Source organism: Schistocerca gregaria, unplaced genomic scaffold, assembly GCF_023897955.1.
Source record: "Schistocerca gregaria isolate iqSchGreg1 unplaced genomic scaffold, iqSchGreg1.2 ptg000352l, whole genome shotgun sequence".
Classification (NCBI taxonomy): domain Eukaryota; kingdom Metazoa; phylum Arthropoda; class Insecta; order Orthoptera; family Acrididae; genus Schistocerca; species Schistocerca gregaria.
In genome coordinates, this window is record NW_026061812.1 from 1,778,465 (window position 1) to 1,850,553 (window position 72,089).

The window sequence follows — 72,089 nt, forward strand, 5'->3', positions numbered from 1 at the left end:
TTAAAGCCAGATCGTCACAATGCCGCTCTTCTCTCTGAAACGGTTGTACTTATCGTCTGCAAAGCTGTGTCGCGTGCTGCGTTATGCGGAGACACTAAGAGCACCATAGTAGAACACAGATGAAGCTTCTAATTTGATGTAATAGCCAGTAAGAAGTAGTACAATTCAAGTTTTAGGTTATCATTAAATACTTTTTAGCTGGCTTTGGTGCCTTGGACATGAGCTGGTACCTTAAGATTCTGCATGAAAGGAGGACTAGCAGGCGAGTTGTACGGGAGAATGTGAGAAGTGTTCATATGTAGTAAAAACCTGAGAAATCCATACGTTTTCGTTATTTGTTATCGAATCGACTTAAGGCCAGATCGTCACATTGGCCACTCTTCTCTCTGAAACGGTTGTACTTATCGTCTGCAAAGCTATGTCGCGTGCTGCGGTATGCGGAGACACTAAAAGCACCATAGTAGAATACAGATGAAGCTTCTAAGTTGATGTAATAGCCAGTAAGAAGTAGTACAATTCAAGTTTTAGGTATCGATTATTGACATTTTAGCTGGCTTTGGTGCCTTGGACATGAGCTAGGACCTTAAGATTCTGCATGAAAGGATGACTAGCAGCCGAGTTGCACGAAAGAATGTGAAAGGTGTTCATATGTAGCAAAAATCTGAGAAATACGTCCGTTTTCGTCATTTGTTATCGAATCGACTTAAAGCCAGATCGTCACATTGGCCGCTCTTCTCTCTGAAACGGTTGTACTTATCGTCTGCAAAGCTATGCCGCGTGCTGCGTTATGCGGAGACACTAAAGTCACCATAGTGGAACACAGATGAAGCTTCTAAGTTGTGTAATAGCCAGTAAGAAGTAGTACAATTTACGTTTTAGGTATCGATTATTGACTTTTTAGCTGGCTTTGGTGCCTTGGACATGAGCTAGGACCTTAAGATTCTGCATGAAACGAGGACCAGCAGCGGAGTTCCACGGTAGAATGTGAAAAGTGTTCATATGTAGGAAAAACCTGAGAAATCCGTTCGTTTTCGACATTTGTTATCGAATCGACTTAAAGCCAGATCGTCACATTGGCCGCTCTTCTCTCTGAAACGGTTGTACTTATCGTCTGCAAAGCTATGTCGCGTGCTGCGGAATGCGGCGACACTAAAAGCAGCATAGTAGAACACAGATCAAGCTTCTAAGTTGATGTAATAGCCAGTAAGAAGTAGTACAATTCAAGTTTTAGGTATCGATTATTGACATTTTAGCTGGCTTTGGTGCCTTGGACATGAGCTAGGACCTTAAGATTCTGCATGAAAGGAGGATTAGCAGCCGAGTTGCACGGGAGAATGTGAAAAGTGTTCATATGTAGTAAAAACCTGAGAAATCCGTCCGTTTTCGTCATTTGTTATGGAATCGACTTAAAGCCAGATCGTCACATTGCCGCTCTTCTCTCTGAAACGGTTGTACTTATCGTCTGCAAAGCTATGTCAGGTGCTACGTTATGCGGAGACACTAAAAGCACCATAGTAGAACACAGATGAAGCTTCTAAGTTGATGTAATAGCCAGTAAGAAGTAGTACAATTCAAGTTTTAGGTTCTGATTATTTACTTTTTAGCTGGCTTTGGTGCCTTGGACATGAGCTGGGACCTTAAGATTCTGCATGAAAGGAGGACTAGCAGCCGCGTTGCACGGGAGAATGTGAAATGTGTTCATATGTAGTAGAAACCTGAGAAATCCGTCCGTTTTCGTCGGGGAAGAAGGCCAGTGTTCACTCTGTCTGCTTGCCGGGGGGTCTCATCCGAGATGTGGAGGAGGCCCTACCGGCGGCGATAGAGAGCACTGGGTGCACCCGACTGCAAATTGTTGCTCATGTCGGCACCAATGACTCTTGCCGTCTGGGTTCAGAGGTCATCCTCAGTTCGTACAGGCGGTTGGCGGAGTTGGTGAAGGTGGAAAGCCTCGCTCGCGGGGTGGAATCAGAGCTAACTATTTGTAGTATCGTTCCGAGAACCGATCGCGGTCCTCTGGTTTGGAGCCGAGTGGAAGGCTTAAACCAGAGGCTCAGACGATTCTGCGGAGAGCTGGGGTGCAAATTTCTCGACCTCCGCTATCGGGTGGAGAAATGTAGGGTCCCCCTGAATAGGTCACTCGTGCACTACACGCCGGAAGCGGCTACGAGGGTAGCGGAGTACGTGTGGAGTGCACATGGGGTTTTTTTAGGTTAGAGAATTCCCTCCCTAGGCCCGACAAGACGCCTCCTGAGACGCGGCAAGGCAGGAGTACGCAAAATGCAACAAGGAATAACAATATTAATGTGCTAATAGTAAACTGCAGGAGCGTCTATAGAAAGGTCCCAGAACTGCTCTCATTAATAAACGGTCACAACGCCCATATAGTACTAGGAACAGAAAGTTGGCTGAAACCAGACGTAAACAGTAATGAAATCCTAAACTCTGATTGGAATGTATACCGCAGAGATAGGCTGGACAGTGAAGGGGGAGGCGTGTTTATAGCGATAAGAAGTGCAATAGTATCGAAGGAAATTGACGGAGATTCGAATTGTGAAATGATTTGGGTGAAGGTCACGGTTAAAGCAGGCTCAGACATGGTAATTGGATGTCTCTATAGGCCCCCGGGCTCAGCAGCTGTTGTGGCTCAGCACCTGAAGAATAATTTGGAAAATATTTCGAGTAGATTTCCCCACCATGTTATAGTTCTGGGTGGAGATTTTAATTTGCCGGATATAGACTGGGAGACTCAAACGTTCATAACGGGTGGCAGGGACAAAGAATCCAGTGAAATATTTTTAAGTGCTTTATCTGAAAACTACCTTGAGCAATTAAACAGAGAACCGACTCGTGGCGATAACATATTAGACCTTCTGGTGACAAACAGACCCGAACTATTTGAATCAGTTAATGCAGAACAGGGAATCAGCGATCATAAAGCGGTTATTGCATCGATGATTTCAGCCGTAAATAGAAATATTAAAAAAGGTAGGAAGATTTTTCTGTTTAGCAAAAGTGACAAAAAGCAGATTTCAGAGTACTTGATGGCTCAACACACAAGTTTTGTCTCAAGTACAGATAGTGTTGAGCATCAGTGGACGAAGTTCAAAACCATGGTACAATATGCGTTAGATGAGTATGTGCCAAGCAAGATCGTAAGAGATGGAAAAGAGCCACCGTGGTACAACAACCGAGTTAGAAAACTGCTGCGGAAGCAAAGGGAACTTCACAGCAAACATAAACATAGCCAAAGCCTTGCAGACAAACAAAATTTACGCGAAGCGAAATGTAGTGTGAGGAGGGCTATGCGAGAGGCTTTCAATGAATTCGAAAGTAAAGTTCTATGTACTGACTTGGCAGAAAATCCTAAGAAATTTTGGTCCTATGTCAAAGCGGTAGGTGGATCAAAACAAAATGTCCAGACACTCTGTGACCAAAATGGTACTGAAACAGAGGATGACAGACTAAAGGCCGAATTACTAAATGTCTTCTTCCAAAGCTGTTTCACAGAGGAAGACTGCACTGTGCTTCCTTCTCTAGATTGTCGCACAGTTGACAAAATGGTAGATATCGAAGTAGACGACAGAGGGATAGAGAAACAATTAAAATCGCTCAAAAGAGGAAAGGCCGCTGGTCCTGATGGGATACCAGTTCGATTTTACACAGAGTACGCGAAGGAACTTGCCCCCCTTCTTGCAGCGGTGTACCGTAGGTCTCTAGAAGAGCGAAGCGTTCCAAAGGATTGGAAAAGGGCACAGGTCATCCCCGTTCTCAAGAAGGGACGTCGAACAGATGTGCAGAACTATAGACCTATATCTCTAACGTCGATCAGTTGTAGAATTTTGGAACACGTATTATGTTCGAGTATAATGTCTTTTCTGGAGACTAGAAATCTACTCTGTAGGAATCAGCATGGGTTTCGAAAAAGACGATCGTGTGAAACCCAGCTCGCGCTATTCGTCCACGAGACTCAGAGGGCCTTAGACACGGGTTCACAGGTAGATGCCGTGTTTCTTGACTTCCGCAAGGCGTTTGACACAGTTCCCCACAGTCGTTTAATGAACAAAGTAAGAGCATACGGACTATCAGATCAATTGTGTGATTGGATTGAGGAGTTCCTAGATAACAGAACGCAGCACGTCATTCTCAATGGAGAGAAGTCTTCCGAAGTAAGAGTGATTTCAGGTGTGCCGCAGGGGAGTGTCATAGGACCGTTGCTATTCAAAATATACATAAATGACCTGGTGGATGACATCGGAAGTTCACTGAGGCTTTTTGCAGATGATGCTGTGGTGTATCGAAAGGTTGCAACAATGGAAAATTGTACTGAAATGCAGGAGGATCTGCAGCAAATTGACGCATGGTGCACGGAATGGCAATTGAATCTCAATGTAGCGAAGTGTAATGTGATGCGAATACATAGAAAGATAGGTCCCTTATCATTTAGCTACAAAATAGCAGGTCAGCAACTGGAAGCAGTTAATTCCATAAATTATCTGGGAGTACGCATTAGGAGTGATTTAAAATGGAATGATCATATGAAGTTGATCGTCGGTAAAGCAGATGCCAGACTGAGATTCATTGGAAGAATCCTAAGGAAATGCAATCCGACAACAAAGAAAGTAGGTTACAGTACGCTTGTTCGCCCAATGCTTGAATACTGCTCAGCAGTGTGGGATCCGCACCAGGTAGGGTGGATAGAAGAGATAGAGAAGATCCAACGGAGAGCAGCGCGCTTCGTTACAGGATCATTTAGTAATTGCGAAAGCGTTACGGAGATGATAGATAAACTCCAGTGGAAGACTCTGCAGGAGAGACGCTCAGTAGCTCGGTACGGGCTTTTGTTAAAGTTTCGAGAACATACCTTCACCGAAGAGTCAAGCAGTATATTGCTCCCTCCTACGTATATCTCGCGAAGAGACCATGAGGATAAAATCAGAGAGATTGGAGCCCACATAGAAGCATACCGACAATCCTTCTTTCCACGTACAATACGAGACTGGAATAGAAGGGAGAACCGATAGAGGTACTCAGGGTACCCTCCGCCACACACCGTCAGGTGGCTTGCGGAGTACGGATGTAGATGTAGATGTAGATTTGTTATCGAATCGACTTAAAGCCCGATCGTCACATTGGCCGCTCTTCTCTCTGAAACGGTTGTACTTATCGTCTGCAAAGCTAAGTCGCGTGCTGCGGTATGCGGAGACAATAAAATCACCATAGTAGAACACAGATGAAGCTTCTAAGTCGATGTAATAGCCAGTAAGAAGTAGTACAATTCAAGTTTTAGGTATCGATTATTGACTTCTTAGATGGATTTGGTGCCTTGGACATGAGCTAGGACCTTAAGATTCTACATGAAAGGAGGACTAGCAGCCGAGTTGCACGGGACAATATGAAAAGTGTTCATATGTAGTAAAAACCTGAGAAATCCGTCCGTTTTCGTCATTTGTTATCGAATCGCCTTACAGCCAGTTCGTCACGTGGCCGCTCTTCTCTCTGAAACGGCTGTACTTATCGTCTGCAAAGCTATGTGGCGTGCTGCGGTATGCGGAGACACTAAAAGCACCATAGTAGAACACAGATTAAGCTTCTAAGTTGATGTAATAGCCAGTAAGAAGTAGTACAATTCAAGTTTTAGGTACTGATTATTGACTTTTTAGCTGGCTTTGGTGCCTTGGACATGGGCTAGGACCTTAAGATTCTGCATGAAAGGAGGACTAGCAGCCGAGTTGCACGGGAGAATGTGAAAAGTGTTCATATGTAGTAAAAACCTGAGAAATCCTTCCGTTTTCGTCATTTGTTATCGAATCGACTTAAAGCCAGATCGTCACATTGGCCGCTCTTCTCTCTGAAACGGTTGTACTTATCGCCTGCAAAGCTATGTCGCGTGATGCGGTATGCGGAGACACTAAAAGCACCATAGTAGAACACAGATGAAGCTTCTAAGTTGATGTAAGAGCCAGTAAGAAGTACTACAATTCAAGTTTTAGGTATCGATTATTGACTTTTTAGCTGGCTTTGGTGCCTTGGACATGAGCTAGGACCTTAAGATTCTGCATGAAAGGAGGACTAGCAGCCGAGTTGCACGCGAGAATGTGAAAAGTGTTCATATGTAGGAAAAACCTGAGAAATCCGTCCGTTTTCGTCATTTGTTATCGAATCGACTTAAACCCAGATCGTCACATTGGCCGCTCTTCTCTCTGAAACGGTTGTACTTATCGTCTGCAAAACTATGTCGCGTGCTGCGGTATGCGGAGACACAAAAACCACCATAGTAGAACACAGATGAAGCTTCTAAGTTGATGTAATAACCAGTAAGAAGTAGTACAATTCAAGTTATAGGTATCGATTATTGACTTTTTAGCTGGCTTTGGTGCCTTGGACATGAGCTAGGACCTTAAGATTCTGCACGAAAGAAGGACTAGCAGCCGAGTTTAACGGGAGAATGTGAAAAGTGTTCATATGTAGTAAAAACCTGAGAAACCCGTCCGTTTTCGTCATTTGTTATCGAATCGACTTAAAGCCAGGTCGTCACATTGGCCGCTCTTCTCTCAGAAACGGTTGTACTTATCGTCTGAAAGCTATGTCGCGTGCTGCGGTATGTGGGGACACTAAAAGCACCATAGTAGAACACAGATGAAGCTTCTAAGATGATGTAATAGCCAGTAAGAATTAATACAATACCAGTTTTAGGTATCGATTATTGACTTTTTAGCTGGCTTTGGTGCCTTGGACATGAGCTAGGACCTTAAGATTCTGCATGAAAGGAGGACTAGCAGCGAGTTGCATGTTAGAATATGAAAAGTGTTCATATGTAGTAAAAACCTGAGAAATCCGTCCGTTATCCTCATTTGTTATCGAATCGACTTAAAGCCAGGTCGTCACATTGTCGTTCTTCTCTCTGAAACGGTTGTACATATCGTCTGCAAAGCTATGTCGCGTGCTACGGTATGCGGAGACACTAAAATCACCATAGTAGAACACAGATGAAGCTTCTAAGTAGATGTAATAGCCAGTAAGAAGTAGTACAATTCAAGTTTTAGGCATCGATTATTGACTTTTAGCTGGCTTTGGTGCCTTGGACATGAGCTACGACCTTAAAATTCTGCATCAAAGGAGGACTAGCAGCCGAGTTGCACGGGAGAATGTGAAAAGTGTTCATATGTAGTAAAAACCTGTGAAATCCGTCCGTTTTCGTCATTTGTTATCGAATCGACTTAAAGCCAGATCGTCACATTGGCCGCTCTTCTCTCTGAAGCGGTTGTACTTATCGTCTGCAAACCTATGTCGCGTGCTGCGGTATGTGAAGACTCTAAAAGCACCATAGTAGAACACAGAAGAAGCTTCTAAGTTGATGTAATAGCCAGTAAGAAGTAGTACAACTCAAGTTTTAGGTATCGATTATTGACTTTTTAGCTGGCTTTGGTGCCTTTTACATGAGCTAGGACCTTAAGATTCTGCATGAAAGGAGGACTAGCAGCCGAATTGCACGGGAGATTGTGAAAAGTGTTCATATGTAGTAAAAACCTGAGAAATCAGTTCGTTGTCGTCATTTGTCTTCGAATCGACTTCAAGCCAGATCTTCACATTGGCTGCTCTTCTCTCTGAAACGGTTGTACTTATCGTCTGCAAAGCTATGTCGCGTGCTGCGGTATGCGGAGACACTAAAAGCACCATAGTAGAACACAGATGAAGCTTCTATGATGATGTAATAGCCAGTAAGTAGTAGTACAATTATAGTTTTAGGTATCGATTATTGACTTTTTAGCTGGCTTTGGTGCCTTGGACATGAGCTAGGACCTTAAGATTCTGCATGAAAGGAGGACTAGCAGCCTTGTTGGATGGGAGAATGTGAAAAGTGTTCATATGTAGTAAAAACCTGAGAAATCCGTCCGTTTTCGTCATTTGTTATCGAATCGACTTAAAGCCAGATCGTCACATTGGCCGCTCTTCTCTCTGAAACGGTTGTACTTATCGCCTGCAAAGCTATGTCGCGTGATGCGGTATGCGGAGACACTAAAAGCACCATAGTAGAACACAGATGAAGCTTCTAAGTTGATGTAATAGCCAGTAAGAAGTACTACAATTCAAGTTTTGGTATCGATTATTGACTTTTTAGCTGGCTTTGGTGCCTTGGACATGAGCTAGGACCTTAAGATTCTGCATGAAAGGAGGACTAGCAGCCGAGTTGCACGGGAGAATGTGAAAAGTGTTCATATGTAGTAAAAACCTGAGAAATCCGTCCGTTTTCGTCATTTGTTATCGAATCGACTTAAAGCCAGATCGTCACATTGGCCGCTCTTCTCTCTGAAACGGTTGTACTTATCGTCTGCAAAGCTATGTCGTATGCTGCGGTAGGCGGAGACACTGAAACTACCACAGTAGAACACAGATGAAGCTTCTAATTTGATGTAATAGCCAGTAAGAAATAGTACAATTCAAGTTTTAGGTATCGATTATTGACTTTTTAGCTGGCTTTGATGCCTTGGACATAAGCTAGGACCTTAAGAATCTGCATGAAAGGAGGACTAGCAGCCGAGTTGCTGGGAAGAATGTGAAAAGTGTTCATATGTAGTAAAAACCTGAGAAATCCGTCCGTTTACGTCATTTGTTATCGAATCGACTTAAAGCCAGATCGTCACATTGGCCGCTCTTCTCTCAGAAACGGTTGTACTTATCGTCTACAAAGCTATGTCGCGTGCTGCGGTATGCGGTGACACAAAAACTACCACAGTAGAACACAGATGAAGCTTTTAAGTTGATGTAATAACCAGTAAGAAATAGTACAATTCAAGTTTTAGGTATCGATTATTGACTTTTTAGCTGGCTTTGATGTCTTGGACATGAGCTAGGACTTTAAGATTCTGCATGAAAGGAGGACTAGCAGCGAGTTGCATGTTAGAATATGAAAAGTGTTCATATGTAGTAAAAACCTGAGAAATCCGTCCGTTTTCGTCATTTGTTATCGAATCGACTTAAAGCCAGGTCGTCACATTGGCCGTTCTTCTCTCTGAAACGGTTGTACATATCGTCTGCAAAGCTATGTCGCATGCTGCGGTATGCGGAGACACTAAAATCACCATAGTAGAACACAGATGAAGCTTCTAAGTAGATGTAATAGCCAGTAAGAAGTAGTACAATTCAAGTTTTAGGCATCGATTATTGACTTTTAGCTGGCTTTGGTGCCTTGGACATGAGCTACGACCTTAAGATTCTGCATCAAAGGAGGACTAGCAGCCGAGTTGCACGGGAGAATGTGAAAAGTGTTCATATGTAGTAAAAACCTGTGAAATCCGTCCGTTTTCGTCATTTGTTATCGAATCGACTTAAAGCCAGATCGTCACATTGGCCGCTCTTCTCTCTGAAGCGGTTGTACTTATCGTCTGCAAACCTATGTCGCGTGCTGCGGTTTGTGAAGACTCTAAAAGCACCACAGTAGAACACAGAAGAAGCTTCTAAGTTGATGTAATAGCCAGTAAGAAGTAGTACAACTCAACTTTTAGGTATCGATTATTGACTTTTTAGCTGGCTTTGGTGCCTTGGACATGAGCTAGGACCTTAAGATTCTGCATGAAAGGAGGACTAGCAGCCGAATTTCACAGGAGATTGTGAAAAGTGTTCATATGTAGTAAAAACCTGAGAAATCCGTTCGTTATCTTCATTTGTCTTCGAATCGACTTCAAGCCAGATCGTCACATTGGCTGCTCTTCTCTCTGAAACTGTTGTACTTATCGTCTGCAAAGCTATGTCGCGTGCTGCGATATGCGGAGACACTAAAATCACCATAGTAGGACACAGATGAAGCTTCTAAGTTGATGTAATAGCCAGTAAGAAGTAGTACAATTCAAGTTTTAGGTATCGATTATTGACTTTTAGCTGGATTTGGTGCCTTGGACATGAGCTAGGGCCTTAAGATTCTGCATGAAAGGAGGACTAGCAGCCGAGTTGCACGGGAGAATGTGAAAAGTGGTCGTATGTAGTAAAAACCTGAGAAATCCGTCCGTTTTCGTCATTTGTTATCGAATCGACTTAAAGCCAGATCGTCACATTGGCCGTTCTTCTCTCTGAAACGGTTGTACAATTCGTCTGCAAAGCTATGTCGCGTGCTGCGGTATGTGGAGACACTAAATGCACCATAGTAGAACACAGATGAGGCTTCTAAGTTGATGTAATAGCTAGTAAGAAGTAGTACAATTGAAATTTTTATATATCGATTATTGACTTTTTAGCTGGCTTTGATGCCTTGGACATGAGCTAGGACCTTAAGATTCTGCATCAACGGAGGACTAGCTGCCGAGTTGCACGGGAGAATGTGAAAAGTGTTCATATGTAGTAAAAACCTGCGAAATCCGTCCGTTTTCGTCATTTGTTATCGAATCAACTTAAAGCCAGATCGTCACATTGGCCGCTCTTCTCTCTGAAGCGGTTGTACTTATCGTCTGCAAAGCTATGTCGCGTGCTGCGGTATGTGAAGCCTCTAAAAGCACCATAGTAGAACACAGATGAAGCTTCTAAGTTGATGTAATAGCCAGTAAGAAGTAGTACAACACAAGTTTTAGGTATCGATTATTGAATTTTTAGCTTGCTTTGTTGCCTTTTCCATGAGCTAGGACCTTAAGATTCTGCATGAAAGGAGGACTAGCAGCCGAATTGCACGGGAGATTGTGAAAAGTGTTCATATGTAGTAAAAACCTGAGAAATCCGTCCGTTTTCGTCATTTGTTATCGAATCGACTTAAAGCCAGATCGTCACATTGGCCGCTCTTCTCTCTGAAGCGGTTGTACTTATCGTCTGCAAAGCTATGTTGTGTGCTGCGGTATGTGGAGACACTAAAAGCACCATAGTAGAATACAGATAAAGCTTCTAAGTTGATGTAATAAATAGTAAGAAGTAGTACAATTCAAGTTTTAGGTATCGATTATTGAATTTTTAGCTGGCTTAGGGGCCTTAGACATGAGCTAGGACTTTAAGATTCTGCATGAAAATAGGACTAGCATCCGAATTGCATGGGATAATGTGAAAAGTGTTCATATGTAGTAAAAACCTGAGAAATCCGTTCGTTATCGCCATATATTACCGAATCGACTTAAAGCCGGATCGTCACATTGGCCGTTCTTCTCTCTGAAACGGTTGTACTTATCGTCTGCAAAGCTATGTCGCGTGCTGCGGTATGTGGAGACACTAAAATCACCTTAGTAGGACACAGATGAAGCTTCTAAGTTGATGTAATAGCCAGTAAGAAGTAGTACAATTCAAGTTTTAGGTATCGATTATTGACATTTTAGCTGGCTTTGGTGCCTTGGACATGAGCTAGGACCCTAAGAATCTGCATGAGAGGGAGACTAGCAGAAAAGTTGCACGGGAGAATGTGAAATGTGCTCATATGTAGTATTAACCTGAGAAATCCGTCCGTTTTCGTTTTTTGTTATCGAGTCGACTAAAGGCCAGATCGTAACATTTTCCGCCCTTCTCTCTGAAGCGGCTGTACTTATCGTCTGAAAGCTATGTCGCGTGCTGCGGTATGCGGAGACACTAAAAGCACCATAGTAGAACACAGATGAAGCTTCTAAGTTGATGTTAAAGAGAGTAAGAAGTAGTACAATTCAAGTTTTAGGTATCGATTATTGACTTTTTAGCTGGCTTTGGTGCCTTGGACATGAGCTATGACCTTACGAATCTGCATGAGAGGAGGACTAGCAGAAAAGTTGCACGGGAGATTGTGAAAAGTGGTCATATGTAGTAAAAACCTGAGAGATCCGTTCGCCATCGTCATTTGTTAACGAATCGACTTAAAGCCAGATCGTCACATTGGCCGCTCTCCTCTCTGAAAAGGTTGTACTTATCGTCTGCAAAGCTATGTCGCGTTCTGCGGTATGCGGAGACACTAAAAGCACCATAGTAGAACACAGATCAAGCTTCTAAGTTGATGTAATAGCCAATAAGAAGTAGTACAATTCAAGTTTTAGGTATCGATTATTGACTTTGTAGTTGGCTTTGGTGCCTTGGACATGAGCTAGGACCTTAAGATTCTGCATGAAAGAAGGACTAGCAGCCAAGTTGTACGGGAGAATGTGAAAAGTGTTCATATGTAGTAAAAACCTGAGAAATCCATACGTTTTCGTCATTGGTTATCGATTCGTCTTAAAGCCAGATCGTCACATTGGCTGCTCTTCTCTCTGAAACGGTTGTACTTATCGTCTGCAAAGCTATGTCGCGTGCTGCTTCATGTGGAGACACTAAAAGCACCATAGTAGAACACAGATGAAGCTTCTAAGTTGATGTAATAAATAGTAAGAAGTAGTACAATTCAAGTTTTAGGTATCGATTATTGAATTTTTAGCTGGCTTAGGTGCCTTAGACATGAGCTAGGACTTTAAGAATCTGCATGAAAATAGGACTAGCAGCCGAATTGCATGGGATAATGTGAAAAGTGTTCATATGTAGTAAAAACCTGAGAAATCCGTTCGTTATCGCCATATATTACCGAATCGACTTAAAGCCGGATCGTCACATTGGCCGCTCTTCTCTCTGAAACGGTTGTACTTATCGTCTGCAAAGCTATGTCGCGTGCTGCGGTATGTGGAGACACTAAAATCACCTTAGTAGGACACAGATGAAGCTTCTAAGTAGATGTAATAGCCAGTAAGAAGTAGTACAATTCAAGTTTTAGGTATCGATTATTCACTTTTTAGCTGGCTTTGGTGCCTTGGACATGAGCTAGGACCCTAAGAATATGCATGAGAGGGAGACTAGCAGAAAAGTTGCACGGGAGAATGTGAAATGTGCTCATATGTAGTATTAACCTGAGAAATCCGTCCGTTTTCGTTTTTTGTTATCGAGTCGACTAAAGGCCAGATCGTAACATTTTCCGCCCTTCTCTCTGAAACGGCTGTACTTATCGTCTGAAAGCTATGTCGCGTGCTGCGGTATGCGGAGACACTAAAAGCACCATAGTAGAACACAGATGAAGCTTCTAAGTTGATGTAATAGCCAGTAAGAAGTAGTACAATTCAAGTTTTAATCATCGATTATTGACTATTAGCTGGCTTTGGTGCCTTGGACATGAGCTAGGACCTTATGATTCGGCATGAAAGGAGGACTAGCAGCCGAGTTGCACGGGAGAATGTGAAAAGTGTTCATATGTAGTAAAAACCTGAGAAATCCGTCCGTTTTCGTCATTTGTTATCGAATCGACTTGAAGCCAGATCGTCACATTGGCCGCTCTTCTCTCTGAAACGGTTGTACTTATCGTCTGCAAAGCTATGTCGCGTGCTGCGGTATGCGGAGACACTAAATGCACCATAGTAGAACACAGATGAAGCTTCTAAGATGATGTAATAGCCAGTAAGAAGTAGTACAATTCAAGTTTTAATCATCGATTATTGACTATTAGCTGGCTTTGGTGCCTTGGACATGAGCTAGGACCTTATGATTCGGCATGAAAGAAGGACTAGCAGCCGAGTTGCACGGGAGAATGTGAAAAGTGTTCATATGTAGTAAAAACCTGAGAAATCCGTCCGTTTTCGTCATTTGTTATTGAATCGACTTAAAGCCAGATCGTCACATTGGCCGCTCTTCTCTCTGAAACGGTTGTACTTATCGTCTGCAAAGCTATGTCGCGTGCTGCGGTATGTGGAGACACTAAAATCACCTTAGTAGGACACAGATGAAGCTTCTAAGTAGATGTAATAGCCAGTAAGAAGTAGTACAATTCAAGTTTTAGGTATCGATTATTCACTTTTTAGCTGGCTTTGGTGCCTTGGACATGAGCTAGGACCCTAAGAATCTGCATGAGAGGGAGACTAGCAGAAAAGTTGCACGGGAGAATGTGAAATGTGCTCATATGTAGTATTAACCTGAGAAATCCGTCCGTTTTCGTTTTTTGTTATCGAGTCGACTAAAGGCCAGATCGTAACATTTTCCGCCCTTCTCTCTGAAACGGCTGTACTTATCGTCTGAAAGCTATGTCGCGTGCTGCGGTATGCGGAGACACTAAAAGCACCATAGTAGAACACAGATGAAGCTTCTAAGTTGATGTAATAGCCAGTAAGAAGTAGTACAATTCAAGTTTTAATCATCGATTATTGACTATTAGCTGGCTTTGGTGCCTTGGACATGAGCTAGGACCTTATGATTCGGCATGAAAGGAGGACTAGCAGCCGAGTTGCACGGGAGAATGTGAAAAGTGTTCATATGTATTAAAAACCTGAGACATCCGTCCGTTTTCGTCATTTGTTATCGAATCGACTTAAAGCCAGATCGTCACATTGGCCGCTCTTCTCTCTGAAACGGTTGTACTTATCGTCTGCAAAGCTATGTCGCGTGCTGCGGTATGCGGAGACACTAAAAGCACCATAGTAGAACACAGATGAAGCTTCTAAGATGATGTAATAGCCAGTAAGAAGTAGTACAATTCAAGTTTTAGGTATCGATTATTCACGTTTTAGCTGGCTTTGGTGCCTTGGACATGAGCTAGGACCTTAAGATTCTGCATGAAAGAAGGACTAGCAGCCGAGTTGCACGAGAGAATGTGAAAAGTGTACATATGTAGTAAAAACCTGAGAAATCCTTCCGTTTTCGTCATTTGTTAACGAATCGACTTAAAGCCAGATCGTCACATTGGCCGCTCTTCTCTCTGAAACGGTTGTACTTATCGTCTGCAAAGCTATGTCGCGTGCTGCGGTATGCGGAGACACTAAAAGCACCATAGTAGAACACAGATGAAGCTTCAAATATGATGTTATAGAGAGTAAGAAGTAGTACAATTCAAGTTTTAGGTATCGATTATTGACTTTTTAGCTGGCTTTGGTGCCTTGGACATGAGCTATGACCTTACGAATCTGCATGAGAGGAGGACTAGCAGAAAAGTTGCACGGGAGATTGTGAAAAGTGTTCATATGTAGTAAAAACCTGAGAGATCCGTTCGCCATCGTCATTTGTTAACGAATCGACTTAAAGCCAGATCGTCACATTGGCCGCTCTCCTCTCTGAAAAGGTTGTACTTATCGTCTGCAAAGCTATGTCGCGTTCTGCGGTATGCGGAGACACTAAAAGCACCATAGTAGAACACAGATCAAGCTTCTAAGTTGATGTAATAGCCAGTAAGAAGTAGTACAATTCAAGTTTTAGGTATCGATTATTGACTTTGTAGTTGGCTTTGGTGCCTTGGACATGAGCTAGGACCTTAAGATTCTGCATGAAAGAAGGACTAGCAGCCGAGTTGTACGGGAGAATGTGAAAAGTGTTCATATGTAGTAAAAACCTGAGAAATCCATACGTTTTCGTCATTGGTTATCGATTCGTCTTAAAGCCAGATCGTCACATTGGCTGCTCTTCTCTCTGAAACGGTTGTACTTATCGTCTGCAAAGCTATGTCGCGTGCTGCTTCATGTTTAGACACTAAAAGCACCATAGTAGAACACAGATGAAGCTTCTAAGTTGATGTAATAAATAGTAAGAAGTAGTACAATTCAAGTTTTAGGTATCGATTATTGAATTTTTAGCTGGCTTAGGTGCCTTAGACATGAGCTAGGACTTTAAGAATCTGCATGAAAATAGGACTAGCAGCCGAATTGCATGGGATAATGTGAAAAGTGTTCATATGTAGTAAAAACCTGAGAAATCCGTTCGTTATCGCCATATATTACCGAATCGACTTAAAGCCGGATCGTCACATTGGCCGCTCTTCTCTCTGAAACGGTTGTACTTATCGTCTGCAAAGCTATGTCGCGTGCTGCGGTATGTGGAGACACTAAAATCACCTTAGTAGGACACAGATGAAGCTTCTAAGTAGATGTAATAGCCAGTAAGAAGTAGTACAATTCAAGTTTTAGGTATCGATTATTCACTTTTTAGCTGGCTTTGGTGCCTTGGACATGAGCTAGGACCCTAAGAATCTGCATGAGAGGGAGACTAGCAGAAAAGCTGCACGGGAGAATGTGAAATGTGCTCATTTGTAGTATTAACCTGAGAAATCCGTCCGTTTTCGTTTTTTGTTATCGAGTCGACTAAAGGCCAGATCGTAACATTTTCCGCCCTTCTCTCTGAAACGGCTGTACTTATCGTCTGAAAGCTATGTCGCGTGCTGCGGTATGTGGAGACACTAAAAGCACCATAGTAGAACACAGATGAAGATTCTAAGTTGATGTAATAGCCAGTAAGAAGTAGTACAAGTCAAGTTTTAGGTATCGATTATAGACTTTTTAGCTGGCTTTGGTGCCTTGGACATGAGCTAGGACCTTAAGATTCTGCATGAAAGGAGGACTAACAGCCGCCTTGCACGTGAGAATGTGAAAAGTGTTCATATGTAGTAAAAACCTGAGAAATCCGACCGTTTTCGTCATTAGTTATCGAATCGACTTAAAGCCAGATCGTCACATTGGCCACTCTTCTCTCAGAAACGGTTGTACTTATCGTGTGCAAAGCTATGTCGAGTGCTGCGGTATGTGGAGACACTAAAAGCACCATAGTAGGACACAGATGAAGCTTCTAAGTTGATGTAATGGCCAGTAAGAAGTAGTACAATTCAAGTTTTAGGTATCGATTATTGACTTTTTAGCTGGCTTTGGTGCCTTGGACATGAGCTAGGACCCTAAGAATCTGCATGAGAGGGAGACTAGCAGAAAAGTTGCACGGGAGAATGTGAAATGTGCTCATATGTAGTATTAACCTGAGAAATCCGTCCGTTTTCGTCTTTTGTTATCGAGTCGACTAAAGGCCAGATCGTAACATTGTCCGCCCTTCTCTCTAAAACGGCTGTACTTATCGTCTGAAAGCTATGTCGCGTGCTGCGGTATGTGGAGACACTAAAAGCACCATAGTAGAACACAGATGAAGCTTCTAAGTTGATGTAATAGCCAGTAAGAAGTAGTACAATTCCAGTTTTATATATCGATTATTGACTATTTAGCTGGCTTTGGTGCCTTGGACATGAGCTAGGACCTTAAGATTCTGCATGAAAACAGGACTAGCAGCCGAGTTGCACTGGAGAATGTGAAAAGTGTTCATATGTAGTAAAAACCTGAGAAATCCGTTTTCGTCGTTTGTTATCGAATCGACTTAAAGCCTGATCGTCACATTGGGCGCTCTTCTCTCTGAAACGGTTGCACTTATCGTCTGCAAAGCTATGTCGCGTGCTGCAGTATGCGGAGACACTAAAAGCAGCATAGTAGAACACAGATGAAGCTTCTAAGTTGATGTAATAGCTAGTAAGAAGTAGTACAATTGAAATTTTAGATATCGATTAGTGACTTTTTAGCTGGCTTTGGTGCCTTGGACATGAGCTAGGACCTTAAGATTCTGCATGAAAGGAGGACTAGCAGCCGAGTTGCACGGGACAATATGAAAAGTGTTCATATGTAGTAAAAACCTGAGAAATCCGTACGTTTACGTCATTGGTTATCGAATCGTCTTAAAGCCAGATCGTCATATTGGCCGCTCTTCTCTCTGAAACGCTTGTACTTATCGTCTGCAAAGCTATGTCGAGTGCTGCGGTATGTGGAGACACTAATATCACCATAGTAGAACACAGATGAAGCTTCTAAGTTGATGTAATAGCCAGTAAGAGGTAGTACAATTCAAGTTTTAGGTATCGATTATTGACGTTTTAGCTGGCTTTCGTGACTTGGACATGAGCTAGGACCTTAAGATTCTGCATGAAAGGAGGACTAGCAGCTGACTTGCCTGGGAGAATATGAAAAGTGTTCATATGTAGTAAAAACCTGAGAAATCCTTCCGTTTTCGTCATTTGTTATCGAATCGACCTAAACCAGATCGTGACATTGGCCGCCCTTTTCTCTGAAACGGTTGCACTTATCGTCTGCAAAGCTATGTCGCGTGCTGCAGTATGCGGAGACACTAAAAGCACCATAGTAGAACACAGATTAAGCTTCTAAGTTGATGTAATAGCTAGTAAGAAGTAGTACAATTGAAATTTTAGATATCGATTATTGACTTTTTGCTGGCTTTGGTGCCTTGGACATGAGCTAGGACCTTTAGATTCGGCATGAAAGGAGGACTAGCAGCCGAGTTGAACGGGAGAATGTGAAAAGTGTTAATATGTAGTATCAACCTGAGAAATCCGTCCGTTTTCGTCTTTTGTTATCGAATCGACTTAAAGCCAGATCGTCACATTGGCCGCTCTTCTCTCTGAAACGGTTGTACTTATCGTCTGCAAAGCTATGTCGCGTGCTGCGGTATGTGGAGACACTAAAAGCACCATAGTAGAACACAGATGAAGCTTCTAAGTTGATGTAATAGCTAGTAAGAAGTAGTACAATTTAAATTTTAGATATCGATTATTGACTTTTTAGCTGGCTTTGGTGCCTTGGACATGAGCTAGGCCCTTAAGAATATGCATGAAAGGGGGACTAGCAGCCGAGTTGCACGGGAGAATGTGAAAAGTGTTCATATATAGTAAAAACCTGAGAAACCCGTCCGTTTTCGTCATTTGTTATCGAATCGACTTAAAGCCAGATCGTCACATTGGCCGCTCTTCTCTCCGAAACGGTTGTACTTATAGTCTGAAACTTATGTCGCGTGCTGCGGTATGCAGAGACACTAAAAGGACCATAGTAGAACACAGATGAAGCTTCTAAGATGATGTAATAGCCAGTAAGAATTAGTACTATACCAGTTTTAGGTATCGACTATTGACTTTTTAGCTGGCTTTGGTGCCTTGGACATGAGCTAGGACCTTAAGATTCTGCATGAAAAGAGGACTAGCAGCCGAATTGCACGGGAGATTGTGAAAAGTGTTCATATGTAGTAAAAACCTGAGAAATCCGTCCGTTTTCGTCATTTTTTATGGAATCGACTTAAAGCCAGGTCGTCACATTGGCATCTCTTCTCTCTGAAACGGTTGTACATATCGTCTGCAAAGCTATGTCGCGTGCTGCGGTATGTGGAGACACTAAAAGCACCATACTAGAACACAGATGAAGCTTCTATGTTGATGTCATAGCTAGTAAGAAGTAGTACAATTGAAATTTTAGATATCGATTATTGACTTTTTAGCTGGCTTTGGTGCCTTGGACATGAGCTAGGACCTTAAGATTATGCATGAAAGGAGGACTAGCAGCCGCCTTGCACGTGAGAATGTGAAAAGTGTTCATATGTAGTAAAAAACTGTGAAATCCGTCCGTTTTCGTCATTTGTTATCGAATCGACTTAAAGCAAGATCGTCACATTTGCCGCTCTTCTCTCTGAAACGGTTGTACTTATCGTCTGCAAAGCTATGTCGCAGTGCTGCGGTATGTGGAGTCTCTAAAAGCACCATAGCAGAACACAGATGAAGCTTCTAAGTTGATGTAATAGCCAGTAAGAAGTAGTACAACTCAAGTTTTAGGTATCGATTATTGACTTTTTAGCTGGCTTTGGTGCCTTGGACATGAGCTAGGACCATAAGATTCGGCATGAAAGGAGGACTAGCAGCCGAGTTGCACGGGAGAATGTGAAAAGTGTTCATATGTAGTAAAAACCTGAGAAATCCATACGTTTTCGTCATTGGTTATCGATTCGTCTTAAAGCCAGATCGTCACATTGGCTGCTCTTCTCTCTGAAACGGTTGTACTTATCGTCTGCAAAGGTATGTCGCGTGCTGCTTCATGTGGAGACACTAAAAGCACCATAGTAGAACACAGATGAAGCTTCTAAGTTGATGTAATAAATAGTAAGAAGTAGTACAATTCATGTTTTAGGTATCGATTATTGACTTTTTAGCTGGCTTTGGTGCCTTGGACATGAGCTATGACCTTACGAATCTGCATGGGAGGAGGACTAGCAGAAAAGTTGCACGGGAGAATGTGAAATGTGTTAATATGTAGTTGTAACCTGAGAAATCCGTCCGTTTTCGTCGTTTGTTATCGAATCGACTTAAAGCCTGATCGTCACATTGGGCGCTCTTCTCACTGAAACGGTTGCACTTATCGTCTGCAAAGCTATGTCGCGTGCTGCAGTATGCGGAGACACTAAAAGCAGCATAGTAGAACACAGATGAAGCTTCTAAGTTGATGTAATAGCTAGTAAGAAGTAGTACAATTGAAATTTTAGATATCGATTATTGACTTTTTAGCTGGCTTTGGTGCCTTGGACATGAGCTAGGACCTTAAGATTCTGCATGAAAGGAGGGCTAGCAGCCGAGTTGCACGGGAGAAAGTAAAAAGTGTTCACATGTAGTAAAAACCCGAGAAATCCGTACGTTTTCGTCATTGGTTATCGAATCGTCTTAAAGCCAGATCGTCACATTGGCAGCTCTTCTCTCTGAAACGGTTGTACTTATCGTCTGCAAAGCTATGTCGACTGCTGCGGTATGTGGAGACACTAAAAGCACCATAGTAGAACACAGATGAAGCATATAAGTTGATGTAATAGCCAGTAAGAGGTAGTACAATTCAAGTTTAAGGTATCGATTATTAAATTTTTAGCTAGCTTTGGTGCCTTGGACATGAGCTAGGACCTTAAGATTCTGCATGAAAGGAGGACTAGCAGCCGAGATGCATGGGAGAATGTGAAAAGTGTTCATATGTAGTAAAAACCTGAGAAACCCGTTCGTTATCGTCATAAATTACCGAATCGACTTAAAGCCGGATCGTCACATTGGCCGGTCTTCTCTCTGAAACGGTTGTACTTATCGTCTGCAAAGCTATGTCGCGTGCTGCGGTATGTGGAGACACTAAAATCACCTTAGTAGGACACAGATGAAGCTTCTAAGTTGATGTAATAGCCAGTAAGAAGTAGTACAAGTCAAGTTTTAGGTATCGATTATTGACTTTTTAGCTGGCTTTGGTGCCTTGGACATGAGCTAGGACCCTAAGAATCTGCATGAGAGGGAAACTAGCAGAAAAGTTGCACGGGAGAATGTGAAAAGTGTTCATATGTAGTAAAAACCTGAGAAATCCGTCCGTTTTCGTCATTTGTTATCGAATCGACTTAAAGCCAGATCGTCACATTGGGCGCTCTTCTCTCGGAAACGGTTGCACTTATCGTCTGCAAACCTATGTCGCGTGCTGCAGTATGCGGAGACACTAAAAGCAGCATAGTAGAACACAGAAGAAGCTTCCAAGTCGATGTAATAGCCAGTAAGAAGTAGTAAAATTCAAGTTTTAGGTATCGATTATTGACTTTTTTGCTGTCTTTGGTGCCTTGGACATGAGCTAGGACCTTAAGAATCTGCATGAAAGGGGGACTAGCAGCCGAGTTGCACGGGAGAATGTGAAAAGTGTTCATATGTAGTAAAAACCTGAGAAACCCGTCCGTTTTCGTCATTTGTTATCGAATCGACTTAAAGCCAGATTGTCACATTGGCCGCTCTTCTCTCCGAAACGGTTGTACTTATCGTCTGAAAGGTATGTCGCGTGCTGCGGTATGCAGAGACACTAAAAGGACCATAGTAGAACACAGATGAAGCTTCTAAGATGATGTAATAGCCAGTAAGAATTAGTACAATACCAGTTTTAGGTATCGATTATTGACTTTTTAGCTGGCTTTGGTGCCTTGGACATGAGCTAGGACCTTAAGATTCTGCATGAAAGCAGGACTAGCAGCCGAATTGCATGGGAGAATGTGAAAAGTGTTCATATGTAGTTAAAACCTGAGAAATCCGTCCGTTTTCGTCATTTGTTATCGAATCGACTTAAAGCCAGATCGTCACATTGGCCGCTCTTCTCTCTGAAACTGTTGTACTTATCGTCTGCAAAGCTATGTCGCGTGCTGCGGTATGCGGAGACACTAAAAGCACCATAGTAGAACACAGATGAAGCTTCTAAGATGATGTAATAGCCAGTAAGAATTAGTACAATACCAGTTTTAGGTATCGATTATTGACTTTTTAGCTGGCTTTGGTGACTTGGACATGAGCTAGGACCATAAGACTCTGCATGAAAGAAGGACTAGCTGCCAAGTTACACGGGAGAATGTGAAAAGTGTTCATATGTAGTAAAAACCTGAGAAATCCGTCCGTTTTCGTCATTTGTTATCGAATCGACTTAAAGCCAGATCATCACATTGGCCGCTCTTCTCTCTGAAACGGTTGTACTTATCGTCTGAAAGCTATGTCGCGTGCTGCGGTATGCGGAGACACTAAAAGCACCATAGCAGAACACAGATGAAGCTTCTAAGATGATGTAATAGCCAGTAAGAATTAGTACAACTCAAGTTTTAGGTATCGATTATTGACTTTTTAGCTGGCTTTGGTGCCTTGGACATGAGCTAGGACCTTAAGATTGTGCATGAAAGGAGGACTAGCAGCCGAATTGCACGGGAGGATGTGAAAAGTGTTCATATGTAGTAAAAACCTGAGAAATCCGTCCGTTTTCGTCATTTGTTATTGAATCGACTTAAAGACAGATCGTCACATTGGCCGCTCTTCTCTTTGAAACGGTTGTACTTATCGTCTGAAAGCTATGTCGCGTGCTGCGGTATGCGGAGACACTAAAAGCACCATAGTAGAACACAGATGAAGCTTCTAAGATGATGTAATAGCCAGTAAGAATTAGTACAATACCAGTTTTAGGTATCGATTATTGACTTTTTAGCTGGCTTTGTTGCCTTGGACATGACCTAGGACATTAAGATTCTGCATGAAAGGAGGACTAGCATCCGAATTGCACGGGAGAATGTGAAAAGTGTTCATATGTAGTAAAAACCTGAGAAATCCGTCCGTTTTCGTCATTTGTTATCGAATCGACTTAATGCCAGATCGTCACATTGGCCGCTCTTCTCTCTGAAACGGTTGTAATTATCGTCTGCAAAGCTATGTCGCGTGCTGCGGTATGCGGAGACACTAAAAGCACCATAGAAGAACACAGATGAAGCTTCTAAGATGATGTAACAGCCAGTAAGAAGTAGTACAACTCAAGTTTTAGGTATCGATTATTGACTTTTTAGCTGGCTTTGGTGCCTTGGACATGAGCTAGGACCTTAAGATTCTGCATGAAAGGAGGACTAGCAGCCGAGTTGCACGGGAGAAAGTGAAAAGTGTTCACATGTAGTAAAAACCCGAGAAATCCGTACGTTTTCGTCATTGGTTATCAAAACGTCTTAAAGCCAGATCGTCACATTGGCAGCTCTTCTCTTGAAACGGTTGTACTTATCGTCTGCAAAGCTATGTCGACTGCTGCGGTATGTGGAGACACTAAAAGCACCATAGTAGAACACAGATGAAGCTTATAAGTTGATGTAATAGCCAGTAAGAGGTAGTACAATTCAAGTTTAAGGTATCGATTATTAAATTTTTAGCTAGCTTTGGTGCCTTGGACATGAGCTAGGACCTTAAGATTCTGCATGAAAGGAGGACTAGCAGCCGAGATGCATGGGAGAATGTGAAAAGTGTTCATATGTAGTAAAAACCTGAGAAATCCGTTCGTTATCGTCATATATTACCGAATCGACTTAAAGCCGGATCGTCACATTGGCCGGTCTTCTCTCTGAAACGGTTGTACTTATCGTCTGCAAAGCTATGTCGCGTGCTGCGGTATGTGGAGACACTAAAATCACCTTAGTAGGACACAGATGAAGCTTCTAAGTTGATGTAATAGCCAGTAAGAAGTAGTACAAGTCAAGTTTTAGGTATCGATTATTGACTTTTTAGCTGGCTTTGGTGCCTTGGACATGAGCTAGGACCCTAAGAACCTGCATGAGAGGGAGACTAGCAGAAAAGTTGCACGGGAGAATGTGAAATGTGCTCATGTGTTGTATTAACCTGAGAAATCCGTCCGTTTTCGTCTTTTGTTATCGAGTCGACTAAAGGCCAGATCGTAACATTGTCCGCCCTTCTCTCTGAAACGGCTGTACTTATCGTCTGAAAGCTATGTCGCGTGCTGCGGTATGTGGAGACACTAAAAGCACCATAGTAGAACACAGATGAAGCTTCTAAGTTGATGTAATAGCCAGTAAGAAGTCGTACAATTCCAGTTTTAGGTATCGATTATTGACTTTTTAGCTGGCTTTGGTGCCTTGGACATGAGCTAGGACCTTAAGACTCTGCATGAAAGCAGGACTAGCAGCCGAGTTGCACTGGAGAATGTGAAAAGTGTTCATATGTAGTATTAACCTGAGAAATCCGTCCGTTTTCGTCTTTTGTTATCGAATCGACTTAAAGCCAGATCGTAACATTGGCCGCTCTTCTCTCTGACACGGTTGTACTTATCGTCTGCAAAGCTATGTCGCGTGCTGCGGTATGTGGAGACACTAAAAGCACCATAGTAGAACACAGATGAAGCTTCCAAGTTGATGTAATAGCCAGTAAGAAGTAGTAAAATTCATGTATTAGGTATCGATTATTGACTTTTTTGCTGTCTTTGGTGCCTTGGACATGAGCTAGGACCTTAAGAATCTGCATGAAAGGGGGACTAGCAGCCGAGTTGCACGGGAGAATGTGAAAAGTGTTCATATGTAGTAAAAACCTGAGAAACCCGTCCGTTTTCGTCATTTGTTATCGAATCGACTTAAAGCCAGATTGTCACATTGGCCGCTCTTCTCTCCGAAACGGTTGTACTTATCGGCTGAAAGGTATGTCGCGTGCTGCGGTATGCAGAGACACTAAATGGAACATAGTAGAACACAGATGAAGCTTCTAAGATGATGTAATAGCCAGTAAGAATTAGTACAATACCAGTTTTAGGTATCGATTATTAAGTGTTTAGCTGGCTTGGTGCCTTGCACATGAGCTAGGACCTTAAGATTCTGCATGAAAGGAGGACTAGCAGCCGAATTGCACGGGAGATTGTGAAAAGTGTTCATATGTAGTAAAAACCTGAGAAATCCATCCGTTTTCGTCATTTCTTACGGAATTGACTTAAAGCCAGGTCGTCACATTGGCATCTCTTCCCTCTGAAACGGTTGTACATATCGTCTGCAAAGCTATGTCGCGTGCTGCGGTATGTGGAGACACTAAAAGCACCATACTAGAACACTGATGAAGCTTCTATGTTGATGTCATAGCTAGTAAGAAGTAGTTCAATTGAAATTTTAGATATCGATTATTGACTTTTTAGCTGACTTTGGTGCCTTGGACATGAGCTAGGACCTTAAGATTCTGCATGAAAGGAGGACTAGCAGCCGAGTTGCACGGGAGAATTTGAAAAGTGTTCATATGTAGTAAAAACCTGAGAAATCCGTCCGTTTTCGTCGTTTGTTATCGAATCGACTTAAAGCCTGATCGTCACATTGGGCGCTCTTCTCTCGGAAACGGTTGCACTTATCGTCTGCAAACCTATGTCGCGTGCTGCAGTATGCGGAGACACTAAAAGCAGCATAGTAGAACACAGATGAAGCTTCTAAGTTGATGTAATAGCTAGTAAGAAGTAGTACAATTGAAATTTTAGATATCGATTATTGACTTTTTAGCTGGCTTTGGTGCCTTGGACATTAGCTATGTCCTTACGAATCTGCATGAGAGGAGGACTAGCAGAAAAGTTGCACGGGAGAATGTGAAAAGTGTTCTTATGTAGTATTAACCTGAGAAATCCGTCCGTTTTCGTCTTTTGTTATCGAATCGACTTAAAGCCAGATCGTAACATTGGCCGCTCTTCTCTCTGAAACGGTTGTACTTATCGTCTGCAAAGCTATGTCGCGTGCTGCGGTATGTGGAGACACTAAAAGCACCATAGTAGAACACAGATGAAGCTTCCAAGTTGATGTAATAGCCAGTAAGAAGTAGTAAAATTCATGTATTAGGTATCGATTATTGACTTTTTTGCTGTCTTTGGTGCCTTGGACAAGAGCTAGGACCTTAAGAATCTGCATGAAAGGGGGACTAGCAGCCGAGTTGCACGGGAGAATGTGAAAAGTGTTCATATGTAGTAAAAACCTGAGAAACCCGTCCGTTTTCGTCATTTGTTATCGAATCGACTTAAAGCCAGATTGTCACATTGGCCGCTCTTCTCTCCGAAACGGTTGTACTTATCGTCTGAAAGGTATGTCGCGTGCTGCGGTATGCAGAGACACTAAAAGGACCATAGTAGAACACAGATGAAGCTTCTAAGATGATGTAATAGCCAGTAAGAATTAGTACAATACCAGTTTTAGGTTTCGATTATTGACTTTTTAGCTGGCTTTGGTGCCTTGGACATGAGCTAGGACCTTAAGATTCTGCATGAAAGCAGGACTAGCAGCCGAATTGCATGGGAGAATGTGAAAAGTGTTCATATGTAGTTAAAACCTGAGAAATCCGTCCGTTTTCGTCATTTGTTATCGAATCGACTTAAAGCCAGATCGTCACATTGGCCGCTCTTCTCTCTGAAACTGTTGTACTTATCGTCTGCAAAGCTATGTCGCGTGCTGCGGTATGCGGAGACACTAAAAGCACCATAGTAGAACACAGATGAAGCTTCTAAGATGATGTAATAGCCAGTAAGAATTAGTACAATACCAGTTTTAGGTATCGATTATTAAGTGTTTAGCTGGCTTTGGTGCCTTGCACATGAGCTAGGACCTTAAGATTCTGCATGAAAGGAGGACTAGCAGCCGAATTGCACGGGAGATTGTGAAAAGTGTTCATATGTAGTAAAAACCTGAGAAATCCGTCCGTTTTCGTCATTTTTTATGGAATCGACTTAAAGCCAGGTCGTCACATTGGCATCTCTTCTCTCTGAAACGGTTGTACATATCGTCTGCAAAGCTATGTCGCGTGCTGCGGTATGTGGAGACACTAAAAGCACCATACTAGAACACAGATGAAGCTTCTAAGATGATGTAACAGCCAGTAAGAAGTAGTACAACTCAAGTTTTAGGTATCGATTATTGACTTTTTAGCTGGCTTTGGTGCCTTGGACATGAGCTATTACCATAAGATTCTGCATGAAAGGAGGACTAGCAGCCGAGTTGCACGGGAGGATGTGAAAAGTGTTCATATGTAGTAAAAACCTGAGAAATCCGTCCGTTTTCGTCATTTGTTATCGAATCGACTTAAAGCCAGATCATCACATTGGCCGCTCTTCTATCTGAAACGGTTGTACTTTTCGTCTGAAAGCTATGTCGCGTGCTGCGGTATGCGGAGACACTAAAAGCACCATAGTAGAACACAGATGAAGCTTCTAAGATGATGTAATAGCCAGTAAGAATTAGTACAACTCAAGTTTTAGGTATCGATCATTGACTTTTTAGCTGGCTTTGGTGCCTTGGACATGAGCTAGGACCTTAAGATTCTGCATGAACGGAGGACTAGCAGCCGAATTGCACGGGAGAATGTGAAAAGTGTTCATATGTAGTAAAAACCTGAGAAAACCGTCCGTTTTCGTCATTTGTTATCGAATCGACTTAATGCCAGATCGTCACATTGGCCGCTCTTCTCTCTGAAACGGTTGTACTTATCGTCTGCAAAGCTATGTCGCGTGCTGCGGTATGCGGAGACACTAAAAGCACCATAGTAGAACACAGATGAAGCTTCTAAGATGATGTAATAGCCAGTAAGAAGTAGTACAATTCAAGTTTTAGGTATCGATTATTGACTTTTTAGCTGGCTTTGGTGCATTGGAGGTGAGCTAGGACCTTAAGATTCTGCATGAAAGGAGGACTAGCAGCCGAGTTGCACGGGAGAATGTGAAAAGTGTACATATGTAGTAAAAACCTGAGAAATCCTTCTGTTTTCGTCATTTGTTAACGAATCCACTTAAAGCCAGATCGTCACATTGGCCGCTCTCCTCTCTGAAACGGTTGTACTTATCGTCTGCAAAGCTATGTCGCGTGCTGCGGTATGCAGAGACACTAAATGCACCATAGTAGAACACAGATGAAGCTTCTAAGTTGATGTAATAGCCAGTAAGAAGTAGTAAAATTCAAGTTTTTGGTATCGATTATTGACTTTGTAGCTGGCTATGGTGCCTTGGACATGAGCTAGGACCTTAAGATTCTGCATGAAAGAAGGACTAGCAGCCGAGTTGTACGGGAGAATGTGAAAAGAGTTCATATGTAGTAAAAACCTGACAAATCCATACGTTTTCGACATTGGTTATCGATTCGTCTTAAAGCCAGATCGTCACATTGGCCGCTCTTCTCTCTGAAACGGTTGTACTTATCGTCTGCAAAGCTATGTCGCGTGCCGCGGTATGTGGAGACACTAAAAGCACCATAGTAGAACACAGATGAAGCTTCTAAGTTGATGTAATAGCTAGTAAGAGGTAGAACAATTCAAGTTTTAGGTATCGATTATTGACTTTTTAGCTGGATTTGGTGCCTTGGACATGAGCTAGGACCTTAAGACTCTGCATGAAAGGAGGACTAGCAGCCGAGTTGCACGGGAGGATGTGAAAAGTTTTCATATGTAGTAAAGACCTGAGAAATCCGTCCATTTTCGTAATTTGTAATCGAATCGACTTAAAACCGGATCGTGACATTGGCTGCTCTTCTCTCTGAAAAGGTTGTACTTATCGTCTGCAAAGCTATGTCGCGTGCTGCGGTATGCGGAGACACTAAAAGCACCATTGTAGAACACAGATGAAGTTTCTAAGTTGATGTAATAGCTAGTAAGAAGTAGTACTATTGGAATTTTAGATATCGATTATTGACTTTTTAGCTGGCTCTGGTGCCTTGGACATGGGCTAGGACCTTAAGATTCTGCATGAAAGGAGGACTAGCAGCCGAGTTGCACGGGAGAATGTGAAAAGTGTTCATATGTAGTAAAAACCTGAGAAGTCCGTCGGTTTTGTCATTTGTTATCGAATCGACTTAAAGCCAGATCGTCACATTGGCCGCTCTTCTCTCCGAAACGGTTGTACTTATCGTCTGAAAGCTATGTCGCGTGCTGCGGTATACGGAGACACTAAAAGCACCATAGTAGAACACAGATGAAGCTTCTAAGATGATGTAATAGCCAGTAACAATTAGTACAATAAAAGTTTTAGGTATCGATTATTGACTTTTAGCTGGCTTTGGTGCCTTGGACATGAGCTAGGAACTAAAGATTCTGAATGAAATAGGGTTAGCAGCTGAGTTGCAAGGGAGAATGTGAAAAGTGTTCATATGTAGTAAAAACCTGAGAAATCCGTCCGTTTTCGTCATTTGTTATGGAATCGACTTAAAGCCAGATCGTCACATTGGCCGCTCTTCCCTCTGACGCTGTTGTACTTATCGTCTGCAATGCTATGTCGCGTGCTGTGGTATGCGGAGACACTTAAAGCACCATAGTAGAACACAGATGAAGCTTCTAAGTTGATGTAATAGCCAGTAAGAAGTAGTACAATTCAAGTTTTAGGTATCGATTATTGACTTTATAGCTGGCTTTGGTGCCTTGAACATGAGCTAGGACCTTAAGATTCTGCATGAAAGGAGGACTAGCAGCCGCGTTGCACGTGAGAATGTGAAAAGTGTTCATATGTAGTAAAAACCCGAGAAATCCGTCCGTTTTCGTCATTTGTTATCGAATCGACTTAAAGCCATATCGTCACATTGGCCGCTCTTCTCTCTGAAACGGTTGTACTTATCGTATGCAAAGCTATGTCGAGTGCTGCGGTATGTGGAGACACTTCAAGCACCATAGTAGAACACAGATGAAGCTTCTAAGTTGATGTAATAGCCAGTAAGAGGTAGTACAATTCAAGTTTTAGGTATCGATTATTGACTTTTTAGCTGGCTTTGGTGCCTTGGACATGAGCTAGGACCTTAAGATTCTGCATGGAAGGAGGACTAGCAGCCGAGATGCACGGGAGAATGTGAAATGTGCTCATATGTAGTATTAACCTGAGAAATCCATCCGTTTTCGTCTTTTGTTATCGAGTCGACTAAAGGCCAGATCGTAACATTGTCCGCCCTTCTCTCTGAAACGGATGTACTTATCGTCTGAAAGCTATGTCGCTTGCTGCGGTATGCGGAGACACTAAAAGCACCATAGTAGAACACAGATGAAGCTTCTAAGTTGATGTAATAGCCAGTAAGAAGTAGTACAATTCCAGTTTTAGGTATCGATTATTGAATTTTTAGCTGGCTTTGGTGCCTTGGACATGAGCTAGGACCTTAAGATTCTGCATGAAAGCAGGACTAGCAGCCGAGTTGCACGGGAGAATGTGAAAAGTGTTCATATGAAGTAAAAACCTGAGAAATCCGTCGGTTTTCGTCGTTTGTTATCAAATCGACTTTAAGCCTGATCGTCACATTGGGCGCTCTTCTCTCTGAAACGGGTGCACTTAGCGTCTGCAAAGCTATGTCGCCTGCTGCAGTATGCGGAGACACTAAAAGCAGCATAGTAGAACACAGATGAAGCTTTTAAGTTGATGTAATAGCTAGTAAGAAGTAGTACAATTAAAATTTTAGATATCGATTATTGACTTTTTAGCTGGCTTTGGTGCCTTGGACATGAGCTAGGACCTTAAGATTCTGCATGAAAGGAGGACTAGCGGCCGATTTGCACGGGAGAATGTGAAAAGTGTTCATATGTAGTAAAAACCCGAGAAATATGTACGTTTTCGTCATTGGTTATCGAATCGTCTTAAAGCCAGATCGTCACATTGGCCGCTCTTCTCTCTGAAACGGTTGTACTTATCGTCTGCAAAGCTATGTCGAGTGCTGCGGTATGTGGAGACACTGAAAGCACCATAGTGGAACACAGATGAAGCTTCTAAGTTGATGTAATAGCCAGTAAGAGGTAGTACAATTCAAGTTTTAGGTATCGATTATTGACTTTTTAGCTGGCTTTCGTGCCTTGGACATGAGCTAGGACCTTAAGATTCTGCATGAAAGGAGGACTAGCAGCTGACTTGCCTGGGAGAATATGAAAAGTGTTCATATGTAGTAAAAACCTGAGAAATCCTTACGTTTTCGTCATTTGTTATCGAATCGACCTAAAGCCAGATCGTGACATTGGCCGCTCTTCTCTCTGAAACGGTTGTACTTATCGTCTGCAAAGCTATGTCTCGTGCTGCGGTACGTGGAGACACTAAAAGCACCATAGTGGAACACAGATGAAGCTTCTAAGATGATGTAATAGCCAGTAAGAATTAGTACAATACCAGTTTTAGGTATCGATTATTAAGTGTTTAGCTGGCTTTGGTGCCTTGCACATGAGCTAGGACCTTAAGATTCTGCATGAAAGGAGGACTAGCAGCCGAATTGCACGGGAGATTGTGAAAAGTGTTCATATGTAGTAAAAACCTGAGAAATCCGTCCGTTTTCGTCATTTTTTATGGAATCGACTTAAAGCCAGGTCGTCACATTGGCATCTCTTCTCTCTGAAACGGTTGTACATATCGTCTGCAAAGCTATGTCGCGTGCTGCGGTATGTGGAGACACTAAAAGCACCATACTAGAACACAGATGAAGCTTCTAAGATGATGTAACAGCCAGTAAGAAGTAGTACAACTCAAGTTTTAGGTATCGATTATTGACTTTTTAGCTGGCTTTGGTGCCTTGGACATGAGCTATTACCATAAGATTCTGCATGAAAGGAGGACTAGCAGCCGAGTTGCACGGGAGGATGTGAAAAGTGTTCATATGTAGTAAAAACCTGAGAAATCCGTCCGTTTTCGTCATTTGTTATCGAATCGACTTAAAGCCAGTTCATCACATTGGCCGCTCTTCTATCTGAAACGGTTGTACTTTTCGTCTGAAAGCTATGTCGCGTGCTGCGGTATGCGGAGACACTAAAAGCACCATAGTAGAACACAGATGAAGCTTCTAAGATGATGTAATAGCCAGTAAGAATTAGTACAACTCAAGTTTTAGGTATCGATCATTGACTTTTTAGCTGGCTTTGGTGCCTTGGACATGAGCTAGGACCTTAAGATTCTGCATGAACGGAGGACTAGCAGCCGAATTGCACGGGAGAATGTGAAAAGTGTTCATATGTAGTAAAAACCTGAGAAAACCGTCCGTTTTCGTCATTTGTTATCGAATCGACTTAATGCCAGATCGTCACATTGGCCGCTCTTCTCTCTGAAACGGTTGTACTTATCGTCTGCAAAGCTATGTCGCGTGCTGCGGTATGCGGAGACACTAAAAGCACCATAGTAGAACACAGATGAAGCTTCTAAGATGATGTAATAGCCAGTAAGAAGTAGTACAATTCAAGTTTTAGGTATCGATTATTGACTTTTTAGCTGGCTTTGGTGCATTGGAGGTGAGCTAGGACCTTAAGATTCTGCATGAAAGGAGGACTAGCAGCCGAGTTGCACGGGAGAATGTGAAAAGTGTACATATGTAGTAAAAACCTGAGAAATCCTTCTGTTTTCGTCATTTGTTAACGAATCCACTTAAAGCCAGATCGTCACATTGGCCGCTCTCCTCTCTGAAACGGTTGTACTTATCGTCTGCAAAGCTATGTCGCGTGCTGCGGTATGCAGAGACACTAAATGCACCATAGTAGAACACAGATGAAGCTTCTAAGTTGATGTAATAGCCAGTAAGAAGTAGTAAAATTCAAGTTTTTGGTATCGATTATTGACTTTGTAGCTGGCTATGGTGCCTTGGACATGAGCTAGGACCTTAAGATTCTGCATGAAAGAAGGACTAGCAGCCGAGTTGTACGGGAGAATGTGAAAAGTGTTCATATGTAGTAAAAACCTGACAAATCCATACGTTTTCGACATTGGTTATCGATTCGTCTTAAAGCCAGATCGTCACATTGGCCGCTCTTCTCTCTGAAACGGTTGTACTTATCGTCTGCAAAGCTATGTCGCGTGCCGCGGTATGTGGAGACACTAAAAGCACCATAGTAGAACACAGATGAAGCTCCTAAGTTGATGTAATAGCTAGTAAGAGGTAGAACAATTCAAGTTTTAGGTATCGATTATTGACTTTTTAGCTGGATTTGGTGCCTTGGACATGAGCTAGGACCTTAAGACTCTGCATGAAAGGAGGACTAGCAGCCGAGTTGCACGGGAGGATGTGAAAAGTTTTCATATGTAGTAAAGACCTGAGAAATCCGTCCATTTTCGTAATTTGTAATCGAATCGACTTAAAACCGGATCGTGACATTGGCTGCTCTTCTCTCTGAAAAGGTTGTACTTATCGTCTGCAAAGCTATGTCGCGTGCTGCGGTATGCGGAGATACTAAAAGCACCATTGTAGAACACAGATGAAGTTTCTAAGTTGATGTAATAGCTAGTAAGAAGTAGTACTATTGGAATTTTAGATATCGATTATTGACTTTTTAGCTGGCTCTGGTGCCTTGGACATGGGCTAGGACCTTAAGATTCTGCATGAAAGGAGGACTAGCAGCCGAGTTGCACGGGAGAATGTGAAAAGTGTTCATATGTAGTAAAAACCTGAGAAGTCCGTCGGTTTTGTCATTTGTTATCGAATCGACTTAAAGCCAGATCGTCACATTGGCCGCTCTTCTCTCCGAAACGGTTGTACTTATCGTCTGAAAGCTATGTCGCGTGCTGCGGTATACGGAGACACTAAAAGCACCATAGTAGAACACAGATGAAGCTTCTAAGATGATGTAATAGCCAGTAACAATTAGTACAATAAAAGTTTTAGGTATCGATTATTGACTTTTAGCTGGCTTTGGTGCCTTGGACATGAGCTAGGAACTTAAGATTCTGAATGAAATAGGGTTAGCAGCTGAGTTGCAAGGGAGAATGTGAAAAGTGTTCATATGTAGTAAAAACCTGAGAAATCCGTCCGTTTTCGTCATTTGTTATGGAATCGACTTAAAGCCAGATCGTCACATTGGCCGCTCTTCCCTCTGACGCTGTTGTACTTATCGTCTGCAATGCTATGTCGCGTGCTGTGGTATGCGGAGACACTTAAAGCACCATAGTAGAACACAGATGAAGCTTCTAAGTTGATGTAATAGCCAGTAAGAAGTAGTACAATTCAAGTTTTAGGTATCGATTATTGACTTTATAGCTGGCTTTGGTGCCTTGAACATGAGCTAGGACCTTAAGATTCTGCATGAAAGGAGGACTAGCAGCCGCGTTGCACGTGAGAATGTGAAAAGTGTTCATATGTAGTAAAAACCCGAGAAATCCGTCCGTTTTCGTCATTTGTTATCGAATCGACTTAAAGCCATATCGTCACATTGGCCGCTCTTCTCTCTGAAACGGTTGTACTTATCGTATGCAAAGCTATGTCGAGTGCTGCGGTATGTGGAGACACTTCAAGCACCATAGTAGAACACAGATGAAGCTTCTAAGTTGATGTAATAGCCAGTAAGAAGTAGTACAATTCCAGTTTTAGGTATCGATTATTGAATTTTTAGCTGGCTTTGGTGCCTTGGACATGAGCTAGGACCTTAAGATTCTGCATGAAAGCAGGACTAGCAGCCGAGTTGCACGGGAGAATGTGAAAAGTGTTCATATGAAGTAAAAACCTGAGAAATCCATCGGTTTTCGTCGTTTGTTATCAAATCGACTTTAAGCCTGATCGTCACATTGGGCGCTCTTCTCTCTGAAACGGGTGCACTTAGCGTCTGCAAAGCTATGTCGCCTGCTGCAGTATGCGGAGACACTAAAAGCAGCATAGTAGAACACAGATGAAGCTTTTAAGTTGATGTAATAGCTAGTAAGAAGTAGTACAATTAAAATTTTAGATATCGATTATTGACTTTTTAGCTGGCTTTGGTGCCTTGGACATGAGCTAGGACCTTAAGATTCTGCATGAAAGGAGGACTAGCGGCCGATTTGCACGGGAGAATGTGAAAAGTGTTCATATGTAGTAAAAACCCGAGAAATATGTACGTTTTCTTCATTGGTTATCGAATCGTCTTAAAGCCAGATCGTCACATTGGCCGCTCTTCTCTCTGAAACGGTTGTACTTATCGTCTGCAAAGCTATGTCGAGTGCTGCGGTATGTGGAGACACTGAAAGCACCATAGTGGAACACAGATGAAGCTTCTAAGTTGATGTAATAGCCAGTAAGAGGTAGTACAATTCAAGTTTTAGGTATCGATTATTGACTTTTTAGCTGGCTTTCGTGCCTTGGACATGAGCTAGGACCTTAAGATTCTGCATGAAAGGAGGACTAGCAGCTGACTTGCCTGGGAGAATATGAAAAGTGTTCATATGTAGTAAAAACCTGAGAAATCCTTACGTTTTCGTCATTTGTTATCGAATCGACTTAAAGCCAGATCGTCACATTGGCCGATCTTCTCTCTGAAACGGTTGTACTTATCGTCTGCAAAGCTATGTCTCGTGCTGCGGTACGTGGAGACACTAAAAGCACCATAGTGGAACACAGATGAAGCTTCTAAGTTGATGTAATAGCCAGTAAGAAGTAGTACAACTCAAGTTTTAGGTATCGATTATTGACTTTTTAGCTGGCTTTGGTGCCTTGGACATGAGCTAGGACCTTAAGATTCTGCATGAAAGGAGGACTAGCAGCCGAGCTGAACGGGAGGATGTGAAAAGTGTTCATATGTAGTAAAAACCTGAGAAATCCGTCCGTTTTCGTCATTTGTTATCGAACCGACTTAAAGCCAGATTGTCACATTGGCCGCTCTTCTCTCTGAAACGGTTGTACTTATCGTCTGCAAAGCTATGTCGCATGCTGTGGTATGCAGAGACACTAAAATCACCATAGTAGGACACAGATGAAGCTTCTAAGTTGATGTAATAGCCAGTAAGAAGTGGTACAATTCAAGTTTTAGGTATCGATTATTGACTTTTTAGCTGGCTTTGGTGCCTTGGACATGAGCTAGGACCTTACGAATCTGCATGAGAGGAGGACTAGCAGAAAAGTTGCACGGGAGAATGTGAAATGTGTTAATATGTAGTATTAACCTGAGAAATCCGTCCGTTTTCGTCATTTGTTATCGAATCGACTTAAAGCCAGATCGTCACATTGTCTGCCCTTCTCTCTGAAACGGTTGTACTTATCGTCTGCAAAGCTATGTCGTGTGCTGCGGTATGCGGAGACACTAAAAATACCATAGTAGAACACGGATGAAGCTTCTAAGTTGATGTAATAGCCAGTAAGAAGTAGTACAATTCAAGTTTTAGGCATCGATTATTGACTTTTAGCTGGCTTTGGTGCCTTGGACATGAGCTACGACCTTAAGATTCTGTATGAAAGGAGGACTAGCAGCCGAGTTGCACGGGAGAATGTGAAAAGTGTTCATATGTAGTAAAAACATGAGAAATCCGTCCGTTTTCGTCATTTGTTATCGAATCGACTTAAAGCCAGATCGTCACATTGGAAGCTCTTCTCTCTGAAACGGTTGTACTTATCGTCTGCAAAGCGATGTCGCGTGCTGCGGTATGTGGAGACACTAAAAGCACCATAGTAGAACACAGATGAAGCTTCTAAGTTGATGTAATAGCTAGTAAGAAGTAGTACAATTTAAATTTTAGATATCGATTATTGACTTTTTAGCTGGCTTTGGTGCCTTGGACATGAGCTAGGACCTTAAGAATCTGCATGAAAGGAGGACTAGCAGCCGAGTTGCATGGGAGAATGTGAAAGGTGTTCATATGTAGTAAAAACCTGAGAAACCCGTCCGTTTTCGTCATTTGTTATCGAATCGACTTAAAGCCAGATCGTCACATTGGCGGCTCTTCTCTCTGAAACAGTTGTACTTATCGTCTGAAAGCTATGTCGCGTGCTGCGGTTTGCGGAGACACTAAAAGCACCATAGTAGAACACAGATGAAGCTTCTAAGATGATGTAATAGCCAGTAAGAATTAGTACAATACCAGTTTTGGGTATCGATTATTGACTTTTTAGCTGGCTTTGGAGCCTTGCACATGAGCTAGGACCTTAAGATTCTGCATGAAAGGAAGGCTAGCAGCTGAGTTGCACGGGAGAATATGAAAAGTGTTCATATGTAGTAAAAACCTGAGAAATCCGTCCGTTTTCGTCGTTTGTTATCGAATCGACTTAAAGCCTGATCGTCACATTGGGCGCCCTTCTCTCTGAAACGGTTGCACTTATCGTCTGCAAAGCTATGTCGCGTGCTGCAGTATGCGGAGACACTAAAAGCAGCATAGTAGAACACAGATGAAGCTTCTAAGTTGATGTAATAGCTAGTAAGAAGTAGTACAATTGAAATTTTAGATATCGATTATTGACTTTTTAGCTGGCTTTGGTGCCATGGACATGAGCTAGGACCTTAAGATTCTGCATGAAAGGAGGAGTAGCAGCCGAGTTGCACGGGAGAATGTGAAAAGTGTTCATATGTAGTAAAAACCCAAGAAATCCGTACGTTTTCGTCATTGGTTATCGAATCGTCTTAAAGCCAGGTCGTCATATTGGCCGCTCTTCTCTCTGAAACGGTTGTACTTATCGTCTGCAAAGCTAGGTCGAGTGCTGCGGTATGTGGAGACACTAAAAGCACCATAGTAGAACACAGATGAAGCTTCTAAGTTGATGTAATAGCCAGTAAGAGGTAGTACAATTCAAGTTTTAGGTATCGATTATTGACTTTTTATCTGGCTTTCGTGCCTTGGACATGAGCTAGGACCTTAAGATTCTGCATGAAAGGAGGACTAGCAGCTGACTTGCCTGGGAGAATATGAAAAGTGTTCATATGTAGTAAAAACCTGAGAAATCCGTCCGTTTTCGTCATTTGTTATCGAATCGACCTAAAGCAAGATCGTGACATTGGCCGCTCTTCTCTCTGAAACGGTTGTACTTATCGTCTGCAAAGCTATGTCTCGTGCTGCGGTACGTGGAGACACTAAAAGCACCATAGTGGAACACAGATGAAGCTTCTAAGTTGATGTAATAGCCAGTAAGAAGTAGTACAACTCAAGTTTTAGGTATCGATTATTGACTTTTTAGCTGGCTTTGGTGCCTTGGACATGAGCTAGGACCTTAAGATTCTGCATGAAAGGAGGACTAGCAGCCGAGCTGCACGGGAGGATGTGAAAAGTGTTCATATGAAGTAAAAACATGAGAAATCCGTCCGTTTTCGTCATTTGTTATCGAATCGACTTAAAGCCAGATCGTCACATTGGAAGCTCTTCTCTCTGAAATGGTTGTACTTATCGTCTGCAAAGCTATGTCGCATGCTGTGGTATGCAGAGACACTAAAATCACCATAGTAGGACACAGATGAAGCTTCTAAGTTGATGTAATAGCCAGTAAGAAGTGGTACAATTCAAGTTTTAGGTATCGATTATTGACTTTTTAGCTGGCTTTGGTGCCTTGGACATGAGCTAGGACCTTACGAATCTGCATGAGAGGAGGACTAGCAGAAAAGTTGCACGGGAGAATGTGAAATGTGTTAATATGTAGTATTAACCTGAGAAATCCGTCCGTTTTCGTCATTTGTTATCGAATCGACTTAAAGCCAGATCGTGACATTGGCCGCTCTTCTCTCTGAAACGGTTGTACTTATCGTCTGCAAAGCTATGTCTCGTGCTGCGGTACGTGGAGACACTAAAAGCACCATAGTGGAACACAGATGAAGCTGCTAAGTTGATGTAATAGCCAGTAAGAAGTAGTACAATACCAGTTTTAGGTATCGGTTATTGACTTTTTAGCTGGCTTTGGTGCCTTGGACATGAGCTAGGACCTTAAGATTCTGCATGAAAGGAGGACTAGCAGCCGAGCTGCACGGGAGGATGTGAAAAGTGTTCATATGTAGTAAAAACCTGAGAAATACGTCCGTTTTCGCTATTTGTTATCGAACCGACTTAAAGCCAGATTGTCACATTGGCCGCTCTTCTCTCTGAAACGGTTGTACTTATCGTCTGCAAAGCTATGTCGCATGCTGTGGTATGCAGAGACACTAAAATCACCATAGTAGGACACAGATGAAGCTTCTAAGTTGATGTAATAGCCAGTAAGAAGTGGTACAATTTAAATTTTAGATATCGATTATTGACTTTTTAGCTGGCTTTGGTGCCTTGGACATGAGCTAGGACCTTAAGAATCTGCATGAAAGGAGGGCTAGCAGCTGAGTTGCACGGGAGAATGTGAAAAGTGTTCATATGTAGTAAAAACCTGAGAAATCCGTCCGTTTTCGTCGTTTGTTATCGAATCGACTTAAAGCCTGATCGTCACATTGGGCGCCCTTCTCTCTGAAACGGTTGCACTTATCTTCTGCAAAGCTATGTCGCGTGCTGCAGTATGTGGAGACACTAAAAGCAGCATAGTAGAACACAGATGAAGCTTCTAAGTTGATGTAATAGCTAGTAAGAAGTAGTACAATTGAAATTTTAGATATCGATTATTGACTTTTTAGCTGGCTTTGGTGCCTTGGACATGAGCTAGGACCTTAAGATTCTGCATGAAAGGAGGACTAGCAGCCGAGTTGCACGGGAGAATGTGAACAGTGTTCATATGTAGTAAAAACCCAAGAAATCCGTAAGTTTTCGTCATTGGTTATCGAATCGTCTTAAAGCCAGGTCGTCACATTGGAAGCTCTTCTCTCTGAAACGGTTGTACTTATCGTCTGCAAAGCTAGGTCGAGTGCTGCGGTATGTGGAGACACTAAAAGCACCATAGTAGAACACAGATGAAGCTTCTAAGTTGATGTAATAGCCAGTAAGAGGTAGTACAATTCAAGTTTTAGGTATCGATTATTGACTTTTTAGCTGGCTTTGGTGCCTTGGACATGAGCTAGGACCTTAAGATTCTGCACGAAAGGAGGACTAGCAGCTGACTTGCATGGGAGAATATGAAAAGTGTTTATATGTAGTAAAAACCTGAGAAATCCTTCCGTTTTCGACATTTGTTATCGAATCGACCTAAAGCCAGATCGTGACATTGGCCGCTCTTCTCTCTGAAACGGTTGTACTTATCGTCTGCAAAGCTATATCTCGTGCTGCGGTATGTGGAGACACTAAAAGCACCATAGTGGAACACAGATGAAGCTGCTAAGTTGATGTAATAGCCAGTAAGAAGTAGTACAACTCAAGTTTTAGGTATCGATTATTGACTTTTTAGCTGGCTTTGGTGCCTTGGACATGAGCTAGGACCTTAAGATTCGGCATGAAAGGAGGACTAGCAGCCGAGCTGCACGGGAGAATGTGAAAAGTGTTCATATGTAGTAAAAACCTGAGAAATCCGTCCGTTTTCGTCATTTGTTATCGAATCGACTTAAAGCCAGATCGTCACATTGGCCGCTCTTCTCTCTGAAACGGTTGTACTTATCGTCTGCAAAGCTATGTCGCATGCTGTGATATGAGGAGACACTAAAATCACCATAGTATGACACAGATGAAGCTTCTAAGTTGATGTAATAGCCAGTAAGAAGTGGTACAATTCAAGTTTTAGGTATCGATTATTGACTTTTTAGCTGGCTTTGGTGCCTTGGACATGAGGTAGGACCTTAAAATTCTGCATGAAAGGAGGACTAGCAGCTGACTTGCCTGCGAGAATATGAAAAGTGTTCATATGTATTAAAAACCTGAGAAATCCTTCCGTTTTCGTCATTTGTTATCGAATCGACCTAAAGCCAGATCGTGACATTGGCCGCTCTTCTCTCTGAAACGGTTGTACTTATCGTCTGCAAAGCTATGTCTCGTGCTGCGGTATGTGGAGACACTAAAAGCACCATGGTGGAACACAGATGAAGCTTCTAAGTTGATGTAATAGCCAGTAAGAAGTAGTACAACTCAAGTTTTAGGTATCGATTATTGACTTTTTAGCTGGCTTTGGTGCCTTGGACATGAGCTAGGACCTTAAGATTCTGCATGAAAGGAGGACTAGCAGCCGAGCTGCACGGGACGATGTGAAAAGTTTTCATATGTAGTAAAAACCTGAGAAATCCGTCCATTTTCGTCATTTGTTATCGAATCGACTTAAAGCCGGATCGTCACATTGGCCGCTCTTCTCTCTGAAACGGTTGTACTTATCGTCTGCAAAGCTATGTCGCGTGCTGCTGTATGCGGAGACACTAAAATAACCATAGTAGAACACAGATGAAGCTTCTAAGTTGATGTAATGGCCAGTAAGAAGTAGTACAATTCAAGATTTGTGCATCGATTATTGACTTTTTAGCTGGCTTTGGTGCCTTGGACATGAGCTAGGACCTTAAGATTCGGCATGAAAGGAGGACTAGCAGCCTAGTTGCACGGGAGAATGTGAAAAGTGTTCATATGTAGTAAAAACCTGAGAAATCCGTCCGTTTTCGTCATTTGTTATCGAATCGACTTAAAGCCAGATCGTCACATTGGCCGCTCTTCTCTCTGAAACGGTTGTACTTATCGTCTGCAAAGCTATGTCGCGTGCTGCGGTATGTGGAGACACTAAAAGCACCATAGTAGAACACAGATGAAGCTTCTAAGTTGATGTAATAGCTAGTAAGATGTAATACAATTTAAATTTTATATATCGATTATTGACTTTTTAGCTGGCTTTGGTGACTTGGACATGAGCTAGGACCTTAAGAATCTGCATGAAAGGAGGACTTGCAGCCGAGTTGCACGGGAGAATGTGAAAAGTGTTCATATGTAGTAAAAACCTGAGAAACCCGTCCGTTTTCGTCATTTGTTATCGAATCGACTTAAAGCCAGATCGTCACATTGGCAGCTCTTCTCTCTGAAACGGTTGTACTTATCGTCTGAAAGCTATGTCGCGTGCTGCGGTTTGTGGAGACACTAAAAGCACCATTGTAGAACACAGATGAAGCTTCTAATTTGATGTAATAGCCAGTAAGAAGTAGTACAATTCAAGTTTTTCTTATCGATTATTGACTTTTTAGCTGGCTGTGGTGCCTTGGACATGAGCTAGGACCTTAAGATTCTGCATGAAAGAAGGACTAGCAGCCGAGTTGCACGGGAGAATGTGAAAAGTGTTCATATGTAGTAAATACCTGAGAAATACGTCTGTTTTCGTCAGTTGTTATCGAATCGATTTAAAGCCAGATCGTCACATTTGCCGCTCTTCTCTCTGAAACGGTTGTACTTATAGTCTGCAAAGCTATGTCGCGTGCTGCGGTATGCAGAGACACTAAAAGCACCATAGTAGAACACAGATGAAGCTTCTAAGTTGATGTAATAGCCAGTAAGATGTAGTACAATTCATGTTTTAGGTATCATTTATTGACTTTGTAGCTGGCTTTGGTGCCTTGGACATGAGCTAGGACCTTAAGATTCTGCATGAAAGAAGGACTAGCAGCCGAGTTGTACGGGAGAATGTGAAAAGTGTTCGTATGTAGTAAAAACCTGAGAAATCCGTACGTTTTCGTCATTGGTTATCGATTCGTCTTAATGCCAGATCGTCACATTGGCTGCTCTTCTCTCTGAAACGGTTGTACTTATCGTCTGCAAAGCTATGTCGCGTGCTGCGGTATGCGGAGACACTAAAAGCACCATAGTAGAACACAGATGAAGCTTCTAATTTGATGTAATAGCAAGTAAGAAGTAGTACAATTCTAGTTTTAGGTATCGATTATTGACTTTTTAGCTGGCTGTGGTGCCTTGGACATGAGCTACGACCTTAAGATTCTGCATGAAAGGAGGACTAGCAGCCGAGTTGCACGGGAGAATGTGAAAAGTGTTCATATGTAGTAAAAACCTGAGAAATACGTCTGTTTTCGTCAGTTGTTATCGAATCGACTTAAAGACAGATCGTCACATTTGCCGCTCTTCTCTCTGAAACGGTTGTACTTATAGTCTGCAAAGCTATGTCGCGTGCTGCGGTATGCAGAGCCAGTAAAAGCACCATAGTAGAACACAGATGAAGCTTCTAAGTTGATGTAATAGCCAGTAAGATGTAGTACATTTCAAGTTTTAGGTATCGATTATTGACTTTGTAGCTGGCTTTGGTGCCTTGGACATGAGCTAGGACCTTAAGATTCTGCATGAAAGAAGGACTAGCAGCCGAGTTGTACGGGAGAATGTGAAAAGTGTTCGATTGCAGTAAAAACGTGAGAAATCCGTACGTTTTCGACATTTGTTATCGAATCGACTTAAAGCCAGATCGTCACATTGGCTGCTCTTCTCTCTGAAACGGTTGTACTTATCGTCTGCAAAGCTATGTCGCGTGCTGCGGTATGTGGAGACACTAAAAGCACCATAGTAGAACACAGATGAAGCTTCTAAGTTGATGTAATAGCCAGTAAGAAGTAGTACAATTCAAGATTTGGGCATCGATTATTGACTATTTAGCTGGCTTTGGTGCCTTGGACATGAGCTAGGACCTTAAGATTCTGCATGAAAGCAGGACTACCAGCCGACTTGCAGGGGAGAATGTGGAAGGTGTTCATATGTAGTAAAAACCTGAGAAATCCGTCCGTTTTCGTCATTTTTTATGGAATTGACTTAAAGCCAGATCGTCACATTGGCCGCTCTTCTCTCTGAAACGGTTGTACTTATAGTCTGCAAAGCTATGTCGCGTGCTGCGGTATGCAGAGCCAGTAAAAGCACCATAGTAGAACACAGATGAAGCTTCTAAGTTGATGTAATAGCCAGTAAGATGTAGTACAATTAAAGTTTTAGGTATCGATTATTGACTTTGTAGCTGGCTGTGGTGCGTTGGACATGAGCTAGGACCTTAAGATTCTGCATGAAAGAAGGACTAGCAGCCGAGTTGTACGGGAGAATGTGAAAAGTGTTCGATTGTAGTAAAAACGTGAGAAATCCGTACGTTTTCGTCATTGGTTATCAATTCGTCTTAAAACCAGATCGTCACATTGGCTGCTCTTCACTCTGAAACGGTTGTACTTATCGTCTGCAAAGCTATGTCGCGTGCTGCGGTATGTGGAGACACTAAAAGCACCATAGTAGAACACAGATGAAGCTTCTAAGTTGATGTAATAGCTAGTAAGAGGTAGTACAATTCAAGTTTTAGGTATCGATTATTGACTATTTAGCTGGCTTTGGTGACTTGGACATGAGCTAGGACCTTAAGATTCTGCATGAAAGGAGGACTAGCAGCCCAGTTGCACGGGAGGATGTGAAAAGTTTTCATATGTAGTAAAAACCTGAGAAATCCGTCCATTTTCGTCATTTGTTATCGAATCGACTTAAAACCGGATCGTGACATTGGCCGCTCTTCTCTCTGAAACGGTTGTACTTATCGTCTGCAAAGCTATGTCGCGTGCTGCGGTATGCGGAGACACTAAAAGCACCATAGTAGAACACAGATGAAGCTTCTAAGTTGATGTAATAGCTAGTATGAAGTAGTACAATTGGAATTTTAGATATCGATTATTGACTTTTTAGCTGGCTTTGGTGCCTTGGACATGAGCTAGGACCTTAAGATTCTGCATGTAAGGAGGAGTAGCAGCCTAGTTGCACGGGAGAATGTGAAAAGAGTTCATATGTAGTAAAACCCTGAGAAATACGTCCGTTTTCGTCATTTGTTATCGATTCGACTTAAAGCCAGATCGTCACATGGGCCGCTCTTCTCTCTGAATCGGTTGTACTTATCGTCTGCAAAGCTATGTCGCGTGCTGCGGTATGCGGAGACACTAAAAGCACCATAGTAGAACACAGATGAAGCTTCTAATTTGATGTAATAGCCAGTAAGAAGTAGTACAATTCTAGTTTTAGGTATCGATTATTGACTTTTTAGCTGGCTGTGGTGCGTTGGACATGAGCTACGACCTTAAGATTCTGCATGAAAGGAGGACTAGCAGCCGAGTTGCACGGGAGAATGTGAAAAGTGTTCATATGTAGTAAAAACCTGAGAAATACGTCTGTTTTCGTCAGTTGTTATCGAATCGACTTAAAGACAGATCGTCACATTTGCCGCTCTTCTCTCTGAAACGGTTGGACTTATAGTCTGCAAAGCTATGTCGCGTGCTGCAGTATGCAGAGCCAGTAAAAGCACCATAGTAGAACACAGATGAAGCTTCTAAGTTGATGTAATAGCCAGTAAGATGTAGTACAATTAAAGTTTTAGGTATCGATTATTGACTTTGTAGCTGGCTTTGGTGCCTTGGACATGAGCTAGGACCTTAAGATTCTGCATGAAAGAAGGACTAGCAGCCGAGTTGTACGGGAGAATGTGAAAAGTGTTCGATTGTAGTAAAAACGTGAGAAATCCGTACGTTTTCGTCATTGGTTATCGATTCGTCTTAAAACCAGATCGTCACATTGGCTGCTCTTCTCTCTGAAACGGTTGTACTTATCGTCTGCAAAGCTATGTCGCGTGCTGCGGTATGTGGAGACACTAAAAGCACCATAGTAGAACACAGATGAAGCTTCTAAGTTGATGTAATAGCTAGTAAGAGGTAGTACAATTCAAGTTTTAGGTATCGATTATTGACTTTTTAGCTGGCTTTGGTGCCTTGGACATGAGCTAGGACCTTAAGATTCTGCATGAAAGGAGGACTAGCAGCCAAGTTGCACGGGAGGATGTGAAAAGTTTTCATATGTAGTAAAAACCTGAGAAATCCGTCCATTTTCGTCATTTGTTATCGAATCGACTTAAAAGCGGATCGTGACATTGGCCGCTCTTCTCTCTGAAACGGTTGTACTTATCGTCTCCAAAGCTATGCCGCGTGCTGCGGTATGCGGAGACACTAAAAGCACCATAGTAGACCACAGATAAAGCTTCTAAGTAGATGTAATAGCCAGTAAGAAGTAGTAATATTCATGTTTTAGGTATCGATTATTGACTTTTTAGCTGGCTTTGGTGCCTTGCACATGAGCTAGGACCTTAAGATTCTGCATGAAAAAAGGACTAGCAGCCGAGTTGCACGGGAGAATGTGAAAAGTGTTCATATGTAGTAAGAACCTGAGAAATCCGTTCGTTATCGTCATCTGTTATCGAATCGACTTAAAGCCAGATCGTGACATTGGCCACACTTCTCTCTGAAACGGTTGTACTTATCGTCTGCTAAGCTACGTCGCGTGCTGCGGTATGTGGAGACACTAAAAGCACCATAGTAGAACACAGATGAAACTTCTAAGTTGATGTAATAGCCAGTAAGAAGTAGTACAATTCCAGTTTTAGGTATCGACTATTGACTTTTTAGCTGGCTTTGGTGCCTTGGACATGAGCTAGGACCTTAAGATTCTGCATGAAAGCAGTACTAGCAGCCGAGTTGCACGGGAGAATGTGAAAAGTGTTTATATGTAGTAAAAACCTGAGAAATCCGTTCGTTTTCGTCGTTTGTTATCGAATCGACTTAAAGCCTGATCGTCACATTGGGCGCTTTTCTCTATGAAACGGTTGCACTTATCGTCTGCAAAGCTATGTCGCGTGCTGCAGTATGCGGAGACACTAAAAGCAGCATAGTAGAACACAGATGAAGCTTCTAAGTTGATGTAATAGCTAGTAAGAAGTAGTACAATAGAAATTTTAGATATCGATTATTGACATTTTAGCTTGCTTTGGTGCCTTGGACATGAGCTAGGACTTTAAGATTCTGCATGAAAGGAGGACTAGCAGCCGAATTGCACGGGAGAATGTGAAAAGTGTTCATATGTAGTAAAAACCCGAGAAATCCGTACGTTTTCGTCATTGGTTATCGAATCGTCTTAAAGCCAGATCGTCACATTGGCCGCTCTTCTCTCTGAAACGGTTGTACTTATCGTCTGCAAAGCTATGTCGAGTGCTGCGGTATGTGGAGACACTAAAAGCACCATAGTAGACCACAGATGAAGCTTCTAAGTTGATGTAATAGCCAGTAAGAAGTAGTACAACTCAAGTTTTAGGTATCGATTAATGACTTTTTAGCTGGCTTCGGTGCCTTGGACATGAGCTAGGACCTTAAGATTCTGCATGAAAGGAGGACTAGCAGCCGAGCTGCACGGGAGGATGTGAAAAGTTTTCATATGTAGTAAAAACCTGAGAATTCCGTCCATTTTCGTCATTTGTTATCGAATCGGCTTAAAGCCGGATCGTTACAATGGCCGCTCTTCTCTCTGAAACGGTTGTACTTATCGTCTGCAAAGCTATGTCGCGTGCTGCGGTATGCGGAGACACTAAAATAACCATAGTAGAACACAGATGAAGCTTCTAAGTTGATGTAATAGCCAGTAAGAAGTAGTACAATTCAAGATTTTGGCATCGATTATTGACTTTTAGCTGGCTTTGGTGCCTTGGACGTGAGCTAGGACCTTAAGATTCTGCATGAAAGGAGGACTACCAGCCGACTTGCAGGGGAGAATGTGGAAGGTGTTCATATGTAGTAAAAACCTGAGAAATCCGTCCGTTTTCGTCATTTCTTATGGAATTGACTTAAAGCCAGATCGTCACATTGGCCGCTCTTCTCTCTGAATCGGTTGTACTTATCGTCTGCAAAGCTATGTCGCGTGCTGCGGTGTTCGGAGACACTAAAAGCACCTTAGTAGAACACAGATGAAGCTTCTAAGATGATGTAATAGCCAGTAAGAAGTAGTACAATTCAAGTTTCAGGAATCGATTATTGACTTTTTGGCTGGCTTTGGTGCTTTGGACGTGAGCTAGGACTTTAAGATTCTGCATGTAAGGAGGACTAGCAGCCGAGATGCACGGGAGAATGTGAAAAGTATTCATATGTAGTAAAAACCTGAGAAATCCGTTCGTTATCGTCATTTGTTATCGAATCGACTTCAAGCCATATCGTCACATTGGCCGCTCTTCTCTCTGAAACGGTTGTACTGATCGTCTGGAAAGCTATGTCGCGTGCTGCGGTATGTGGAGACACTAAAATCACCATAGTAGGACACAGATGAAGCTTCTTAGTTGATGTAATAGCCAGTAAGAAGTAGTACAATTCAAGTTTTAGGTATCGATTATTGACTTTTCAGCTGGCTTTGGTGCCTTGGACATAAGCTAGGAGCTTAAGATTCTGCATGAAAGGAGGACTAGCAGCCGAGATGCACGGGAGAATGTGAAAAGTGTTCATATGTAGTAAAACCCTGAGAAATACGTCCGTTTTCGTCATTTGTTATCGAATCGACTTAAAGCCAGATCGTCACATTGGCCGCTCTTCTCTCTGAATCGGTTGTACTTATCGTCTGCAAAGCTATGTCGCGTGCTGCGGTATTCGGAGACACTAAAAGCACCATAGTAGAACACAGATGAAGCTTCTAAGTTAAAGTAATAGCCAGTAAGAGGTAGTACAATTCAAGTTTTAGGTATCGATTATTGACTTTTTAGCTGGCTTTGGTGCCTTGGACATGAGCTAGGACCTTAACATTCTGCATTAAATCAGGAGTAGCAGCCGAGTTGCACGGGAGAATGTGAAAAGTGTTCATATGTAGTAAAAACCCGAGAAATCAGTACGTTTTCGTCATTGGTTATCGTAGGGTCTTAAAGCCAGAACGTCACATTGGCCGCTCTTCTCCCTGAAACGGTTGTACTTATCGTCTGCAAAGCTATGTCGCGTGCTGCGGTATGTGGAGACACTAAAACCACCATAGTAGGACACAGATGAAGCTTCTTAGTTGATGTAATAGCCAGTAAGAGGTAGTACAACTCAAGTTTTAGTTATCGATTATTGACTTTTTAGCTGGCTTTGGTGCCTTGGACATGAGCTAGGACCTTATGATTCTGCATGAAAGGTGGACTAGCAGCCGAATTGCAGGGGAGAATGTGAAAAGTGTTCATATGTAGTAAAAACCTGAGAAATCCGTCCGTTTTCGTCATTTGTTATGGAATTGACTTAAAGCCACATCGTCAAATTGGCCGCTCTTCTCTCTGAAACGGTTGTACTTATCCTCTGCAAAGCTATGTCGCGTGCTGCGGTATGCGGAGACACTAAAATAACCATATTAGAACACAGATGAAGCTTCTAAGTTGATGTAATAGCCAGTAAGAAGTAGTACAATTCAAGATTTGGGCATCGATTATCGACTTTTAGCTGGCTTTGGTGCCTTGGACATGAGCTAGGACCATAAGATTCTGCATGAAAGGTGGACTAGCAGCCGAGTTGCACGGGAGAATGTGAAAAGTGTTCATATGTAGTAAAAACCTGAGAAATCCGTCCGTTTTCGTCATTTGTTATCGAATCGACTTAAAGCCAGATCGTCACATTGGCCGCTCTTCTCTCTGAAACGGTTGTACTTATCGTCTGCAAAGCTATGTCGTGTGCTGCGGTATGCGGAGACACTAAAATCTCCATAGTTGGACACAGATGAAGCTTCTAAGTTGATGTAATAGCCAGTAAGAAGTAGTACAATTCAAGTTTTAGGTATCGATTATTGACTTTTTAGATTGCTTGGGTGCCTTGGACATGAGCTAGGACCTTACGAATCTGCATGAGAGGAGGACTAGCAGAAAAGTTGCATGGGAGAATGTGAAATGTGTTAATATGTAGTATTAACCTGAGAAATCCGTCCGTTTTCGTCATTTGTTATCGAATCGACCTAAAGCCAGATCGTCACATTGGCCGCTCTTCTCTCTGAATCGGTTGTACTTATCGTCTGAAAAGCTATGTCGCGTGCTGCGGTATTCGGAGACACTAAACGCACCATAGTAGAACACAGATGAAGCTTCTAAGATGATGTAATAGCCAGTAAGAAGTAGTACAATTCAAGTTTTAGGTATCGATTATTGACTTTTTAGCTGGCTTTGGTACCTTGGACATGAGCTAGGACCTTAAGATTGTGCATGAATGGAGGACTAGCAGCCGAGTTGAATGGGAGAATGTGAAAAGTGTTCATATGTAGTAAAAACCTGAGAAATCCGTCCGTTTTCGTCATTTGTTATCGAATCGACTTAAAGCCAGATCGTCACATTGGCCGCTCTTCTCTCTGAAACGGTTGTACTTATCGTCTGCAAAGCTATGTCGCGTGCTGCGGTATGCGGAGACACTAAAATCACCATAGTAGGACACAGATGAAGCTTCTAAGTTGATGTAATAGCCAGTAAGGAGTAGTACAATTCAAGTTTTAATCATCGATTATTGACTTTTAGCTGGCTTTGGTGCCTTGGACATGAGCTAGGACCTTAAGATCCTGCATGAAAGGAGGACTAGCTGCCGAGTTGCACGGGAGAATGTGAAAAGTGTTCATATGCAGTAAAAACCTAAGAAATCCGTCCGTTTTTGTCATTTGTTATTGAATCGACTTAAAGCCAGATCGTCACATTGGCCGCTCTTCTCTCTGAAACGGTTGTACTTATCGTCTGAAAGCTATGTCGCGTGCTGCGGTATGACGAGACACTAAAAATACCATAGTAGAACACGGATGAAGCTTCTAAGTTGATGTAATAGCCAGTAAGAATTAGTACAATACCAGTTTTAATTATCGATTATTGACTTATAGCTGGCTTTGGTGCCTTGGACATGAGCTAGGACCTTAAGATTCTGCATGAAAGGAGGGTTAGCAGCTGAGTTGCACGGGAGAATGTGAAAAGTGTTCATATGTAGTAAAAACCTGAGAAATCCGTCCGTTTTCGTCATCTGTTATGGAATCGACTTAAAGCCAGATCGTCACATTTGCCGCTCTTCTTTCTGAAACGGTTGTACTTATAGTTTGCAAAGCTATGTCGCGTGCTGCGGTATGCGGTGACATTAAAAGCACCATAGTATAACACAGATGAAGCTTGTAAGTTGATGTAATAGCCAGTAAGAAGTAGCAAATTTCAAGTTTAAGTATCGATTATTGACTTTTTAGCTGGCTTTGGTGTCTTGGACATGAGCTAGGACCTCAAGATTCTGCATGAAAGGAGGACTAGCAGCCGAGTTGCACGGGAGAATGTGAAAAGTGTTCATATGTAGTAAAAACCCGAAATATCCGTCCGTTTTCGTCATTTGTTATCCAATCGACTTAAAACCAGATCGTCACATTGGCCGCCCATCTCTCTTAAACGGTTGTACTTATAGTCTGCAAAGCTATGTCGCGTGCTGCGGTATGCCGTGACACTAAAAATACCATAGTAGAACACGGATGAAGTTTCTAAGTTGATGTAATAGCCAGTAAGAAGTAGTACAATTCAAGTTTTAATCATCGATTATTGCCTTTTAGCTGGCTTTGGTGCCTTGGACATGAGCTAGGACCTTAAGATTCTGCATGAAAGGAGGACTAGCAGCTGCGTTACACGGGAGAATGTGATAAGTGTTCATATGTACTAAAAACCCGAGAAATCCGTCCGTTTTCGTCATTTGTCATCGAATCGACTTAAAGCCAGATCGTCACACTGTCCGCCCTTCTCTCTGAAACGGTTGTACTTATCGTCTGCTAAGCTATGTCGCGTGCTGCGGTATGCGGAGACACTAAAAATACCATAGTAGAACACGGATGAAGCTTCTAAGTTGATGTAATATCCAGTAAGAAGTAGTACAATTCAAGTTTTAGGCATCGATTATTGTCTTTTAGCTGGCTTTGGTGCCTTGGACATGAGCTAGGACCTTAAGATTCTGCATGAAAGGAGGACTAGCAGCTGACTTGCACGGGAGAATGTGAAAAGTGTCCATATGTAGTAAAAACCTGAGAAATCCGTCCGTTTTTTTCATTTGTTATTGAATCGACTTAAAGCCCGATCGTCGCCTTGGCCGCTATTCTCTCTGAAACGGTTGTACTTATCGTCTGCTAATCTATATCACGTGCTGCGGTATGTGGAGACACTGAAAGCACCATAGTAGAACACAGATGAAGCTTCTAAGATGTTGTAATAGCCAGTAAGAAGTAGTACAATTCCAGTTTTAGTTATCAATTATTGACTTTTTAGCTGGCTTTGGTGCCTTGGACATGAGCTAGGACCTTAAGATTCTGCATGAAAGATGGACTAGCAGCCGAATTGCAGGGGAGTATGTGAAAAGTGTTCATATGTAGTAAAAACCTGAGAAATCCGTCCGTTTTCGTATTTTTTATGGAATTGACTTAAAGCCACATCGTCACATTGGCCGCTCTTCTCTCTGAAACGGTTGTACTTATCGTCTGCAAAGCTATGTCGCGTGCTGCGGTATGCGGAGACACTAAAATAACCATATTAGAACACAGATGAAGCTTCTAAGTTGATGTAATAGCCAGTAAGAAGTAGTACAATTCAAGATTTGGGCATCGGTTATTGACTTTTAGCTGGCTTTGGTGCCTTGGACATGAGCTAGGACCTTAAGATTCTGCATGAAAGGTAGACTAGCAGCCGAATTGCAGGGGAGAATGTGAAAAGTGTTCATATGTAGTAAAAACCTGAGATATCCGTCCGTTTTCGTCATTTGTTATGGAATTGACTTAAAGCCACATCGTCACATTGGCCGCTCTTCTCTCTGAATCGGTTGTACTTATCGTCTGCAAAGCTATGTCGCGTGCAGCGGTATTCGGAGACACTAAAAGCACCATAGTAGAACACAGATGAAGCTTATAAGATGATGTAATATCCAGTAAGATGTAGTGCAATTCAAGTTTTAGGTATCGATTATTGTCTTTTAGCTGGCTTTGGTGCCTTGGACATGAGCTAGGACCTTAAGATTCTGCATGAAAGGAGGACTAGCAGCTGACTTGCACGGGAGAATGTGAAAAGTGTCCATATGTAGTAAAAACCTGAGAAATCCGTCCGTTTATTTCATTTGTTATTGAATCGACTTAAAGCCCGATCGTCGCCTTGGCCGCTATTCTCTCTGAAACGGTTGTACTTATCGTCTGCTAATCTATATCACGTGCTGCGGTATGTGGAGACACTGAAAGCACCATAGTAGAACACAGATGAAGCTTCTAAGATGTTGTAATAGCCAGTAAGAAGTAGTACAATTCCAGTTTTAGTTATCAATTATTGACTTTTTAGCTGGCTTTGGTGCCTTGGACATGAGCTAGGACCTTAAGATTCTGCATGAAAGGTGGACTAGCAGCCGAATTGCAGGGGAGTATGTGAAAAGTGTTCATATGTAGTAAAAACCTGAGAAATCCGTCCGTTTTCGTATTTTTTATGGAATTGACTTAAAGCCACATCGTCACATTGGCCGCTCTTCTCTCTGAAACGGTTGTACTTATCGTCTGCAAAGCTATGTCGCGTGCTGCGGTATGCGGAGACACTAAAATAACCATATTAGAACACAGATGAAGCTTCTAAGTTGATGTAATAGCCAGTAAGAAGTAGTACAATTCAAGATTTGGGCATCGATTATTGACTTTTAGCTGGCTTTGGTGCCTTGGACATGAGCTAGGACCTTAAGATTCTGCATGAAAGGTAGACTAGCAGCCGAATTGCAGGGGAGAATGTGAAAAGTGTTCATATGTAGTAAAAACCTGAGAAATCCGTCCGTTTTCGTCATTTGTTATGGAATTGACTTAAAGCCACATCGTCACATTGGCCGCTCTTCTCTCTGAATCGGTTGTACTTATCGTCTGCAAAGCTATGTCGCGTGCAGCGGTATTCGGAGACACTAAAAGCACCATAGTAGAACACAGATGAAGCTTATAAGATGATGTAATATCCAGTAAGATGTAGTGCAATTCAAGTTTTAGGTATCGATTATTGACTTTTTGGCTGGCTTTGGTGCCTTGGACATGAGCTAGGACCTTAAGATTCTGCATGAAAGGAGGACTAGCAGCCGAGATGCACGGGAGAATGTGAAAAGTGTTCATATGTAGTAAAAACCTGAGAAATCCGTCCGTTTTCGTCATTTGTTATCGAATCGACTTAAAGCCAGATCGTCACATTGGCCGCTCTTCTCTCTGAAACGGTTGTACTTATCGTCTGCAAAGCTATGTCGGGTGCTGCGGAATGCGGAGACACTAAAATCACCATAGTTGGACACAGATGAAGCTTCTAAGTTGATGTAATAGCCAGTAAGAAGTAGTACAATTCAAGTTTTAGGTATCGATTATTGACTTTTTAGCTTGCTTGGGTGCCTTGGACATGAGCTAGGACCTTACGAATCTGCATGAGAGGAGGACTAGCAGAAGAGTTGCATGGGAGAATGTGAAATGTGTTAATATGTAGTATTTACCTTAGATATCCGTCCGTTTTCGTCATTTGTTATCGAATCGACTTAAAGCCAGATCGTCACATTGGCCGCTCTTCTCTCTGAAACGGTTGTACTTATCGTCTGCAAAGCTATGTCGCATGCTGCGGTATTCGGAGACACTAAAAGCACCATAGTAGAACACAGATGAAGCTTCTAAGATGATGTAATAGCCAGTAAGAATTAGTACAATACCAGTTTTAATTATCGATTATTGACTTATAACTGGTTTTGGTGCCTTGGACATGAGCTAGGACCTTAAGATTCTGCATGAAAGGAGGGTTAGCAGCTGAGTTGCACGGGAGAATGTGAAAAGTGTTCGTATGTAGTAAAAACCTGAGAAATCCGTCTGTTTTCGTCATTTGTTATGGAATCGACTTAAAGCCAGATCGTCACATAGGCCGCTCTTCTTTCTGAAACGGTTGTACTTATAGTCTGCAAAGCTATGTCGCGTGCTGCGGTATGCAGTGACACTAAAAGCACCATAGTAGAACACAGATAAAGCTTCTAAGTAGATGTAATAGCCAGTAAGAAGTAGCAAATTTCAAGTTTTAGGTATCGATTATTGACTTTTTAGCTGGCTTTGGTACCTTGGACAAGAGCTAGGACCTTAAGATTCTGCGTGAAAGGAGGACTAGCTGCCGAGTTGCACGGGAGAATGTGAAAAGTGTTCATATGTAGTAAAAACCAAAAAAATCCGTTCGTTATCGTCATTTGTTATCGAATCGACTTAAAGCCAGATTGTGACATTGATCACTCTTCTCTCTGAAACGGTTGTACTTATCGTCTGCAAAGCTATGTCGCGTGCTGCGGTATGTGGAGACACTAAAAGCACCATAGTAGAACACATACAAAGCTTCTAAGTTGATGTAATAGCCAGTAAGAAGTAGTACAATTCAAGTTTTAATCATCGATTATTGCATTTTAGCTGGCTTTGGTGCCTTGGACATGAGCTAGGACCTTAAGATTCTATATGAAAGGAGGACTAGGAGCTGAGTTGCACGGGAGAATGTGAAAAGTGTTCATATGTACTAAAAACCCGAGAAATCCGTCCGTTTTCGTCATTTGTTTTCGAATCGACTTAAAGCCAGATCGTCACACTGTCCGCCCTTCTCTCTGAAACGGTTGTACTTATCGTCTGCAAAGCTATGTCGCGTGCTGCGGTATGCGGAGACACTAAAAATAGCATAGTAGAACACGGATGAAGCTTCTAAGTTGATGTAATATCCAGTAAGAATTGGTACAATTCAAGTTTTAGGCACCGATTATTGACTTTTAGCTGGCTTTGGTGCCTTGGACATGAGCTAGGACCTTAAGGTTCTGCATGAAAGGAGGACTAGCAGCCGACTTGCACGGGAGAATGTGAAAAGTGTTCATATGTAGTAAAAACCCGAGAAATACGTCCGTTTTTTTCATTTGTTATTGAATCGACTTAAAGCCCGATCGTCACCTTGGCCGCTATTCTCTCTGAAACGGTGGTACTTATCGTCTGCAAAGCTATGTCACGTGCTGCGGTATGTGGAGACACTGAAAGCACCATAGTAGAACACGGATGAAGCTTCTAAGTTGATGTAAAAGCCAGTAAGAAGTAGTACAATTCAAGTTTTAATCATCGATTATTGACTTTTAGCTGGCTTTGGTGCCTTGGACATGAGGTAGGACCTTAAGATTCTGCATGAAAGGAGGAATAGCAGCCGAGTTGCACGGGAGAATGTGAAAAGTTTTCATATGCAGTAAAAACCTGAGAAATCCGTCCGTTTTTGTCATTTGTTATTGAATCGACTTAAAGCCAGATCGTCACATTGGCCGCTTTTCTCTCTGAAACGGTTGTACTTATCGTCTGAAAGCTATGTCGCGTCCTGCGGTATGCCGAGACACTAAAAATACCATAGTAGAACACGGATGAAGCTTCTAAGTTGATGTAATAGCCAGTAAGAATTAGTACAATTCCACTTTTAGGTATCTATTATTGACTTTTTAGCTGGCTTTGGTTCCTTGGACATGAGCTAGGACCTCAAGGTTCTGCATGAAAGGAGGACTAGCAGCCGAGTTGCACGGGAGAATGTGAAAAGTGTTCATATGTAGTAGAAACCCGAGAAATCCGTCCGTTTTCATCATTTGTTATCGAATCGACTTAAAGCCAGATCGTCACATTGTCCGCCCTTCTCTCTGAAACGGTTGTACTTATCGTCTGCAAAGCTATGTCGCGTGCTGCGGTATGCGGAGACACTAGAAATACCATAGTAGAACACGGATGAAGCTTCTACGTTGATGTAATAGCCAGTAAAAAGTAGTACAATTCATGTTTTAATCATCGATTATTGACTTTTAGCTGGCTTTGGTGCCTTGGACATGAGCTAGGACCTAAAGATTCTGCATGAAAGGAGGACTAGCAGCCGAGTTGCACGAGAGAATGTGAAAAGTGTTCATATGTAGTAAAAACCAGAGAAATCCGTCCGTTTTCGTCATTTGTTATCGAATCGACTTAAAGCCGGATCGTCACATTGGCCGCTCTTCTCTCCGAAACGGTTGTACTTATCGTCTGAGAGCTATGTCGCTTGCTGCGGTATGCGGAGACGCTAAAAGCACCATAGTAGAACACAGATGAAGCTTCTAAGATGATGTAATAGCCAGTAAGAATTAGTACAATACCAGTTTTAGGTATCGATTATTGACTTTTTAGCTGGCTTTGGTGCCTTGGACATGAGCTAGGACCTTAAGATTCTGCATGAAAGCTGGACTAGCAGCCGAGTTGCACGGGAGTATGTGAAAAGTGTTCATCTGTAGTAAAAAACTGAGAAATCCGTCCGTTTTCGTCATTTGTTATGGAATTGACTTAAAGCCAGATTGTCACATTGGCCGCTCTTCTCTCTGAATCGGTTGTACTTATCGTCTGCAAAGCTATGTCGCGTGCTGCGGTATGCGGAGACACTAAAAATACAATAGTAGAACACGGATGAAGCTTCTAAGTTGATGTAATAGCCAGTAAGAAGTAGTACAATTCAAGTTTTAGGCATCGATTATTGACTTTTAGCTGGCTTTGGTGACTTGGGCATGAGCTAGGACCTTAAGATTCTGCATAAAAGGAGGACTAGCAGCCGAGTTGCACGGGAGAGTGTGAAAAGTGTTCATATGTAGTAAAAACCTGAGAAATCGGTCCGTTTTCGTCATTTGTTATCGAACCGACTTAAAGCCATATCGTCACATTGCCCGCTCTTATCTCCGAAACGGTTGTACTTATCGTCTGAAAGCTATGTTGCGTGCTGCGGTATGCGGAGACGCTAAAAGCTCCATAGTAGAACACAGATGAAGCTTCTAAGATGATGTAATAGCCAGTAAGAAGTAGTACAATTAAAGTTTTAGGTATCGATTATTGACTTTTTAGCTGGCTTTGGTGCCTTGGACATGAGCTAGGACCTTAAGATTCTGCACGAAAGCAGGACTAGCAGCCGAGTTGCACGGGAGTATGTGAAAAGTGTTCATATGTAGTAAAAACCTGAGAAATCCGTTCGTTTTCGTCATTTGTTATGGAATTGACTTAAAGCCAGATTGTCACATTGGCCGCTCTTCTCTCTGAAACGGTTGTACTTATCGACTGCAAATCTATGTCACGTGCTGCGGTATGTGGAGACACTGAAAGCACCATAGTAGAACACAGATGAAGCTTCTAAGATGTTGATATAGCCAGTAAGAAGGAGTACAATTCCAATTTTAGGTATCAATTATTGAGTTTTAGCTGGCTTTGGTGCCTTGGACATGAGCTAGGACCTTAAGATTCTGCATGAAAGGAGGACTAGCAGCCGAGTTGCACGGGAGAATGTGAAAAGTGTTCATATGTAGTAAAAACCTGATAAATCCGTCCTTTTTCGTCATTTGTTATCGAATCGACTTAAAGCCAGATCGTCACATTGCCCGCTCTTCTCTCCGAAACGGTTGTACTTATCGTCTGAAAGCTATGTCGCGTGCTGCGGTATGCGGAGACGCTAAAAGCACCGTAGTAGAACACAGATGAAGCTTCTAAGATGATGTAATAGCCAGTAAGAAGTAGTACAATTCAAGTTTTAGGTATTGATTATTGACTTTTTAGCTGGCTTTGGTGCCTTGGACATGAGCTAGGACCTTACGATTCAGCATGAAAGGCGGACTTGCAGCCGAGTTGTACGGGAGAATGTGAAAAGTGTTCATATGTAGTAAAAACCTGAGAAATCCGTTCGTTATCGTCATTTGTTATCGAATCGACTAATAGCCAGATCGCCACATTGGCCGCCCTTCTCTCTGAAACGGTTGTACTTATCGTCTGCAAAGCTATGTCGCGTACTGCAGTATGCGGAGACACGAAAAATACCATAGTAGAACACGGATGAAGCTTCTAAGTTGATGTAATAGCCAGTAAGAAGTAGTACAATTCAAGTTTTAGGCATCGATTATTGACTTTTAGCTGGCTTTGTGCCTTGGGCATGAGCTAGGACCTTAAGATTCTGCATAAAAGGAGGACTAGCAGCCGAGTTGCACGGGAGAGTGTGAAAAGTGTTCATATGTAGTAAAATCCTGAGAAATCGGTCCGTTTTCGTCATTTGTTATCGAACCGACTTAAAGCAAGATCGTCACATTGGCCGCTCTTCTCTCTGAAACGGTTGTACTTATCCTCTGCAAAGCTATGTCACGTGCTGCGGTATGTGGAGACACTGAAAGCACCATAGTAGAACACAGATGAAGCTTCTAAGATGTTGTAATAGCCAGTAAGAAGTAGTACAATTCCAATTTTAGGTATCAATTATTGACTTTTTAGCTGGCTTTGGTGCCTTGGACATGAGCTAGGACCTTAAGATTCTGCATGAAAGGAGGACTAGCAGCCGAGTTGCACGGGAGAATGTGAAAAGTGTTAATATGTAGTATTAACCTGAGAAATCCGTCCGTTTTCGTCTTTTGTCATCGAGTCGACTTGAAGACAGATCGTAACATTGTCCGCCCTTCTCTCTGAAACGGTTGTACTTATCGTCAGCAAAGCTATGTCGCGTGCTCCTGTATGCGGGGACACTAAAAATACCATAGTAGAACACGGATGAAGCTTCTAAGTTGATGTAAAAGCCAGTAAGAAGTAGTACAATTCAAGTTTTAATCATCGATTATTGACTTTTAGCTCGCTTTGGTGCCTTGGACATGAGGTAGGACCTTAAGATTCTGCATGAAAGGAGGAATAGCAGCCGAGTTGCACGGGAGAGTGTGAAAAGTTTTCATATGCAGTAAAAACCTGAGAAATCCGTCCGTTTTTGTCATTTGTTATTGAATCGACTTAAAGCCAGATCGTCACATTGGCCGCTTTTCTCTCTGAAACGGTTGTACTTATCGTCTGAAAGCTATGTCGCGTCCTGCGGTATGCCGAGACACTAAAAATACCATAGTAGAACACGGATGAAGCTTCTAAGTTGATGTAATAGCCAGTAAGAATTAGTACAATTCCACTTTTAGGTATCTATTATTGACTTTTTAGCTGGCTTTGGTTCCTTGGACATGAGCTAGGACCTCAAGGTTCTGCATGAAAGGAGGACTAGCAGCCGAGTTGCACGGGAGAATGTGAAAAGTGTTCATATGTAGTAGAAACCCGAGAAATCCGTCCGTTTTCATCATTTGTTATCGAATCGACTTAAAGCCAGATCGTCACATTGTCCGCCCTTCTCTCTGAAACGGTTGTACTTATCGTCTGCAAAGCTATGTCGCGTGCTGCGGTATGCGGAGACACTAGAAATACCATAGTAGAACACGGATGAAGCTTCTACGTTGATGTAATAGCCAGTAAAAAGTAGTACAATTCATGTTTTAATCATCGATTATTGACTTTTAGCTGGCTTTGGTGCCTTGGACATGAGCTAGGACCTTAAGATTCTGCATGAAAGGAGGACTAGCAGCCGAGTTGCACGAGAGAATGTGAAAAGTGTTCATATGTAGTAAAAACCAGAGAAATCCGTCCGTTTTCGTCATTTGTTATCGAATCGACTTAAAGCCGGATCGTCACATTGGCCGCTCTTCTCTCCGAAACGGTTGTACTTATCGTCTGAGAGCTATGTCGCTTGCTGCGGTATGCGGAGACGCTAAAAGCACCATAGTAGAACACAGATGAAGCTTCTAAGATGATGTAATAGCCAGTAAGAATTAGTACAATACCAGTTTTAGGTATCGATTATTGACTTTTTAGCTGGCTTTGGTGCCTTGGACATGAGCTAGGACCTTAAGATTCTGCATGAAAGCTGGACTAGCAGCCGAGTTGCACGGGAGTATGTGAAAAGTGTTCATCTGTAGTAAAAAACTGAGAAATCCGTCCGTTTTCGTCATTTGTTATGGAATTGACTTAAAGCCAGATTGTCACATTGGCCGCTCTTCTCTCTGAATCGGTTGTACTTATCGTCTGCAAAGCTATGTCGCGTGCTGCGGTATGCGGAGACACTAAAAATACAATAGTAGAACACGGATGAAGCTTCTAAGTTGATGTAATAGCCAGTAAGAAGTAGTACAATTCAAGTTTTAGGCATCGATTATTGACTTTTAGCTGGCTTTGGTGCCTTGGACATGAGCTAGGACCTTAAGATTCTGCATGAAAGGAGGACTAGCAGCCGACTTGCACGGGAGAATGTGAAAAGTGTTCATATGTAGTAAAAACCTGAGAAATCCGTCCGTTTTTGTCATTTGTTATTGAATCGACTTAAAGCCCGATCGTCACAATGGCCGCTATTCTCTCTGAAACGGTTGTACTTATCGTCTGCAAATCTATGTCACGTGCTGCGGTATGTGGAGACACTGAAAGCACCATAGTAGAACACAGATGAAGCTTCTAAGATGTTGTAATAGCCAGTAAGAAGTAGTACAATTCCAATTTTAGGTATCAATTATTGAATTTTAGCTGGCTTTGGTGCCTTGGACATGAGCTAGGACCTTAAGATTCTGCATGAAAGCAGGACTAGCAGCCGAGTTGCACGGGAGAATGTGAAAAGTGTTCATATGTAGTAGAAACCCGAGAAATCCGTCCGTTTTCGTCATTTGTTATCGAATCGACTTAAAGCCAGATCGTCACATTGTCCGCCCTTCTCTCTGAAACGGTTGTACTTATCGTCTGCAAAGCTATGTCGCGTGCTGCGGTATGCGGAGACGCTAAAAGCACCGTAGTAGAACACAGATGAAGCTTCTAAGATGATGTAATAGCCAGTAAGAAGTAGTACAATTCAAGTTTTAGGTATTGATTATTGACTTTTTAGCTGGCTTTGGTGCCTTGGACATGAGCTAGGACCTTACGATTCAGCATGAAAGGCGGACTTGCAGCCGAGTTGTACGGGAGAATGTGAAAAGTGTTCATATGTAGTAAAAACCTGAGAAATCCGTTCGTTATCGTCATTTGTTATCGAATCGACTAATAGCCAGATCGTCACATTGGCCGCCCTTCTCTCTGAAACGGTTGTACTTATCGTCTGCAAAGCTATGTCGCGTACTGCAGTATGCGGAGACACGAAAAATACCATAGTAGAACACGGATGAAGCTTCTAAGTTGATGTAATAGCCAGTAAGAAGTAGTACAATTCAAGTTTTAGGCATCGATTATTGACGCTAAAAGCACCGTAGTAGAACACAGATGAAGCTTCTAAGATGATGTAATAGCCAGTAAGAAGTAGTACAATTCAAGTTTTAGGTATTGATTATTGACTTTTTAGCTGGCTTTGGTGCCTTGGACATGAGCTAGGACCTTACGATTCAGCATGAAAGGCGGACTTGCAGCCGAGTTGTACGGGAGAATGTGAAAAGTGTTCATATGTAGTAAAAACCTGAGAAATCCGTCCGTTTTTGTCATTTGTTATTGAATCGACTTAAAGCCAGATCGTCACATTGGCCGCCCTTCTCTCTGAAACGGTTGTACTTATCGTCTGCAAAGCTATGTCGCGTGCTGCGGTATGCGGAGACACTAAAAGCACCATTGTAGAACACAGATGAAGTTTCTAAGTTGATGTAATAGCTAGTAAGAAGTAGTACTATTGGAATTTTAGATATCGATTATTGACTTTTTAGCTGGCTCTGGTGCCTTGGACATGGGCTAGGACCTTAAGATTCTGCATGAAAGGAGGACTAGCAGCCGAGTTGCACGGGAGAATGTGAAAAGTGTTCATATGTAGTAAAAACCTGAGAAGTCCGTCGGTTTTGTCATTTGTTATCGAATCGACTTAAAGCCAGATCGTCACATTGTCCGCCCTTCTCTCTGAAACGGTTGTACTTATCGTCTGCAAAGCTATGTCGCGTGCTGCGGTATGCGGAGACACTAGAAATAAAATAGTAGAACACGGATGAAGTTGCTACGTTGATGTAATAGCCAGTAAAAAGTAGTACAATTCAAGTTTTAATCATCGATTATTGACTTTTTAGCTGGCTTTGGTGCCTTGGACATGAGCTAGGACCTTAAGATTCTGCATGAAAGGAGGACTAGCAGCCGAGTTGCACGGGAGAATGTGAAAAGTGTTCATATGTAGTAAAAACCTGAGAAATCCGTCCGTTTTCGTCATTTGTTATCGAATCGACTTAAAGCCAGATCGTCACATTGGCCGCTCTTCTCTCCGAAACGGTTGTACTTATCGTCTGAAAGCTATGTCGCGTGCTGTGGTATGCGGCGACGCTGAAAGCACCATAGTAGAACACAGATGAAGCTTCTAAGATGATGTAATAGCCAGTAAGAAGTAGTACAATTCAAGTTTTAGGTATCGATTATTGACTTTTTAGCTGGCTTTGGTGCCTTGGGCATGAGCTAGGACCTTAAGATTCAGCATGAAAGGCGGATTTGCAGCCGAGTTGCACGGGAGAATGTGAAAAGTGTTCATATGTAGTAAAAACCTGAGAAATCCGTTCGTTATCGTCATTTGTTATCGAATCGACTAATAGCCAGATCGTCACACTGGCCGCCCTTCTCTCTGAAACGGTTGTACTTATCGTCTGCAAAGCTATGTCGCGTACTGCGGTATGCGGAGACACGAAAAATACCATAGTAGAATACGGATGAAGCTTCTAAGTTGATGTAATAGCCAGTAAGAAGTAGTACAATTCAAGTTTTAGGCATCGATTATTGACTTTTAGCTGGCTTTGGTGCCTTGGACATGAGCTAGGACCTTAAGATTCTGCATGAAAGGAGGACTAGCAGCCGACTTGCACGGGAGAAAGTGAAAAGTGTTCATACGTAGTAAAATCCTGAGAAATCCGTCCGTTTTTGTCATTTGTTATTGAATCGACTTAAAGCCAGATCGTCACATTGGCCGCCCTTCTCTCTGAAACGGTTGTACTTATCGTCTGCAAATCTATGTCACGTGCTGCGATATGTGGAGACACTGAAAGCACCATAGTAGAACACAGATGAAGCTTCTAAGATACTGTAATAGCCAGTAGGAAGTAGTACAATTCAAGTTTTAGGCATCGATTATTGACTTTTAGTTGGCTTTGGTGCCTTGGACATGAGCTAGGACCTTAAGATTCTGCATGAAAGGAGGACTAGCAGCCGAGTTGCACGGGAGAATGTGAAAAGTGTTCATATGTAGTAAAAACCTGAGAAATCCGTCCGTTTTCGTCATTTGTTATCGAATCGACTTAAAGCCAGATCGTCACATTGGCCGCTCTTCTCTCCGAAACGGTTGTACTTATCGTCTGAAAGCTATGTCGCGTGCTGCGGTAAGCGGAGACGCTAAAAGCACCATAGTAGAACACAGATGAAGCTTCTAAGATGATGTAATAGCCAGTAAGAATTAGTACAATACCAGTTTTAGGTATCGATTATTGACTTTTTAGCAGGCTTTGGTGCCTTGGACATGAGCTAGGACCTTAAGATTCTGCATGAAAGTAGGACTAGCAGCCGAGTTGCATGGGAGAATGTGAAAAGTGTTCATATGTAGTAAAAACCCGAGAAATCCGGCCGTTTTCGCCATTTGTTATCGAATCGACTTAAAGCCAGATCGTCACATTGGCCGCTCTTCTCTCCGAAACGGTTGTACTTATCGTCTGAAAGCTATGTCGCGTGCTGTGGTATGCGGCGACGCTAAAAGCACCATAGTAGAACACTGATGAAGCTTCTAAGATGATGTAATAGCCAGTAAGAAGTAGTACAATTCAAGTTTTAGGTATCGATTATTGACTTTTTAGCTGGCTTTGGTGCCTTGGGCATGAGCTAGGACCTTAAGATTCAGCATGAAAGGCGGACTTGCAGCCGAGTTGCACGGGAGAATGTGAAAAGTGTTCATATGTAGAAAAAACCTGAGAAATCCGTTCGTTATCGTCATTTGTTATCGAATCGACTAATAGCCAGATCGTCACATTGGCCGCCCTTCTCTCTGAAACGGTTGTACTTATCGTCTGCAAAGCTATGTCGCGTACTGCAGTATGCGGAGACACGAAAAATACCATAGTAGAACACGGATGAAGCTTCTAAGTTGATGTAATAGCCAGTAAGAAGTAGTACAATTCAAGTTTTAGGCATCGATTATTGACTTTTAGCTGGCTTTGGTGCCTTGGACATGAGCTAGGACCTTAAGATTCAGCATGAAAGAGGACTAGCAGCCGACTAGCACGGGAGAAAGTGAAAAGTGTTCATACGTAGTAAAAACCTGAGAAATCCGTCCGTTTTTGTCATTTGTTATTGAATCGACTTAAAGCCAGATCGTCACATTGGCCGCCCTTCTCTCTGAAACGGTTGTACTTATCGTCTGCAAATCTATGTCACGTGCTGCGGTATGTGGAGACACTGAAAGCACCATAGTAGAACACAGATGAAGCTTCTAAGATATTGTAATAGCCAGTAAGAAGTAGTACAATTCCAGTTTTAGGTATCAATTATTGACTTTTTAGCTGGCTTTGGTGCCTTGGACATGAGCTAGGACTTTAACATTTTGCATGAAAGGAGGCCTAGCAGCCGAAGTGCACGGGAGAATGTGAAAAGTGTTCATATGTAGTAGAAACCCGAGAAATCCGTCTTTTTCGTCATTTGTTATCGAATCGACTTAAAGCCAGATCGTCACATTGTCCGCCCTTCTCTCTGAAACGGTTGTACTTATCGTCTGCAAAGCTATGTCGCGTGCTGCGGTATGCGGAGACACTAGAAATAAAATAGTAGAACACGGATGAAGTTTCTACGTTGATGTAATAGCCAGTAAAAAGTAGTACAATTCAAGTTTTAATCATCGATTATTGACTTTTTAGCTGGCTTTGGTGCTTTGGACATGAGCTAGGACCTTAAGATTCTGCATGAAAGGAGGAATAGCAGCCGACTTGCACGGGAGAATGTGAAAAGTGTTCATATGTAGTAAAAACCTGAGAAATCCGTCCGTTTTTGTCATTTGTTATTGAATCGACTTAAAGCCAGATCGTCACATTGGCCGCTATTCTCTCTGAAACGGTTGTACTTATCGTCTGCAAATCTATGTCACGTGCAGCGTTATGTGGAGACACTGAAAGCACCATAGTAGAACACAGATGAAGCTTCTAAGATGTTGTAATAGCCAGTAAGAAGTAGTACAATTCCAGTTTTAGGTATCAATTATTGACTTTTTAGCTGGCTTTGGTGCCTTGGACATGAGCTAGGACCTTAAGATTCTGCATGAAAGCAGTACTATCAACCGAGTTGCACGGGGGAATGTGAAAAGTGTTCATATGTAGTAAAAACTTGAGAAATCCGTCCGTTTTCGTCATTTGTTATCGAATCGACTTAAAGCCAGATCGTCACATTGGCCGCTCTTCTCTCCGAAACGGTTGTACTTACGTCTGAAAGCTTTGTCGCGTGCTGCGGTATGCGTAGACGCTGAAAGCACCATAGTAGAACACAGATGAAGCTTCTAATATGATGTAATAGCCAGTAAGAATTAGTACAATACCAGTTTTAGGTATCGATTATTGACTTTTTAGCTGGCTTTGGTGCCTTGGACATGAGCTAGGACCTTAAGATTCTGCATGAATAGAGGACTAGCAGCCGAGTTGAACGGGAGAATGTGAAAAGTGGTCATATGTAGTAAAAACCTGACTAATCCATCCGTTTTCGTCATTTGTTATCGAATCGACTTAAAGCCAGATCGTCACATTGGCCGCTCTTCTCTCTGAAACGGTTGTACTTATCGTCTGCAAAGCTATGTCGCGTGCTGCGGTATGCGGAGACACTAAAAATACCATAGTAGAACACGGATGAACCTTCTAAGTTGATGTAATAGCCAGTAGAAAGTAGTACAATTCAAGTTTTAGGCATCGATTATTGACTTTTAGTTGGCTTTGGTGCCTTGGACATGAGCTAGGACCTTAAGATTCTGCATGAAAGTAGGACTAGCAGCCGAGTTGCACGGGAGAATGTGAAAAGTGTTCATATGTAGTAAAAACCTGAGAAATCCGTCCGTTTTCGTCATTTGTTATCGAATCGACTTAAAGCCAGATCGTCACATTGGCCGCTCTTCTCTCCGAAACGGTTGTTCTTATCGTCTGAAAGCTATGTCGCGTGCTGCGGTAAGCGGAGACGCTACAAGCACCATAGTAGAACACATTTGAAGCTTCTAAGATGATGTAATAGCCAGTAAGAATTAGTACAATACCAGTTTTAGGTATCGATTGTTGACTTTTTAGCAGGTTTTGGTGCCTTGGACATGAGCTAGGACCTTAAGATTCTGCATGAAAGGAGGACTAGCAGCCGAGTTCCACGGGAGAATGTGAAAAGTGTTCATATGTAGTAAAAACCTGAGAAATCCGTTCGTTATCGTCATTTGTTATCGAATCGACTAATTGCCAGATCGTCACATTGGCCGCCCTTCTCTCTGAAACGGTTGTACTTATCGTCTGCAAAGCTATGTCGCGTACTGCGGTATGCGGAGACACGAAAAATACCATAGTAGAACACGGATGAAGCTTCTAAGTTGATGTAATAGCCAGTAAGAAGTAGTACAATTCAAGTTTTAGGCATCGATTATTGACTTTTAGCTGGCTTTGGTGCCTTGGACATGAGCTAGGACCTTAAGATTCTGCATGAAAGGAGGACTAGCAGCCGACTTGCACGGGAGAAAGTGAAAAGTGTTCATACGTAGTAAAAACCTGAGAAATCCGTCCGTTTTTGTCATTTGTTATTGAATCGACTTAAAGCCAGATCGTCACATTGGCCGCCCTTCTCTCTGAAACGGTTGTACTTATCGTCTGCAAATCTATGTCACGTGCTGCGGTATGTGGAGACACTGAAAGCACCATAGTAGAACACAGATGAAGCTTCTAAGATACTGTAATAGCCAGTAAGAAGTAGTACAATTCCAGTTTTAGGTATCAATTATTGACTTTTTAGTTGGCTTTGATGCCTTGGACATGAGCTAGGACCTTAAGATTCTGCATGAAAGCAGTACTATCAACCGAGTTGCACGGGGGAATGTGAAAAGTGTTCATATGTAGTAAAAACTTGAGAAATCCGTCCGTTTTCGTCATTTGTTATCGAATCGACTTAAAGCCAGATCGTCACATTGGCCGCTCTTCTCTCCGAAACGGTTGTACTTATCGTCTGAAAGCTTTGTCGCGTGCTGCGGTATGCGTAGACGCTGAAAGCACCATAGTAGAACACAGATGAAGCTTCTAAGATGATGTAATACCCAGTAAGAATTAGTACAATACCAGTTTTAGGTATCGATTATTGACTTTTTAGCTGGCTTTGGTGCCTTGGACATGAGCTAGGACCTTAAGATTCTGCATGAATAGAGGACTAGCAGCCGAGTTGAACGGGAGAAGGTGAAAAGTGGTCATATGTAGTAAAAACCTGACTAATCCATCCGTTTTCGTCATTTGTTATCGAATCGACTTAAAGCCAGTTCGTCACATTGGCCGCTCTTCTCTCCGAAACGGTTGTACTTATCGTCTGAAAGCTTTGTCGCGTGCTGCGGTATGCGTAGACGCTGAAAGCACCATAGTAGAACACAGATGAAGCTTCTAAGATGATGTAATAGCCAGTAAGAATTAGTACAATACCAGTTTTAGGTATCGATTATTGACTTTTTAGCTGGCTTTGGTGCCTTGGACATGAGCTAGGACCTTAAGATTCTGCATGAATAGAGGACTAGCAGCCGAGTTGAACGGGAGAATGTGAAAAGTGGTCATATGTAGTAAAAACCTGACTAATCCATCCGTTTTCGTCATTTGTTATCGAACCGACTTAAAGCAAGATCGTCACATTGGCCGCTCTTCTCTCTGAAACGGTTGTACTTATCGTCTGCAAAGCTATGTCGCGTACTGCAGTATGCGGAGACACTAAAAATACCATAGTAGAACACGGATGAAGCTTCTAAGTTGATGTAGTAGCCAGTAGGAAGTAGTACAATTCAAGTTTTAGGCATCGATTATAGACTTTTAGTTGGCTTTGGTGCCTTGGACATGAGCTAGGACCTCAAGATTCTGCATGAAAGTAGGACTAGCAGCCGAGTTGCACGGGAGAATGTGAAAAGTGTTCATATGTAGTAAAAACCTGAGAAATCCGTCCGTTTTCGTCATTTGTTATCGAATCGACTTAAAGCCAGATCGTCACATTGGCCGCTCTTCTCTCCGAAACGGTTGTACTTATCGTCTGAAAGCTATGTCGCGTGCTGCGGTAAGCGGAGACGCTACAAGCACCATAGTAGAACACAGATGAAGCTTCTAAGATGGTGTAATAGCCAGTAAGAAGTAGTACAATTCAAGTTTTAGGTATCGATTATTGACTTTTTAGCTGGCTTTGGTGCCTTGGGCATGAGCTAGGACCTTAAGATTCAGCATGAAAGGCGGACTAGCAGCCGACTTGCACGGGAGAAAGTGAAAAGTGTTCATACGTAGTAAAAACCTGAGAAATCCGTCCGTTTTTGTCATTTGTTATTGAATCGACTTAAAGCCAGATCGTCACATTGGCCGCCCTTCTCTCTGAAACGGTTGTACTTATCGTCTGCAAATCTATGTCACGTGCTGCGGTATGTGGAGACACTGAAAGCACCATAGTAGAACACAGATGAAGCTTCTAAGATATTGTAATAGCCAGTAAGAAGTAGTACAATTCCAGTTTTAGGTATCAATTATTGACTTTTTAGCTGGCTTTGGTGCCTTGGACATGAGCTAGGACTTTAACATTTTGCATGAAAGGAGGCCTAGCAGCCGAAGTGCACGGGAGAATGTGAAAAGTGTTCATATGTAGTAGAAACCCGAGAAATCCGTCCTTTTTCGTCATTTGTTATCGAATCGACTTAAAGCCAGATCGTCACATTGTCCGCCCTTCTCTCTGAAACGGTTGTACTTATCGTCTGCAAAGCTATGTCGCGTGCTGCGGTATGCGGAGACACTAGAAATAAAATAGTAGAACACGGATGAAGTTTCTACGTTGATGTAATAGCCAGTAAAAAGTAGTACAATTCAAGTTTTAATCATCGATTATTGACTTTTTAGCTGGCTTTGGTGCTTTGGACATGAGCTAGGACCTTAAGATTCTGCATGAAAGGAGGAATAGCAGCCGACTTGCACGGGAGAATGTGAAAAGTGTTCATATGTAGTAAAAACCTGGGAAATCCGTCCGTTTTTGTCATTTGTTATTGAATCGACTTAAAGCCAGATCGTCACATTGGCCGCTATTCTCTCTGAAACGGTTGTACTTATCGTCTGCAAATCTATGTCACGTGCAGCGTTATGTGGAGACACTGAAAGCACCATAGTAGAACACAGATGAAGCTTCTAAGATGTTGTAATAGCCAGTAAGAAGTAGTACAATTCCAGTTTTAGGTATCAATTATTGACTTTTTAGCTGGCTTTGGTGCCTTGGACATGAGCTAGGACCTTAAGATTCTGCATGAAAGCAGTACTATCAACCGAGTTGCACGGGGGAATGTGAAAAGTGTTCATATGTAGTAAAAACTTGAGAAATCCGTCCGTTTTCGTCATTTGTTATCGAATCGACTTAAAGCCAGATCGTCACATTGGCCGCTCTTCTCTCCGAAACGGTTGTACTTACGTCTGAAAGCTTTGTCGCGTGCTGCGTTATGCGTAGACGCTGAAAGCACCATAGTAGATCACAGATGAAGCTTCTAAGATGATGTAATACCCAGTAAGAATTAGTACAATACCAGTTTTAGGTATCGATTATTGACTTTTTAGCTGGCTTTGGTGCCTTGGACATGAGCTAGGACCTTAAGATTCTGCATGAATAGAGGACTAGCAGCCGAGTTGAACGGGAGAATGTGAAAAGTGGTCATATGTAGTAAAAACCTGACTAATCCATCCGTTTTCGTCATTTGTTATCGAATCGACTTAAAGCCAGATCGTCACATTGGCCGCTCTTCTCTCTGAAACGGTTGTACTTATCGTCTGCAAAGCTATGTCGCGTGCTGCGGTATGCGGAGACACTAAAAATACCATAGTAGAACACGGATGAAGCTTCTAAGTTGATGTAATAGCCAGTAGGAAGTAGTACAATTCAAGTTTTAGGCATCGATTATTGACTTTTAGTTGGCTTTGGTGCCTTGGACATGAGCTAGGACCTTAAGATTCTGCATGAAAGTAGGACTAGCAGCCGAGTTGCACGGGAGAATGTGAAAAGTGTTCATATGTAGTAAAAACCTGAGAAATCCGTCCGTTTTCGTCATTTGTCATCGAATCGACTTAAAGCCAGATCGTCACATTGGCCGCTCTTCTCTCCGAAACGGTTGTTCTTATCGTCTGAAAGCTATGTCGCGTGCTGCGGTAAGCGGAGACGCTACAAGCACCATAGTAGAACACAGATGAAGCTTCTAAGATGATGTAATAGCCAGTAAGAATTAGTACAATACCAGTTTTAGGTATCGATTATTGACTTTTTAGCAGGCTTTGGTGCCTTGGACATGAGCTAGGACCTTAAGATTCTGCATGAAAGTAGGACTAGCAGCCGAGTTGCACGGGAGAATGTGAAAAGTGTTCATATGTAGTAAAAACCTGAGAAATCCGTTCGTTATCGTCATTTGTTATCGAATCGACTAATTGCCAGATCGTCACATTGGCCGCCCTTCTCTCTGAAACGGTTGTACTTATCGTCTGCAAAGCTATGTCGCGTACTGCGGTATGCGGAGACACGAAAAATACCATAGTAGAACACGGATGAAGCTTCTAAGTTGATGTAATAGCCAGTAAGAAGTAGTACAATTCCAGTTTTAGGTATCAATTATTGACTTTTTAGCAGGCTTTGGTGCCTTGGACATGAGCTAGGACCTTAAGATTCTGCATGAAAGTAGGACTAGCAGCCGACTTGCACGGGAGAAAGTGAAAAGTGTTCATACGTAGTAAAAACCTGAGAAATCCGTCCGTTTTTGTCATTTGTTATTGAATCGACTTAAAGCCAGATCGTCACATTGGCCGCCCTTCTCTCTGAAACGGTTGTACTTATCGTCTGCAAATCTATGTCACGTGCTGCGGTATGTGGAGACACTGAAAGCACCATAGTAGAACACAGATGAAGCTTCTAAGATATTGTAATAGCCAGTAAGAAGTAGTACAATTCCAGTTTTAGGTATCAATTATTGACTTTTTAGCTGGCTTTGGTGCCTTGGACATGAGCTAGGACTTTAACATTTTGCATGAAAGGAGGCCTAGCAGCCGAAGTGCACGGGAGAATGTGAAAAGTGTTCATATGTAGTAGAAACCCGAGAAATCCGTCCTTTTTCGTCATTTGTTATCGAATCGACTTAAAGCCAGATCGTCACATTGTCCGCCCTTCTCTCTGAAACGGTTGTACTTATCGTCTGCAAAGCTATGTCGCGTGCTGCGGTATGCGGAGACACTAGAAATAAAATAGTAGAACACGGATGAAGTTTCTACGTTGATGTAATAGCCAGTAAAAAGTAGTACAATTCAAGTTTTAATCATCGATTATTGACTTTTTAGCTGGCTTTGGTGCTTTGGACATGAGCTAGGACCTTAAGATTCTGCATGAAAGGAGGAATAGCAGCCGACTTGCACGGGAGAATGTGAAAAGTGTTCATATGTAGTAAAAACCTGGGAAATCCGTCCGTTTTTGTCATTTGTTATTGAATCGACTTAAAGCCAGATCGTCACATTGGCCGCTATTCTCTCTGAAACGGTTGTACTTATCGTCTGCAAATCTATGTCACGTGCAGCGTTATGTGGAGACACTGAAAGCACCATAGTAGAACACAGATGAAGCTTCTAAGATGTTGTAATAGCCAGTAAGAAGTAGTACAATTCCAGTTTTAGGTATCAATTATTGACTTTTTAGCTGGCTTTGGTGCCTTGGACATGAGCTAGGACCTTAAGATTCTGCATGAAAGCAGTACTATCAACCGAGTTGCACGGGGGAATGTGAAAAGTGTTCATATGTAGTAAAAACTTGAGAAATCCGTCCGTTTTCGTCATTTGTTATCGAATCGACTTAAAGCCAGATCGTCACATTGGCCGCTCTTCTCTCCGAAACGGTTGTACTTACGTCTGAAAGCTTTGTCGCGTGCTGCGTTATGCGTAGACGCTGAAA